The sequence below is a fragment of the Nanorana parkeri genome, unplaced genomic scaffold (genome assembly GCF_000935625.1).
Source record: "Nanorana parkeri isolate BGI_ZX_2015 unplaced genomic scaffold, ASM93562v1 scaffold169, whole genome shotgun sequence".
NCBI classification, from domain to species: Eukaryota; Metazoa; Chordata; class Amphibia; order Anura; family Dicroglossidae; genus Nanorana; species Nanorana parkeri.
In genome coordinates this window covers 524,824-584,536 of record NW_017306437.1, presented here as the reverse complement: position 1 = coordinate 584,536, position 59,713 = coordinate 524,824, and the positions used below count along the sequence as shown (strand labels likewise).

The 59,713-nt window shown below is 42.9% G+C and overlaps 2 protein-coding genes across 3 annotated transcripts in view; one reads left to right on the top strand and one right to left on the bottom strand.

Annotated features, from left to right (window-relative positions):
- Positions 1-10,551: 10,551 nt before the first annotated feature.
- On the top strand, positions 10,552-43,894 carry MPHOSPH8 (M-phase phosphoprotein 8). The gene is made up of 14 exons (XM_018554716.1): positions 10,552-10,654; positions 16,352-16,507; positions 21,132-21,923; positions 24,512-24,608; positions 25,862-26,116; positions 28,019-28,141; positions 28,222-28,310; positions 28,978-29,118; positions 32,464-32,550; positions 34,361-34,515; positions 35,242-35,396; positions 37,321-37,448; positions 40,616-40,699; positions 43,795-43,894. Exons 1-14 carry the CDS (start codon positions 10,580-10,582, stop codon positions 43,834-43,836), a joined length of 2,379 nt encoding a protein of 792 aa, XP_018410218.1. The 5' UTR covers positions 10,552-10,579; the 3' UTR covers positions 43,837-43,894.
- A 9,635-nt stretch (positions 43,895-53,529) lies between these two features.
- The window catches only part of PSPC1 (paraspeckle component 1), a 92,196-nt gene continuing 86,012 nt past the window's right edge, over positions 53,530-59,713 (bottom strand). The window contains exons 9-11 of one of the 2 annotated variants that reach the window (XM_018554718.1): positions 59,264-59,333; positions 54,808-54,872; positions 53,530-53,557 (exon numbers count right to left, since the gene is read on the bottom strand). In XM_018554718.1, coding sequence (XP_018410220.1) covers positions 59,304-59,333 — 30 coding nt within the window. In that variant the 3' untranslated portion in view covers positions 53,530-53,557; positions 54,808-54,872; positions 59,264-59,303. The remainder of the gene's footprint in view (positions 53,558-54,807; positions 54,873-59,263; positions 59,334-59,713) is intronic. The other variant, XM_018554720.1, reaches the window with a different exon arrangement.

Here is a 59,713-nt window from a genome sequence, read left to right as displayed (position 1 = left end):
CAACCACAGATGAATGCTAACAAAAAAAGAAGAAAATGGAAAATAGTCCGATAGTCAAGCAAACTCAAGAGTCCCTAAGATATGCAACAGTTTAGCCTTCATATACCATCCTGTATATTGAAAAGGTGTAATAATCTGTACAATTTCAGCTGTCGTAACAATAGTGCTTATGAAGTACTTTGGATCTCAAGTCTTTTTGAAATTCTGCATCTAGTCGTTCAGAGTGAAAGAGCACTGTCAATTCCCTTACCACATCCTGTACAGTTGGAGGGGCATTGGAATTCCATTTATGCATAATACAGCGTCTGGAAGCTAGGAGACAAAGGTGCACCCAGTCATCTTCCCTCTGTCTGGTTTGTGATGTAGCACTTGCCATGGGAGCACTAAAGACGTAGAGAAGGGTTTCAAATGGGGGGGGTCCGAGTAGTAACGTCCTTAATGATAGAGGCCAGCGTTTACAAGAATTTGTTAATGGCTGCACATGTCCACAGACAATGTGCTACTGAAGGTTGAACATAACCACATTTCAGACAGCTGGAAGTCAAGGATTTTGAAGAAGAGTCTTGTGGCAGAAAATATGGGACATATGCCCTGTGTAGAATTCTGTGCTGGGTCTCCCTCCAAGTTTCACTAATCACGATGGTTTTAATTTTGTTATAATCTTTTAAGAAGATTTTCAACCAGATTAGGATCTGGAAAATCCTTCGCCCAGTTTTTGACATTAGAGTTATGTAAAGAGTTCACATACATTGTTTGAAGGCATGGGTATAATTCCAAAACAGAGTAGGCTTTCAGGAGCACATCAAGGAAGGTTGAGGTAAAATAGCTCTTATGATCTCTGGAGATGCTTTGCCATGTTTTAGTGGCTTGGAGAAAATGTGAGCTCGGTAGTTGGAAGTCTCTAATTAGGTCCGAAAAGGTTGCAGGTGTCATTGAAGGAACAGTGAACAATTGTTCCCACATACACAAACCATGTTGATGCCAAAGCTTGAATGCAGACTATTCCGTTCCTTGTGGAAACATTGGAGTGCCATGTAGCAGGCAATATGTGGAGAGGTAAGGTGAGAGATGCAACCCTCTTCACTAACTAGTTTTAATCATTCCTTACTCATTTTAATGTATGTACTCTTTAAAAAAATTGACTTTCTACACTTACCAGATTATAAAAGATACTTAGAAATAACTTAGAAATAAAGCATTAAAGTAAAAAAGTCAGTTGGAAGTGAGTTGAGAATCCTATATATGTCGGAAATTAGACGTTTGTGAGCAGGACCCTCTAGACCAGTGGTTCTCAACTCGTGGGTCGCGACTCAAAAGTGGGTCGCGACACCCTCTGCAGTGGGTCGCGGCGTCATGTCTGCATAGACCGGCCCATCTGCATTATTAGTCTTTCAAACAGAGTCAGTGGGGAGAAAACCAGTGCCTTGGAAACATAGTATGCAAAGTGTCTGATCTGGAGGTATGTAAAGAGAGAGCAGGGTCCTATCGACTTCATGTATAATTTCTTTATATTGGAATAGAGACCTGGTAAACCAAGGGTAAGCTGTAGAATGCCCGAGAGTAGTAGAAAGGAGGGGTGTGTATAGGAATGAGCGCATAGGGGTTGTAGGTCAAGTCAACTTAAATTTAAACCCAGCAAATTTACAAACATCTCTAGTGTGTTTCATAGATGATAGCAAGGGTGAAGTCTCCAAGGGTAACAGGGTAGTCCAGAGTTAAGATGTACCGGGGAAATCCAGAGGCTTTCTATTTCCACCCAGCGGTTAGGAGGGTGGAGGGAAGACCATGAGGCCTGTTGGCGGAGACGGGCAGCTAAGTAGTATTTCAAAATGTTTGAGAAACCCAGAGCCACCTTGTGATTTGGAGGCTACCAACACTGATCTAAAGACCCTATGACTGGAGCCATCCCAAGTAAAAATAAGTAGAGAGCGCTACAAGGCCTTGAAACCTGACCTAGGGATGTTGACATGCAATGTTTCAAAATAATAAAGCAATTTTGGTAGGATTGTCATTTTAATCAAAGTCATTTTGCCTATCCAGGACAATTTATGTGACCCCCATCTCTGAACCTGGACCCTGAGCTCTCATGAACAAGGAAATAAATTTGCCTGATATAAAGTGTACAGTCGAGGGGTAAGGTAGACTCCAAGGTACTTAAGTTTATCAGACTTCCAATTATAATTAAAGGAAGACTGAAGAGTAGAAAGCGTGGTCTGAGAGACACTGAGTGGCAATGCCTCAGTTTTAGTTAAATTGAGTTTACAAATATCGTGAAAGAGAGTAAATTAGAGAAAAAAGCGTATTAGTCAGAGGCAACAAGATATTGTCTGCATAAAGGGAGAGTTTGAATTAACGACCTCCAAGTTGTACACCAGAGATGTCTGGAGAACAAATGATATGCATGGCCAAAGATTCAATACAAAGGACAAAAAGAAGGGTCATCAATGGGCAACCTGGTCGCGTGCCGTTGCGGATAGGGAATGAAAAGGACAGTGCAAAGGGAAGCTTGATGGTCCCCGTATCCCAATGTGTTCCATGGTGGAAAACAACAAAGGCCAACTAAGGTGATCAAACACCTTTTAAGCGTCAAGGCTTAAAATCAAGAAGCCCGATTTACGATATCTATAAGGTTTATAGTACGCTTGTGTTGTCCCCAGCTTGCCTACCAGACACAAAGTCCTCTTGATCTGTATTTATCAAGGAGGAAAGTAAGGCCAACATTTTAGTGAAGATTTTAAAATCGGAATTTAAAAGAGCAATGGGCCGGTAGCTAGAGCATTCTAAAGGATCCTTATTGGGTTTAGGGAGCACCGTGATGTGGGAGGCAAGAAGTGGGAATACGGGATGCTTATAAAAAATAATTACATAAGTGCAACAGACGGGGTGCAAGTATATGGCTAAAAGTTTTGTAATAAATATACAAGACACTATCCAGGCCCGGGGCTATGCGTGGGTAGGTGTTTGGTAACAGAAGTCCGTCCCTCAATCGTAACGGGATGATTAAAGAATAACAAGTCATCCTGTGAAATCTGTTGAACAGGAAATTATGAGACATATTCCTCAATACGAATTTGTAAGGTATGGTCATCGAGATGAAATGCAGGATCCTGTAGATTATAAAGATGAGTGTAATAGTCACAGAAAATAGAAGCAATTCTATCAGGATTAAACTGTTCCACCCCATGTCATCTTTAATAGAGTGTATAGATCTTTGAGCCATGTCTGATTTAAGTTTACGAGCTAGCATGGTGTGGGCTTCATTATCTCTTTCATAAAACTTCTGTTTAGCATGGGACATTGGCTTTTCTTCTGCTTCCATATCCATTTGTTGTAATTGGGACCGGAGTCTAAGTATACGATGAAGCATGGAAAAGGAGGGAGTAGATGGTAGTTGTTCCAGAGCGGTAAGTTGGGAAGTAAGCTGTTCACGTTGAAACTAAAGCTGGCCATACACCTTACAATTATCTGCAGATTTTCTGTGGTCAGATGGAAAAGGTGCAACAGATTCCTCCATCTACACTTAACTGTGTGGCTGGAGTAATCTCCACCTGGGCCAATCTGTTGCAATTTTTCCATCTGACCACAGAAAATCTGCAGATAATTGTAAGGTGTATGGGCACCTTTAGAGTCTCGTTTAAGTTTGCAGGACAGAGCAATTCAACGGCCTCGTATGACAGCCTTATGGGCTTCCCACAGGGTGCTAGATCGATCAACAGTACCTCCATTTAATGAAAAATATTCAAGCATTGAGGCTTTGTGCTGTGATCTAGTTACTTCATTTTAAGGAGCCAGTCATTCAGACGCCAGTTGCAATGCGTGGCAGGTAAAGGGTACACTCAAATAAATCTATGGGGGCATGATTGGACCAGGTCATAGGGCCAATTTCTGTGGAGACAGTGTAATGTAGAGATATTGAGAAACAATCTATTCTTATGTGGGTTTCATGTACAGAGGAATAGAAAGTAAACTGCCGATCGGAAGAGTGCAGAGTTCTTCAGACATATAATGCATACCATTTAGGAAGAGGCTGAAACTGATGGGCGAGCCACACAGTATTCCCAGAACCAGTACCCCATTACTCCCCAATCTATCAAGCATAGGTGTCACATAGGGTTAAAAACTCACACACCCCTCCTCATCAGGTATATGAAGGGTGTTCACATCCACACCTGTGCTGCATCAACTGTGTTTCCATGTTAGTTCACTCCTGCTGCCTGTGCCTGCAGACTGCTCTTTCCAGCATCAAACTCACAGTGGTAATCCTACTGATCTGCTACATCTTGGTAAGAGTTATATTACCCTGTCCTGTGGATTTCCCCCTGCTATACTGCTGTGCTGCTTTCTCCTAACAATCCGGAACATCCAAATTGCCACTGACAAAAGCCTAGTATCCCTTTACAGTTCTGCTGAGCATTTGTCTTCTTCTGATCCAGAGTGATTCGCTACCATTACAACAAGTGCACAAGGGAAGTAAGAACTATTATTTTCTTCTTATACCCGTTGTCTTGCCCTAATAAGTTTCCACATAGACTCTGTGAATACCATCCTGTGAACTGCTTTTCCCAAAGAAACCAACCAATGGCCAATTAACATTACTGTATGACTGTACTGTGAACTGTTCACTGGTTCTCACCAGCTCCATCTTGTGGGCAATTATATATTTACACCGGACTTACATGAACTTTTAAACTGAATCAGAGGTTTAAACATTTGAGTTTAAAAATACCTATCTGCATATTGTGTTCTACAATAGCTATTACCTTTGCTAACAAACGTGACAATAGGAGATGAGGGCAAGTTAAAGTCACCACCTATGATCAAATATTGATGGGGTAGAGGAGACAATTTAGAGAAAACCATTCTTCAAAAAGGGATCTGATTAGTATTAGGGGCCTAAAGGTTGCAAAAGGTCACCAGTTCAGATCCCCAAGTACCATGAAGTGCAATATACCTGCTCCCCGGGTGTGTAAGAACCGTAGAGGGCTTGAAAGTGCATGTAGGCTCACAGACGACCGCCACCCCAGGAGGAAGAAGCTAAGTATGAATGGAAGTGGGACAGGAAGGGAAGCAATACAAGGTCCCATGGGATACAATAAAAGTAAGTGACACAGGAAGACTACTTTGAGTGAACAATAACATCCAATGTATGGGAACAAAAGAGAGTGGTACTGAATATACATGGAGGTATTTGGCAGGCAGCATTAGCATACCATAGGAACTTCCAAGATGTGTCCAATTGCATAATGCAATATTAAAGGCACGCATAAGCCAATCCCTTAGTAGATGGACTAAGTATACAACATTGGAGGACAATCAAACTATAGACACATCTAGCAAGGCAGGGTTAATGGCCATAAGAGGGATCCACTAGGCTATATAAGAGGAAGCTGGAACAGGCCTAAAATAACCAATATATGAAAACCAAAAATGATCAAGGAAATTCAATACGATCCAGATTATTATTCTTGTGAGGAACTCAGTGATTTGGGACGTTTTTTCTTGGAGACTTCCTGCCAAAGAGATGGTCGTGGAGGAAGGGTAGGCAACGGTTCTCAGCCGGGAAGCTTAGGACAAGGGATGGATACGCCTCTCCAGAAGGCAGGAAGTTCTTTAGGGACTCTCAAAGTTGCCAAATTTCCATCTCTTGGAGCCATGAGGCTAAAAGGAAAGCCCCATCTATAAGGAATATAGGCATCATGAAGAAGGGTAAGCAAAAGGAGTAAAAGTCTGCGTTGTTGCAAAGCGAGCCAGGAGAAAAACAGAAACAGTTGGATCTGCGCTCCATCAAATTCCAGATTTCATAGATTATGTTCCTTCTGCATAATTTCCTCCTTCAGGGCATAGGAGTGAACCCTACAGATGATGTCTTTAGGTTGGGAAGAAGTGCCATGCGGATGGAGAGCCCTGTGAGGCATGGTCAATCTCAATGAAATGGGTAGAAGGTTCACCAAGGATGTTGTTGAATATGGCTTGTAAAATCTCTTTTAAGTTCCCAGAGACCCTTGCCCCTGGCAATCCTTTGATTATGATGTTGTTCCTGCAGCCTCTATTATCCAGGTCTTCAATATGGCATTGCAGATTCCAAATAGTGGAGCTGTGCGAGATTACCTGAGTGTGAAGAGCATGAAGGTCCTGTTTAATTAATTGCAGCTACTGCTCGTGGTATACTGAGACGTCGCAGCTGACGCGGATCCCGACAATTATGTCTGGATCTGCCCAGCTGCATGAGATTCCTTCCTCCACACAGTTTAGCGTAGATGGAGGAATCTGTTGCACTTTTTCCATCTGATCATAGAAAATCTATAGGTGTATGGCCAGGTTTACGGGGAGTCTGTGTTAGCACTTCTGCCTTGCAGCACGGGGGGGTCCTGGTTCGAATCCTGGCCAGGTCACCATCTGCATGTTCTCCCTGTGCTTGTGTGGGTTTCCTCCGGGTACGCCGGTCTCCTCCCACACTCCAAAGACATGAATCTCGCTCACTCTCCGAGCAGAAACTAATGCTACCAAGAGGGCTGTCTTCATCGTCAGATTCTGTATCGAACAATCCCCCAGGGGCTCGAAAGGCTGCTTGAGAAACCCTTGTAATACCACCGAGAGATCCCAATTTGGCACGACCTTACCCTTTGGGGGTTTCATTCTGACTACAGCTCGCATAAATCTCTTTATGAGAGGTTCTTCCGCCAGTCTAATGTCCACAAAATTAGACAGAGCCGTAACCTGCACTTTTAGAGTACTACAGGAAAGCCCTTTCTCCAGGCCCCCTGTAGAAAATCTAACACCAACGGCACTGTGTCGGCTGTTGGTCTACCTTGGCTGTTGTACCAGCTTGAAAAGACTTTCCATACTTTCAGGTAAATCGCTGACGTTACCGGTTTCCTACTGTGCAACAACGTGGAAACCACCTTTGCGGATAACCCCTTGTTCATCAGCACCTCCCTCTCAGAAGCCATGCAGCTAAATTTAAAGCCTGTACTTGCGGGTGTCTTTAGGTTGCGTTCTGCCCATGACAGAATTTCCGTCGCCAATGCCATTAGGCCATGCAAACCCGTGCCCCCCTGCTTGTTTATATAAGCTACCGCTGCGGCATTGTCCGAGGCCACCGCTACATGGTGGCCTGCTAAAATATCTCGAAACTGGCAGAGAGCCAGCCCTATCGCCTTTAGCTCTCTCCAGTTTGACGACTTGATTCTGCCCGTGTGCTCCCAGGTATCCTGCCAAATGTGCTCCAGGCAGGGGGCTCCCCATCCCCAGGCACTGGCATCTGTCGTGACTATTAACGGTGCTGGCTGGCACCATAGCCTGCCTACTGAGAGGTTCCGACAGTCCATCCACAAGAGCAGGGATTGCTTGATCTCCTCCGTGATGTGGACTACGTTGTCTAGGTCTTCTTGCCGACTTCCCCAGATCGTCAATAGCCAATTCTGTAGCAACCTTGAATGGAATTGCGCCCAGGTAACTGCTGGGATGGCCGACGTCATAAGTCCCACCACTCTCATTACTGATCTGACTGATACTTTGCACCGCAACTTCAGTTTTAGTGTCTCCTCTACCAGCAAAGACACTTTTTCCACTGGTAATGCAATGGTCATGTCCTGGATATTGATCCAATAACCTAAAAACCTTACCGTCTGTGCGGGGACCAGTTGTGACTTTTCCCTGTTCACCAACCAACCCAGACTCTCCAAGTGTTGGATCGCTAGCTCCAGCTTTTGTTGGAGCACAATCTTTGATGGGGCAAAAAACAACAGGTCGTCCAAGTAGGGAATGACCTCTACCCCCCGTGATCTTAGGGGGGCCAGAGTCTCTGCCAGTACTTTGGTACAGATTCGAGGCGAAGAGGAAAGGCCGAACGGCAAGGCCCTGTATTGAAAATGCAGGACCCCCGCACAGCAAATCTCAATAGGTATTGTGACGACTGTCTTACTGAAATGTGAAAATAAGCGTCTCTCAGATCTATAGTCGCTAAAAAGGATCCTGTACAGTACCACCCTGTTCAGAGGCTGCAGATTTAGTATCAGTCTGCATTTTCCCTAGGGCTTTATCCTGGAAAAGATGTGGGAGTAAAATCCCCTCTTCTCCTCTAAAACCGATACTCGCACAATGACCCCCTGGTCCAACAGATCTTGCAGAGCCGCTGTCATTGCCTCTGCTTTCTTCCGGTCCTTGGACAGGAAAGTAATTGGAAGCCTGGACGGGGGCCGTTCCATCAGTTCTATTTTGTAACCGATCTGAACCAGCTCCAAAATGAATTTGTTGCTGGTCAGCTCCCTCCAGAGCGGGAAGAATTCTCCCAGTCTTCCTCCCACCCTGAGCGCAATCGGTCATTGGGATTTATTGGGCTGCTGAGGGGGTTTAAAGAGGATATTGCTCTTAGACTTTCCTTTTTTAAACGCCCACCCTTTGGATTGGTCTTGTTTTTTCCCAAAAAATCCCCTCTTCTCTTTGCGGAAATTTTTGACGAAAAAACTTTTTCCCCTGCTGCTTGGGTGGCAGTGGAAAACCTTTCTACTTGTCCGCGGATCTATCTAACACTGCTTCTAATTCCTGGCCAAAAAGTAAGTCACCTTCGAAATGTAGCTTGCATAACTTTGCTTTGGAGGCTAAATCCCCTGACCAAGTTTTGAGCCACAGAGCCCTCCTGGAGGAGTTGATCAATGCTGTAGTGCGAGCTGAGTACCTAACCACCTCAGCCACTAGACATGTGCGATTTTGTTTCAGTAAAATAGTTTTTTCGGATGAAGTTTCGTTATTCGGAGATTCGTACAGACTACCGCTAACGAATTTCGTCCAAATCCGAGTCCTGGAAAAAAACGCTAAATCTGAATGGAAACAAATGTTTTGCCGGTGCACATGTCTAATAACCACTAGGTTTATTTTATTTTTTACTACATAAATGAAAAAAGAGCAAAAATCAAAAAAACTGTTTCCCTTACCTTCGGTTATAAAACATATCCAGTAAAAATGCCAGGAGAGTACAAATGTCCACAAAATGACTCCTTTTTGGATGGTATCCACCCCATGGTGATGTCATTTTTTGCCACAATTTTTGGGGAAATTAAAAAATATGCTGGTATTGAAGTGGGTAAAACAGTGAGCTTTGCTGCGCACAAATTGGTGCCTGGAAGTTACCAAAAACTCCCATCTATTGACAGCCTCTCTGTTATATGATATCACTCCCTGCCCTCAAGGAGCTTACAATCTAAGTGTCCCTATCTCACATACACACATACGAAGGCCAATTTAGACAGGAGTTAATTAACTTATCAGCATGTCTTTGGAGTGTGGGAGGAAATCGGCATACCCGGAGGAAACCCACACAAGCACAGGGAGAACATGCAGATGGTGACCTGGCCAGGATTCGAACTAGGACCCCCCGTGCTGCAAGGCAGAAGTGCTAACACAGACTCCCCGTAAACCTGGCCATACACCTATAGATTTTCTATGGTCAGATGGAAAAAGTGCAACAGATTCCTCCATCTATGCTGAGCTGTGTGGAGGAAGGAATCTCCCACTGGGCCAAGCTTCAGTATCTTGCTAGTCGGCCTCGCTGGCTCTTAAAATACCTAAACAACCTGTTTGAATGCAGGCACTGTTCAGGTATTTTGAGAGCCAGCGGGGCCGACTAGCAAGATACTGAAACTTGGCCCAGTGGGAGATTCCTCCATCCACACAGTTTAGCGTAGATGGGGGAATCTGTTGCACTTTTTCCATCTGACCATAGAAAATCTATAGGTGTATGGCCAGCTCTAGTCGCGGTGCAGACCTCCGGGATCGTGCGGCCCCGCACAATGCAGGCGATTGCCGCGCGGCCCCATTGATTTCAATGGGGTGAAATCCACGTGGCTGTTTTAGTATGGGCGGAATCATGGCTGCCATTAGAAAATAATCGATCGATAATAAAAGATCGGTTCACACCTTGGGGACTCCTGACCACGTGGCAATCCGCACAGAATCGTGCACAATTGCTACGCGGTGAGGCGTCGTCTAGGTGTGCACCGGCCCTCACACTGTTTTTTCCAGACTAGCTCCGTCCTAAACCAGCTGCAGCTGCAACTGACTCTGACTGAGAACACGAAGCTCCACTACAAACACTAACATCGACATTCAGGGACAGTGGCCAATGAGCTGCCCCATACAACTAGCAGGCAGCTGGCGCATGCGCAGATGCTGCCAGACGGTCATGCGTGGTCTAGGACTATCTGGCATTGCCTGAAGTTACCTTACAATTCGTTCCGCCCTGCTCCTTTCTCATTGGTTAATTCACTTTCGTCATGGGTGCTCAGGAGCCAATCGCCGTGTGGCCAACGTGATCTCCCACGGCCGCAATTTCACTTCTTCGATGCAATTGGGCAGAGTCGGGGGACCCCTGTTCGCCGCCACGAGCTGTGATTGGCTGGGCGCTCTGTCCCTCCGGGACGTATCGGGGAGGTGTGTGGCGCAGGAGGATTTTCCCGTTGTCGTCTATCCAACTCGAGCCATCATGGCGGAGTTTGCGGGACTGGATGGGAACGGTGCCGCAGCGGCTGCTGGCGAGTCTACGACAGTGGCGGTCGAAGAGAGAAAGGAGCCCGGAACCCGGATGGAGGCTGCAGAGAGCGAGGATGAGGAGGACGTGTTCGAGGTGGAGAGCATCCAGGACTCCAAGATAGAGGAGGTGAGCACGGTTTCCTTACGTGTCTGTAGCATGGGCATGAGTACATGTGCGAATCCTGGTGGTGGAACTAAAAGTACCAGCATGGGAAGACTTGCAGGGTGGTTCCTGTTTCAGAATGAGGGGGCGAGTTGGACTGCAGGGTGTCGTCTGAATTTATTATTAACATTTCTCCTACACACTCCATGCGGATGTCTTTCATTATTGGAGGTCAAAAGGGAGAACATGGATTTCTGGGGTGTTGTGGAGCTTCCTGCCGAAAAAGTAAATTGGGTGGCTATGGACATGATGGCAGAACGACGCTCTGCTCTATGGCAGCCATATAGAGGAGCACTCTATGAGACAAGGAGGGGGATGTATCCAAACTGGAGCAGCTGACTGTAAATGGCAACCAATCAGCTTCTCTCTCTTTCATTTTAACTGAACAAATTGAAGCGAGAAGCTGATTGGTTGCCATGGGCAACTGCTCCAGTTTGATAAACCCCCCCCAGGTTTTCCTCTTATACCTGACTTGTCGGTGTGAAAATGCTAGCTGCCTGGCTGTCACTTTCAATCCATCGCTAACCTAGAACAAGCATGCTTGTAAGTTGTCAGTGGATCACAAGGTGCTGAATTCAGAGGATCAGCATGATGGGCAGGCGACTAGCATTTTCAGAAAGATCAGCAATTTCTCTAGACATTTATTTCAAGTGACACTAAACTCAGGAGATAAACCTTACAAATACATTCCTGTACCCCAACTATTACCAAAAATGTATCACTCGGCTGTACATCCTCCAATCATCTCTGAATTCATGGTGACACTGTCCTTCCTTCTGGAGGGTGGCTACATTTGGTCCCTGTGTGTGTTGTAAAGTAGTCACCGCTCCAAGCTCACTCCTGCATTCTTCCTGGACATTCCTTGAGTGTTGTGAGCCAGGCCTGTGTGATAACATGCAGCCCCCCCTGTAAACAATAGGCTGGCCTTGTAGAAAGGGGACAGAATTTAGGGCAGCACAGAGGCATAGTGGTTAGCACTTCTACCTTACAGCACTGGGGGGTCCCAGTTTGAGTGCCGGTCAGGACAGTTTGCATGTTCTCCCTGTGCTTGTGTTGGTTTCCTCCCACACTCCAAAGACATGCTGGTAAGTTATTTGGCTCCGGTCTGAATTGTCCCTGTATGTATGTATGTATGTATACATGTGAGTTGGGGACCTTAGATTGTAAGCTCCTTGAGGGCAGGGACTGATGTGGATGTGCACTACACTACGTAAGCGCTCTGTACACTGTTGGCGCTGTATAAATACCTGTAATAAAATATTGACTACTGTCGTTCTGCCTGAAGAGGACCACCAATGCTGAACCCAGGAGGAAGTTGGGGACTGCGCTGGAGCGTACAGATGGTAGGTAGAAATTGGGATTTTTTTTTAATGTAATTTTTTTAACACAGTACAGGTGAAACATTTTTAAAAGAAAACTATAGAGTAACCTTTTTTTTTTTTTTCTATATGATGAGAGCGCCACAGCTGATGCAGATCCCGACAATACTGTCTGGATCCACCCAGCTGGCTGACAGCAGGCTCCGCCTTTCTAGAGGCAGAACCAGCCATGCTCGGCCATCCATCCCTCCAGTCAGCACTGGAGGATCGCAGAGGGGAGGGGGGGAATCCCTGTGGGGAGCGGTAACTGACGGTCACTGCTCTCTGCAGGATAGTGAGCGGATCGGCGGTATGTTTTCGCTCATTTTCCGATCAATAGAGCCAACCTGTTTCGCACATCGGCTCTAACTATGAGTGTAATTCGCTCACTCCATAGTTCTCATTTAAAGAGCCAGTGGTTACCTGTGGTAGGATAGTGACGCTCCGCTCTATGTCAGCCACACACACAGCAGAATGCTCTGAAGGTGCTTCAGGACCTCCTCATACAGACATAACAAGATGTAGTAAGCTAGAGCTCTAAGAGAAACATGGAGGTGACTTCTCTCGCTAAAGCAAATTGCCTGGATGTCATGCTAAAGGTTTCAGTACTCTGACTCACTGACCCAGAACAACCTTGAAGCAAAGGAGGTTCTGTCTTTGCTGGCGGTCTGCTTTTTCCAGGTTAGTGACTCACAAAGCACAGAGGTTAGACGATCTGTATCCCATTCAGGGAATAGGCCGTTTCAGGAGGAGGTCACTAATGGCAGCTCCTGTATTTCTCTCATGACAGGTCTCCTTATATACTAAACTGGTCAGACATGGAAATAAAACTGACTGATCTGGTCATGTGGCTGACTGTGTCCTACTATTAGCTGCAGGTAGAAGTGGCCAGGCTGTCTAGGCTGCAGCGTAGGAAGAATAGGGTGAGCTGGAAGAGTGTTCCTGATGAGCTTTGTAAGAGAATGAGCCCGCATGGTCTCTGACTGTGTGAGGGTGTTGCAGTTAGAAGTTGTGGCTTTGTGTGTTGTTAATTCTAAGGTTGGCCATACACTGACCATTTTTCCCTCCTGTGGGGCTGAATGAGAGAAAAAAAAAAAAGCTAGGTCTCCAGGATATTGTATTCTGACAGCAGCATGTGTGCCACTTTCAGAATACCTGAACAGTGACTACAGCTGATTGGCTGGAGGAGTCACCGTTGGGCTGAGAACTTTCTGCCTGGCTCCATCGCCAAAGGTGATTTGTTTATTGACTTTTGTCAAATGGGGGGGGTCTCTTATAGAATAGTTTGTAGGATCCCCTAGCTCTCTCCTCCATGCTGGGAGGAGGGCACAGCAAGCAGTGGGTGCAATAGCCAGCCTGCAATTTGAAATGGCCAATAGCAGGCTGGCTATTGCACCAGCCCACTACCTGCTGTATTTACATTCAGCTGCTGTCTGCGGAATTGTGCCTCTGGCAGCTGTCATCCCCTGGCTGAAGCTACACAAGTGCCATTTGCTTACAATACAATTATTTCATTTGTTTTTAATAAAAGGTGGGAAGTCATTTTTGGTTTTCGGCCTGACAAATTGTGCTGTAGGAGGTGCATTGCATTGCTATTCATTTCAATGGCACCTCCCACTCTTGTGTGCTCGCCCGCATTGGAACTCATGGTGCCGTGATGTTGTGTGTTCCAGTGCAATTGCAAATAATTGTGCATGCAGTTTTATTCTGAAGTAAACTTTGGAACATTGCATGTGTGTATTTTATTTCAAGTTAAGGATGCAAATTATTTATTTTTAGCCTATTAATCTAAAAAATAATCGGCCAACTAATCAATGATGAAAATCATTCGTTGCAGCCCTACGCACAATGTAAGTTCACTTTCCCAAGTAATTTGGAAAAATGGAATTACCCGCTTGCAAGAAGTGTTTCTTCATATAGTTAAATAGGGTGTTTGGTAAAACTTATTTTTTGTATCATGACAAGTAGATTATCATGAGGAACATTGGGCCCCCGCTTTAGTCCTTGGAGCAGTTACATGCTCAGGTTTCCTTTGCTCCCAGCAGTTGAACGGAGCAGCAAAGGAGTGAAGGAAAGGTCAGTGTTTACTGATGGGCAGGGGGACACTAAAGCAAATTTGTTAGTTTGCCTGTATGGGCAAAGCACGAGTCTTTAATGTTTAACGTCAAGGGTTCTCCCAAAACGTATCTGTGTCATGTGCTCATGCAGCTTTAATGTAATGAAAGTCTGATTGTATTCTTGCCACGGAGAATGGAATCCCAAGTGGTGCTTTCTTTCCCTTTGATCTTCCTGGTACTGCCTGTAAGGCGGCATTGCCTGGTGCCAGCTTATCTCTATTCATGTTTTGCTTTTCAGCAAAGTTGAGTTGTACAAAACTTGACACAGATGGTGACCTCCCAGTGTAATTTTAAAGTGCAATCTATATAGGCTAGTATATTTGTATGGTATGACTGTCTCTTCCAATATATAGTCATTATAAATTGCCTGATGGTAGTTTTCTACCGTCTGTGGGCCTCAGTAGGGTATGCAGCTCATGTGTCAGAGCCTGACTCTCTGTGAGCTGGTCAAGGATCCTGGAACACACGGCCCAGGAATGCTTGTTCCTGTCATCAGCCGCTATGAGGAGTTCAGGGCTGTCCTTGGGAGGTAAGCTTTGCCCTTGGACACCTCTGCCCAACAATGTCACACTTCTGCTCCCATTCAGCTCATAATTTGCATATCAACAACTGTGGCTGCTATGTAACTGCAGAGAAGAGGGGAACGTCAACGTCTGCACAATTCCATTGCATTTGTTGCAAATGTGTGCATGTTTTGCTATTCTAAACACTGCACAAAGAGTATTTGAAGGAAATTGCATTTCTAGCACAGGTTTATAGTTGCAGCACAGAAACTCAGCATCTACCTACACAAATTAAAGGAAAACTGTAGAGTGAGTGAATTACACTCATCCCCATAGAACCGACGTGTGACATTGAAACTGTCACAGGTTGGCTCTATTGATCGGTAAGTGAGCGAACACATAACCCCGCTCGCTCGCTTCCTGATCATCTCCCTGCAGAGAGCGGTGACTGCCAATCACCCCTCCCCGCAGGCAGGGATTCCCCTCTCCTGATCCTCCAGCGCTGACTGAAGGGACAGACGGAAGAAGGGCGGGCATAGCTGGCTCTGCTTCCTAAATAGGCAGAGCCCGCTGTCAATCAGCCAGCTGGGTGGATCTCAACAGTATTGTCGGGATCCGTCCTGGCTGTCGCGGTCTTACTGACTTTTGGGTCACCAGAGGACTTTAGTATATGTCCTCCCATGACCCCGAGAACTATTCGGGGAAAAAAAGTTGCCCCAAAGTTCTCCTTTCAAACTAGAATTAAATTGCTTAGCAAAGCATTTCGTACGTTTCTGCCCTAACTCTTAGTCACCATGTTTACAAACTGCTGTCTCCAACTCTTTCAGCTCAGCTTTCCTGAACTTCCTGTCCAGTACAAGATAAGAGACAGTTGCCGGTGTGCCCATCTACTAGTTTGGCGAAAGGAGTGGGGAAGCCGGGGAGTAGATTGCTCTGCTGTGCTTGTGTGTTTGTAGAGACACACACAGCTTACTTGGACACATAATGGTGGTTCCATAGGACCCTGCAAGGGAAAGGAGCCACTCTAAAACACAATATCCGTGCCAGTTCACAGGGGAGCAGCTGATTCTGCAGGAAACTAAAACTTTTATGTATCTATTATAAGTGATTTTATCAGCATCTGAAATGGCTTAAATGAGAACTATGCGGTGGTGTTTGTTTAATTTTTTTAATCTGGTTAATAAAAATTTGGACAACTAATCAATTATAAAAATAATCATTAGTTGCAGCCCCTAGACACAGTGTGACGCAAGTTCTCCACTAATAGGCTTTGACAGTTGTACCAGTTCCATGTCTTTTCCTGCACAGTATTAGACTAGAGCTAGAAACTTTCATCAATTTGGATTCTCCATGTTTGCCTCTGGCCTGTTGACCTGGACAGAATGATGTATATAGAATGAATGTCATCTTTGCATATAGACACCTAAGTAGATAGTATGATGTGTTATACAAAACACCTGGTGGGGGAATTATTAGTTCTGGAGCAGCTGTGCATGGCAACCAATCAGTTTCTAGCTTTCATTTTCAATAGTTGGCTATAAGAAGACGGAAAGCTATTGCATGTGTGGTACAGAAATGTTTAGTTGTTGGTATTGTCCAGGGCAATGCTGGTCCTGCTGGCCTCTACATGTCATTGGTCATCATTATTGATTGTTAATCATTCACACTGTTGTGTTTTTGCAGGGAAAGGTGTTATACCGAGTGCGCTGGAAGGGATTTGAAGCGAGTGAAGACACCTGGGAGCCGGAGGCCCATCTTGAAGACTGCAAAGAGGTTCTTCTTGAATTCAGGAGGAAACAAGCAGAAAGCAAACAGAAAGTTGATAAGAAGGAATCACCGGTAAATTTGTGAAAAGTTGTTAAATCTACCAATATATATTTGTAGCCTGGAGTGGGTTGCTGCAGGCCAGCTGTGCGTGCTTGTCCGGTCCGGTGTGATCAAAATAGTGCTTGCAGCATTTTGATTGCAACGGACCGGACCGCAGGCACAATGTGCCTGGCGATGCCGTGCGGGCGATTGCCGGAGGGCGTGGCTACGGTGCCATTCGCTTCAATGGCCCGCCATGCCCCCTCCTGCCCCACAAAAAAGTGAGCCGGCTGCAATGCGATGCAGTGCGTTCCGGCCAGAATCGGACCGGAACGCACTGCACCTGTTGTGAACGTACCCTAAGGGTTCCTTCTGGATTTAATCCTTTTTAAACTTGCTGTTTTGTTGAGAGGTTTGTGTTAACCCTTTCACTGCCACACATTTGTTAAAATGTGTTAAACGTCCCAAAATGTATATTTTTTCCCAAAGCAAATGGAGGCAGTTGCCATTTTTTATGTTACTTGATTTTAGTGTAACGGATTGTCATACCCATGTTTTTAGTAAAATATATGCTGAAGTTAATGTTGGTGCTCACAAACAGAATGTTATCCAATTTTGGTAAAATATGAAAGAAGAGGTTGCTTTGTATAAATGGGTACCATACATGTGAAATGGTGACAAGCTCTGGTACCCAAGATTGTCCATAGGTGATGCTTCAAAAACCTTTACAGATCATCAATTTAGTTACAGTGACGGATGGGCCTAGAGTTATTGCTGTTACTACATAATGTGCAGCAATACTAAAAATGAGTTACACAATAGTCCATTTTGTACGTAGGTGCACCTGATGCACATGTTTATGTTTGTGCATGTACAGGGTGGCAGGGTGGCATCTCCGCAGTTTGTAGAAGTGATCAAGTGGCTTACAGCTGCCGAACACACTCGTAGTAAAAAGCTGATAGCCTGCAGAAGGAGTGTAAATAAGCTCCTGGCTGCTATACCAACCGGGAGTCTGTCTACAGGTCACTGCTGCCACCAACATAAGCCTTACATTGGTGGCAGCAAAATGTGAAGGTAAACTTGTTACAAACTTGGACAATGTAAACTAAACCTATAGAGCAATATTGCATCAGCGGGGGTTTACCTGCCCCCACCCATTCTGCCTATACAGGTTTCCCATTGTTTTGTTTTTGTGATGGGTGCCTGCTTGACCAATAGGAAGACTCAGGTGCTATAAAGGAATGTGCCCAAGCTCCACATTTTAAAGGAAAATTTGTTTTGTATACATATTCAGCTGCCTATATCTCCATCGTTATTTTCTCTTGGGTGTTCACTGTAGCTAATCTCTGCTTATGAATGTTCTTTCTCGTTGGGCTAGTTTGTGTTGCCTACAACTGTGACAGATTTCCACTTCAATTCTGTGCTCATTCAGCAAAATGTAATGTGTATACTAGATGTCTGGTCCTTTATGGCAATGGCGCAGTGTGGACGGGATCCTCTAACACAGTTGATGTTCATGCTCAAGGTGAATCTGCTCCATTCAGAGTGACAGGAAGTTCTGCCTAAGCCACGTTTTGCAGCGTACATAGGGCTATGGATTCCTCATGTGACAGTGCCTATTGCCCTATTGTATTGAGTGACTCGCATGCTTTTCCAGACCTAGAAGTAGCGATGTACCAATACCATTTTTTTCAAGAACAAGTATTTTCCCTCGGTACTGACAGATACGATACTTTTTCTTAAAGGGAGATGGGACATTTATTTTCTAAAACAAAACAGACTAATGATTTTAGGGCAGTTTCTGTATAATTATGAAGAAGTAATGGAGAATGGCAACCAGCAATAGAGGACTAAAGATCCCATCAATCCATGCGTTTGGGTCTCGCCAGGGCTGCCCAGGCAGGTGCCGGTCTCGCCAGGGCTGCCCAGGCCCCTGGGGGTGCGGGGAAGGAGGAGGAAATGTGGGGCTGGACCGGCGCTGTCCCCATCAGGCTGCCTGTGTTCTCCAGCAAGCGCTGAGCAAGCAACCTCAGGCAGCCGCTCCTGTTAATAAAATTAAAGGGCCGGTATTGGCCTTTAGTATCGGGGAATTTTCACGAGTTCAAGTACTCGTGAAAATGCCCAATACCGATACTCGTATTGGTATCGGGCTATCTCCACCTAGAAGTATTGGGTATAGCCTTTGGCTCTTAATACTAAACGGAGCAGTGGGGGAGCTAAGGAAAGGTAGGTATATGCTGGGGTGGGGAGAAAGATTTGTCCTAAATGGGTGGAAAGCTGCATGGTCCAACTCCAGGAAAAATGATAATTTATGCACTGCACTGGGTGTGTAATTTATCATTAAAGAGCTGCATATTGTATATAAAGGGCTCCTGCAAAGCATAAAAATCTTAACTTGCAGCGTGCTGGGTCCTACACATGCCGTTCTGGGATGTGGGAACGAACTTGAGCAGTGAAGAGCTCCAGCCACATCCTGCCTCTCCTCACTACTTACCTATTCACAAAATGCAAAAAAGAATTGGAAGAGGGTATGGGGATGTGACCTCTCTCCTCCAGTGACAGAACACCTCTTATTCTTTGAAACAAATATAAGGCATGTTGTGGAGGACAGGGCATGCGACTGAAGCACTGTACTGCTCCACAATGTCGGAAAGATCGGCGTTATGTATAGGAGCCGGCGTGCTGCAAGGTAAGATTTGTATACGTTGAGGCAGCTTTCTACACATTACATGCAGCTTTTCTTATGTTACTTTACACACAACATTGGGTGTGCAAATTTAAATTTTTCCTGTACTTTAACCACTTCAGGACTGTAATATACCAAAATGACTGCTGGTGAAGCATCTATGATCTCTGATTGTCGTATGCAAAGGTTCGGGTAGTTATTGAGTAACCTGATTGCTTGTATACAGCAGGGGAGTGTATGCTCCCAGAACTCTGCTGTCCCCTGTGGGGGCCCAGGACCCACATGGGTTTCTGCGCTTCGATCGGAGGGAGATCAGCACACCTCCAGTGGCTGATCTCACCTCTGATCGCTGAAACTGAATGTGATGTGTATTTCATAACTTCTTTTCAGCCCTAATGGACCCCTGATTTCTCCATAAAAGGACTGTATCTGTGCTATTTCATAGGGAGCATGTTAGTCCTCATGTGACGGCAATAAAGTTAGGTGTTTTAAAAAAAAAAAAGTTTAACTACCTCCCGGCCAGCCGCTGTGTATACACGGCCTGCCGGGAGCTTCTTGGATGTAACTGGGCGTTTAGTCACATACAAAGTTTAAAATTTCCAGCACCCGAGTACACGAACATACAAACTCACATGCTTCAGGTGTGCCTACGTGCGAAAACAATTGCTACACATGTTGCATATCACTGTTGGGAATGTCAGAGAGAGATAAATAATTTTAGGGCCATCACTCATTGTTGAGGCTAAATTCATGAGGGGTAATGGCTTTCAAATTGTCATCTATGGGCAATTTTGGGTACTGTAGTTTTTTGCAATTTCACAGGTGCATGCAATTTTAAGGCTTGACATATTTTCTATCTGTTTATCCAACACAACCTCATCATTCATATTTTACCAAAAAATTGGTTATTATATTTAGGGCTGCAACCAACTAATCGATAATGGGAATAGTTATCAACTATTGATTAGTTGGTTGGATCCCCTAGCTCTCTCCTCCACGCTGGGAGGAGGGCACAGCAAGCAGTGGACGGGTGCAATAGCCAGCCAGCTATTGGCTATTGCAATTTGAAATGGCCAATAGCAGGCTGGTTATTGCACCCATCCACTACCTGCTGTATTTACATTCAGCTGTCATCTGCGGAATCTTGCCACTGGCAGCTGTCATTCCCTGGCTGAATCTATTCAAGCTCCATGTGCTTACAATACAGTAAAAAGAAAAATATTATAAAAGGTGTGAAAGTCATTTTTGTTTCCGGCCTGACAAATACTGCTGTGGGAGGTGTGTTGCAGTGCCATCATTTCAATGGCAGCACGAACTGGAACGCACGTTACCGCGATGTGTTCCAGTGCAGTGCGATTACTAAAAATTGTGCATGCAGTTTTATTCTGAAGTAAACTTTGTTTCTAACACTGTATTTTATTAAGGATGGTATTTTTTTATCTGATTTTAATCGATTTAATCAAAAAAATAATCTGCCAACTAATCGATCATGAAAATAATCATTAGTTGCAGCTTTAATTCTGCTTGTGTGCACTGACATTTTTGTGTATTTTATCCTAAAAATATTGGTTTGATAAACATTTTCACAAATATTTTGTGACATACAAAATTGCAAATAGGTTTCCCCCCCCCCTCTATTGTCCATTGAGGGACATAGCTGTGACGAATTCTGAGATGTAGGGTTATGCCGTTTGAGTTGATGTGAAGGGGGAACGCTAATGTAAAAGAGGCTCTTGAGGTGAAGGAGGGTTGTAATGTGAAGGGGGGTTCCCGATGTAAAGGGGTGGTCATTTTTACCTTTTTTAAATCCTGTTTTTTTAGAATGGGATGATTCAAGGTTTTGCATACTTTTTACAAGGTGAGGTCACTTAAAAAAGGATGAGAAATGCTCATCTAGGAGGAATAGTATAAATGGTTCTTCTTCTATAAATAAGACATCTTACAATGTTTTTCTTTTATCTTTTTGATTAGCCCAAATTGTTTCCTGAGGATCTTTTTGAGGCAGAGTCTGATAGCAACTCGAAAGAGGAGACGCCCCAGAAAAAGAAGAAGAAATCTAAGGAGGAGGAGGAAGAGGAGGAGGATGATGACAAGCTTCAGGAAGAATTGATAAAGAAAAAATCTAAATCTGGAAAATCAAAGGAAAAATCTAAGCCTGAGGTGGAACCAGAGAGCCAGCCTACTGAGTCCAAATCAAAGAAAAGACTGTCCGAGAGCAAGGAGGATCTGAGCAGCAAGAAGCCTAAGAAGGATGACACCAAGGACTCCAAAAAGTCCAAGAAGGAAGAAGCCAAGGACACTAAAGTGAAAGAGGACCAGAAAGAGAAGAAACCCAAAAAATCATTGAGGTCAGAGCTGTCTAAGGAAGAAACATCGCCTGTAGGACCTGAGGCAGAGACTGTTAGCATATGCAGCGATGTCCTGTCAGAAGACAGAGACAAAATAGGCCAGGATGGAGACCTTAGAAATCCAGAAACCACCCCTCCATATCAAGCAGAGGAACTTTCTTTTGGGGGTCCTCTTGAGGAGGAGGTGGATGAAGTAAAATTGAAAAAGAAGAAAAAGAAACACAAAAAGAAAAATGATGATGCCAAGGCTGAGTTGTTTGATGCCAGCCATCAGGACAAGAAAAGCCTGGTGAAAAAGCAAAAATCAGTTGAAAAGGTTAAAGAAGCCTTAGCTGTGGAAAAACTACCAGCCCCAGTGCTGAAGAGGCCCAGTACTGATGACAAAGTTAGGAAGTCTGTGGACTCCTTGGCAGAAGTAGGTGTATAAACAAAATTGTTAATCACTGTGTAAATTGGATATAGATTAAATGCCAGCCTTGTCCTCCTCTGCCCAATCTCTGGATTATGCAGAGAAAACAGAAGTTCTCCCACAGTACATATTAATTCCTTTCTGTTACTAATTTAGGTACTCATAGTCTAAGCGGATGTTGTGTGGGCTGGCTAATTTTTTAGCATATTTAGCTTTTAAAACGGGTTGAGATGCCCTAGACCAGTGGTGGCAAACCTTTTTTTGCCCGAGTGCCCAAACTGGATCACTAAACCTACTTATGTGTCTCTTTGTGCCAACCCTACACTTAGACCTGAATACTGATGATTTCTTCTAGAAAAACACTTCATACGACGGTCTGAACTAATTATGTGCCTAAATCTTAGAAGAAAAATACAATACAAGAAGTTTTAGCTACACTACAGAGTGACATGTACCTCTGTCCTGTGCTAATGAGTGAAGTGTTCCATTGCAGTGTGCTACTAAGGTACATGTCATACAGCACACTACAAGGGAACAGTCTCTCTACAGCTTGCAGTCAGCACCAAGGCCCAGTTGCAGCTGCGACCCCTGTGACCCCCGGTAGTTCTGCCACTGACTCCAACCTGTAAAGGAACTAATCTCAGCAATATATTCTATAACAATGCAGAATATCACCAACTATAGAGGGCTACATCACAGCAATACATGATATAGTAATGCAGAATACCGCCAACTATGGAGGGCTATATATCCCAGCAATACAATATACAGCAATGCAGAATACCACCAACTATAGAAGACTATGTCACAGCAATACATGATATAGTAATGCAGAATACCGCCAACTATGGAGGGCTATATATCCCAGCAATACAATATACAGCAATACAGAATACCACCAACTATAGAAGACTATATATCCCAGCAATACAATATACAGCAATGCAGAATACCAACAACTACAGAGGGCTACATATCCCAGCAATACAATATACAGCAATGCAGAATACCACCAACCATAGAGTGCTACATATCCCAGCAATACATTATACAACAATGCAGAATACCGCCAACTATAGAGGGCTACATATCCCAGCAATACAATATACAACAATGCAGAATACCGCCAACTATAGAGGGCTACATATCCCAGCAATACAATATACAGCAATGCAGAATACCGCCAACTACAGAGGGCTACATATCCCAACAATACAATATACAACAATGCAGAATACCGCCAACTACAGAGGGCTACATATCCCAGCAATAAAATATACAACAATGCAGAATATAGAGAACTGTGCGGCTCTGGGGTGGTGGGTAGTTCTGTGTGGCTCTCCTGGAGGGCAGCTGCTGCTCAATAGATCCAACCGGCCTGGATCGGTATAAAGGCATTTCACCACAATTTAGTTCATTCTGCATTGGTCCATTTAGAAAACTGATTTTGAATAAACTCTAGGAATCGCTAAAATTAATCCATGCAGTGGGGCTACCCCACAATGCAAGGGTTACTGCTTGTTTTGGCCTGGGGCTCAAATTTAAAAACATTTATACTTGGCTGATCCTTGGGCCTGGCTGCTAGACTGGTCCCTGCAGTCTCCTCTTCTCCCCGGGCTCTGGTGGTCTAAGCCCCGCTGACATCACGTCGATTGCAGGTCCATTCACTTGCATTAGATTTGAGAACACTGAGGCACATAGCACTGCTGAAGAGGAGGGGGAGACAGGTGAGCACTGACTGCCACAGGACCAAGGGTCAGGTGAGTACACGTTCTGTATTGTGGCCCCTAGACAAAAAACAAGTGGTTGACCCTGGTAGTGTGGGGGTAACCCACTGCAAGGCAAAACATTTTTTTTTAAATAATTGGAGATGTTCTTTAACACTAGATACCTATGACCTGGAGGACTGAAAACCTGCATAGACAATAGGGATAAAAACCAACATACACTGTGGGAGTTAGGTGACTGAGCTGTGAAAACTATGGTGAGACTTATTGTTTAACACTCATTGATAACATTGTTTACATTAGATGAATCTTCAAACGTATATGAAAATGTATACATAGAAAAAAAACACTCAAGAACATATTTGTTTCTAATATGTCATTCTTACCCTCCTCTGGCCTTTTCTCTGCACATTTGGATTACACCTTCAGCAAGCAACAATTATGGCCGATATCCAGCCAACAAACACGTACAGTAGCCAGAATCTTTGTCTGCAGTGTCTGCTAATAGTTCTTTCCTGCCCCACATTTTAGCAGTAGTGTGTAAGCCATCCGGTCCAGGTGCTTTGTTCACCTTAATTGTCTCGGTTTCTGGGCCATATCAATTGTGAGCCATTGTGGTTTATTAGAGGCTGTGGCACTGCCATCGTCATTATGATTTGACTTGAGTTCCACCATGTTCCTAAGTGTACACAGAGCTGAAGAAAGTATTTCGTAGTTGAAGTGCTCTGAATATTAAAACAGGATTCCGAAGTGTTCCAAAATGTTGTTTTGCGTGTGTTTTTAGAGCTTTGTTTGATCTAATGGACAATTCCATTGCTTTGTTGCTAGAATTTTTAATTCTAACTCTCTTTTTTGATTTACTACTAGAATAAGGAAACAAAGAAAGCTGAAATAGTCAAGGAAAAGCCCAAGAAAAAGCATGAGTTTGAGAAAGAAGCAAAGAAGGAGCTAAAAGTGGTAAAAGGTCTGTAACATTTTCCCTTATTTATTTTTTTTAAATTTAATTTTTATACAGAGCTACATAAACAAAGACTTGCAACAACCATGCAGAATAGCTTTACTAGCCATAGTAAATCACTGAGGGGTTTTTAGTAGGTCCGGGTCCATCGGGAACATCAGACAAAAAAAAAAAATGTAGTCTGTTCTGATGAATTCCTGTTGTTGTTGTTGTTGTTGTTGTTGTTGTAAATTATCGTTAGGTTGAACTTGTAGGCAACGTTCTGTTAAAGGGTGATGTCCACCCATCAACTATCATATGATTTAATGATGTCTGTTTCTTTGATTTAACACCAGGCAGCTGGTGAACATGATGTATGTGCACTCATTTAAGCATCCCTGTGTGCCTGCATCCTCCAGTGTATTACCATTATTTGAGTTGCATCCAGCTAGTGGGAAAGCCTTTATATTTGGTCCTTTATATTTTAGAGGCGGAGACTGTTTATTAAGCATGTGATAAAATAAATGCTTTCTTCAACTAAAACGATCATACTGAAATTAGAGCTTAAGAGGTTCTAAAGCCTCCCGTTTTTTTGCCAAAAGACAAAAAGTAAAAAAAAATTTAAAAAAAATCCCGCTTAAACAGCGGTTTAGACTGCCCTTATTATCGCTGCGCGCTCCCGCGGCGAGAGTCGAACTGTTCGTGCGCCCGCAAAGGATCTTGGGGCGGGCGCATGTGCAGTTCGGATTCTCGGCCGGGAGACGAGCAGAGACGCAAGGTAAACCTATGGACGCGTGCACCCGCATGCAGACACAGTTGGATCAGAAGTGCCTGTAAGCAGAGAGGAGTCGGCGCTGGATCGGAGAGCTGCCGCACCGCTAGAGGAACAGATGAAAACATGGGGAAAGAAGATCGGATTAAGAGACATCATTTAAGGTAAGTGCTGACATTAACATGGGGGAGGGGAAAAAAAATTCATCCTTTTAATGTCACTTTAAATAGGGTAAATGGAAAATAGTTGCAGTTTAACATGGCAATCACGTATATGTAGTAGCCACATAATTGTACCTCCTACATGTCAAGTTTGGCACATACCTACTTATCCGTGTTAGAATAGACTGGTTCTTCATCTTACATCTGACATTGAGCCTCAACAGGTTTATATTGCAGTCACACATCTAAATATTCCTTTTTTCTTATATTGATGTAATTGAGCAAATCTGTTCCATATGATGTTACAGTATCTGTGCTACAAATTGTAATACTTTAAATTGTGTTAGCTCTAAAGGAACAAAAACATGTGTATGATGCCTTCACCATATCTTCTGAAGATCGAGATGATTGTTTGGAGAGCATTAGGAAGGAACAAGAGTCTTTTGACTTTCGATCCTCCGAAGATTACAAAGCTAAGGAAGTGAAACCAGCATTTAAAGAGAGGAGATCTACGCAAGAAGAAACCGATTCATGGACATTTGGAGCTTCTGAAGGGGATCAAGAGGTTATGGACACAGTGTATCGCAAGCAGGAAAACTCTGGTATGTGCTTTCGTTAGATCTCCTGCTTTTTTATAGGATTACACTGAGAGAAAATGTGAGAAAATTATACTTGCCATCCATGCTGTTACTTTGCCAAAATAGTGCTGCTTATGACAGCTAGAGCCTCAGTTTATACTAAACTCAACAGTTCTGGAAGTTTCCAAACATACAGGCCCTGTGAGCACAACCTCTCTCTCTAAAGGTGGCCATACACTAGTAGTTTTTGGTCAGAAATGTTTGTTTCTACAAATAAACCATATTTAATTATAGCTTGAATACCTCATCAAGCATAGTCAAATGTTGATTTCCAAAATAGCTAGCCATACTAACCAATTTTTGCCGAACGACGGAAATAATTTCCTTCTGCACATGTGCTGTATTCTTGCTGAGATTTTTGATGAAAGTTGTTTTTTGTTCGGTCAGAAATTTTTTATCCAACCTGGCTGATCGAAAAATTTCGATCACAATTTAAAAAACGAAAATCGGTGATGTACCATCAACTGTTCAATTACCGCTTGAAAGACCATTCGCTACGATTTCTGAACAAAAATCACAGTGTATGTGCACCTTAACATGCATGGTATATTCCGGGCTGAATATGAAAGTACAAAATATGCAAAACAGGCAAGTATACCCTAATAAACAATAGGGAAGCGGGTGGATTTAAATCCTTTTTTTTATTATTATTTTTTAAAGGTATTTTATTAAACAGCTTTTTATTAAACAAGTAAAGAATACCGGAGGTGGGCGACAGACCCCAAAACAAGCAACACACAGGAAAAAGGAAAATAAAATACAGACATCACACATACCAAACACAAATCTAGTTGGGGGCGAGGAAGAAACTTGGACAAACAGTGCTGAGGCCCTGGGGGGGAATAGTGATCAGAGGGGGACCTAATTACATGGAGCATTATATATTAGTACAGTAAACTCCCCATTATCCGGCACTCAAGCAACCGGCAAAACAAATTGACACATGTCTTCGATTTTTTTTTTTTTTTCTTTGTTTTTGCCAGTGGCTTAATGCACACTAAAACAATGTCGGTTGCTTGATGCACACTAAAAAATTTCATTTGCAACTAAATTCTTAACATCTCGCTGCCGCATTTTGTTCGCTCCAGACTGGACCGCAGGCATTATGTGCCTTGCAATCCTGTACAGCCGATCGCATTGCGGCCAGAGGGCGTGGCTACAGTGCCATTCACTTCAATGGACCGCCAGGCCCCCTCCTGCCACACAGAAAAGTGAGCCGGCCGCAATGCGAGGCACTGCGTTGTGGCCAGAATCTTGCCAGAATGCACTGCATCTGGTGTGCACGAGGCCTCATGTTGATTTATGATAATGTCTCATGCATGGTGAACTTGAACCCCATAGATCCTAGAAAACCTTCAATATTTGGTATATTAGGTTATTCATTGGGTATGTTGGCTGTGTGTGAATGGATATCATTCACTTTTTCAAAAACCATCCCTAAATGCCATGTGGGAGATTTTCATGTTGACCACTGTGCATTAAGGCTGAACAGAGGAAAACAGCTGACTGTACAAGTGATAGCCCTGACTGGCAGGGAGCCTACTTTTCTATGTTGTTGTTCAGCAACAACTGCAGGTCTTGTCTGTACCCCAGCCTGTGCCTCTTCTCCTATCGGTATTTTCCTTGTCAGCACATAAACTGTTAGGCTCCTTGTGCTTCCCCTCCCAGACTGAGCTCTGCTGTACAGCTGCAAAAAGCTGCTGTACTTGGCTGCAAAAGGTTGCCACCAAGTCAGGTTCTGATACTTGAACCGCTTTCATTTAGCAGAATGGTGAATGATGTCGGGGTGTCTTTTTCACCTGATTATAGTTAAGCTTTAAAATTGGATAAACTGAATTCCTGTTGTATTTATTGCAACCTCTCTAGAAGGCAAGGCACAAGTAGGTGGAATGGCTGTGGATCTCCAGCTGGAGTGGATGACTTTGGAGGACTTTCAGAGGCATCTTGATGGATCTGATGAAATTATGCCGAAGGATCCCATCTCTAATAGTAAGTAAATTTGCTTTTATGCCATTTTACAGTGGACGTGAATTGTATAAAATGAAACATTCTCTTGTCTTTTTAATCAGGTGCATTGAAAGAGGCCGTCAAAAATGGGGACTACTTAACTGTGAAATATGCACTTAATTCCAAAGAAGAGTACAACCTGGACCAAGAGGTAATACTCTACTGTTTGGTGTACTAGGATGAAGTGCTGGCATTGCTACCCTGCTTATAAGGGCTTGTTCCCACTATATCCAGTGCGTTCCGGCATGGTTGGTGGCATTGACATTAATGGCACCACCGCGCCCCCTCCTGCCCCAGAATGAGGGAGGCTTGCTCTATGTGATCCAGTGCGTTCCGTCCACTAACCATGCCGGAATGCCATGGATATAGTGTGAACAAGCTTTAAATAATGATGGGTGTTGTGGGAAATGCTCCTCCACTTCTGCTGATCTGTGGAGGGGCAGATTAAGATTTAAAACACCGTAGGGTGTACTTCCATTTTGAATGACCATGCTTCCCTTTCATTCACAAAGTTTACTGACAAATGTTGAAAAAACCTTGTTTGTTGTGTTCAAGTAGATCAGAGCAATCGCATTAAGGGGGAGGGGGGAAGACATGTACCCTTAAGAGAATTTGGTGAACATGGCATTGCCAACCATAGGTAAATGTCAGGAAAGGCCTTGCTTTATATTTTGAATGTTTTATTACATAAAGCGTGGAAGAATATTCATATGGTGGTCAATGTAAGCTTGACTTACCAGACCCTTTTTACAAACGATTCTCCTTTTAAACTGTAACTCTCCTTTTTTTAAAAATCCTTGTTTTCCCATCTGTCGCAGGACTCTAGTGGGATGACTCTGGTGATGATGGCTGCAGCTGCAGGACAGGATGACATTCTCCGCCTTCTGATCAGGAAGGGAGCCAAGATCAATGCTAGACAAAAAAACGGGACTACGGCGCTGATTCATGCTGCTGAAAAGGTGGGAAGGAACAGATCTTGTATGTTGTGGTTGATGATGATGCTGCTTATTTGGGAGGGTTTCTTTTATCTGAATGTATTTTTCTTGATCATACATCACAGGACACAGGGAATTAATTTTTAGACCCCTGAGTTATGCAGCTACATTCAATTGTTTGAATCAAATGAATCCAAGCTGCAGCACAGTCCTTCATGGCCTCTCCCAATCTGCCTCATTTCTATTGCTAGTGTCATTAGGTGATGGATACTGTCCTTGCTTTGCTCTGAGATGAGCTCTTTCCTCATCCCTTTTTTTTTTTCTTTCTGCAATATTCTTCAAGCAACTTTTCCCTAAGCTGCTCTTAGCCATTACAGTGCCATCTGCCGCTATCCAGATCGGTTATCTCCTTGGCAGAGCGTTGATATACCCTACTTTAAACCCCACTGGAAGGAAGACACAGGGCTGGCCTGCAATTTGTTTCAAACTGTACCCTGTGTTCAGCCCCCTCCTTGACATATAGTGCAGTTCCGGCAGTTAGCTGCAGGGTGCTTTACTGGTGCTTAGGGAGCCCTAACCCTGAAGTCATCCTTTGGCGGCTATGCCCATATAGAGGGAGAAGACTGGATTGCATGTCCTGTTGACGACCACTGCACATCCGTGTGAGGACTAATAGACCCCTGTGGTAAACTGCTGCCTCTTGGGGGAGGATTGTGAAGAATACTTTCCCTCAGAAGAAGCATACGGCTCTCTCAAAACCTGAGGGTCAGGTCCCTGTTCTTGCTATATTGTTTTAAAGACCATTGGCTCATTCCTTTTTATTGTGTGTACCTCCCATGTGGCTCCCCCTGTTCATTCCTCTGTGACTCTGCCATCTAAACCTGGTTCTCTCTGCACTCTAAAAAAAAAAAGCACCCTTTGAACACATCCGAAACATTTCCTCCATTGCTTTCAGCGTATGTCATTCAGGCTGTGAGATTCTAATTCTCTGCCGCTGCTTCCTTCAGAAATACTGATTCTTTTTGTCATTCCGAAAGGTTCCATCAAAGGGTGCACCATCTTCTCTTTTCACCATTTGTAGGCGGTTTACACATACCATCATCCATGATTCTAGTCTCTAGTATTGGGTTGCACCCTTTCAAGAATTAAATCAGATCAAACAAATACATACATTGCCCAGCAAAGCAATGATTGCAATTTTTGGCCAAGCACTTACAATCATCATGTTTCAGAACAGCTACTTCCAAATCTCTTAGCTCAGCTTCCCTGATCTTCCTGTGCAGTACAAGATCACAAAGGACAGTGCAGACTCCAGCTACTGTTCATCTACTAGCTTGGAGGAGAGCGGTCCAGGGGGGTGGGAAGTAGCTTGATTTGCTGTCTCTTTGTGTTTGTGGAGACACACAGCTTACTAGCACACACAAGGGTGACTGCATTGCACTCTGCTTGAGAAAGGAGTCACTCCCAAGTCAGGATTAGTGCTCCGAGAACCAGCTGGTTTTGCAGGAAACTAAGGGCCTGTTCACATGAGATCAGGTCCTGATCAGCAGACGCGGAGCTGCGTTTTCAGTCTGGATGCTGACAGTTAATTTTTTTTAATTTTTTTTTTTTTAGCCAAGGGGCTGTCAGTATGCAGATTTAGCCTCTGAGGTCACTTCCGCCCTCTCGGAACATCTACTTCCCTTTGTGTATGTAAAGCTGGCGATCAGACATGTATCACATATTTGCAGGCATGTTGATGGTGCTGGCTACAGCAATCTGCAGAGAACGAGCCTGCAGGAGACGTCGTTATTGGGTACACCCAATCTTGAGGTTTCGGGACTCCAAGGGTCAGTTCTGCAGTTTGTATGAGGATTTGCGAGGTCAACCGGATACATTTTTTTCCTTTTACTCGTATGTCCATGGCAAGGTAATGGGCATGTTCCAAATGTTTACAGTTCATATTGTTACCTCTACCCCAACCTGTCTGTCTATCGTTGATAACATCATAATAAGTGGAGCAAGAATACAAATTTTTTTTTTTCTTAGCTGCGTTGCGTTTCCGTTCTCGTTGCGTTTTGTGTGCGTTTGTGCGTGACCTGACAAAATGTGACATGCAGTATTTTTTCTATCGTAAGCTGAACGGACTGCGCACGTGAGAACTGTAGCCCATAAAACACACAGGGATACATTGGGATGCATTTTGAGTGCAGCAGCGTACGGATCCGGTCAGCACACAAAACGGACGTTTGTGAACAGGCCCTAAAACTTTTAAACATCAAGGAGCAGCATTCATTTGTAAGTCATTTCATCGGCATTTAAAATGGCTTAAAATAGGGGTTGACAAATCCCAGGTCGCCATGGTGACTAAAAATTGCATCCTGGCGCCTGGGCTTTTGTCAGCCCGTTCACTGTCTCCGCCTATTCTGCTGCCACAATCAGCTCTGCTCTCCTGTTGTCCTCCCAACTGGGCTCCTGCTGCAGCAGTCTGTGTTCCCTTCGATCACTGCTGCCCTCCCCGTCTATATCGGCAGCAGGGATCAGACCACTTTGTGCCGCCTTTAAGTTCCTCCTCTGCTGATTTGACAGCAGAGAGTGGGTGGGTGCAATCGCCAGCCTGCTATTGGCTATTGCAATTTGGCTCCTAGATTCACAGAAAACTTGTCAATCCCTGCCTTAAAATCCTTTTGACTTTAATACTCGTATCACTTTAAAATTTTGTGTCCCTAAATAGACGAGACAAAAAATAGGATTTTTGTGCTCGCTGTAAGAAAATGTTCATTGAGGGGCACGGGTCCCACCCCTGTGTTTTATGATCATGCTTTTGGTACTGCTTTGCTACAAAACTGAGGCATGCTGGTATTAGGACTCGATGCTGGATAGAGCTGCAGGCTGAGGGGGGGGGGGGGGGAGGCATGGCTGGCAGAGTCAGTTGTCCATTGGCCAGCGAGGAGCAATATTGTAGGGATCCTTCTTGAGCGCTGCTCTACCCTGTTAGAAGATGTGCTTCTGTGACGCAAAAGAGAAATATAGTCAAAAAGGTTGGCTTCACTTCTCCTTTAAAGCCTTCCTGTGTCCCTCAATGGACCCCAAAAAAAGATGTTTGCACAAATCCTATTTCTCTGGTTACCGCATAGTGTGTATTATACACATTACATGAAACAGGATAGAGCAAGAACCTCGGGCGATCAGCTTTGATGGGCAAATTTATTGTGCATTTAGGACATGAATGATCCTAAGAGTCTCACAAATGCATGCAGGTGCATTTGACTTGTTTAAGCTGCTTTTGCATTCCCATAGATTGTATTGTGACAATTTTGAAGCAAATAAAAGCATGAATTGTGTGTAAGAATATTGAGTTTTATTGTAACGACGTTCTTCTCTTCGTAGAATTATCTGACAACTGTCTCCATCCTGCTGGAAGCTGGAGCTTTTGTGAATTTACAACAAGCAACTGGGGAAACAGCCCTGATGAAGGTAAATGTATGTTTTGGATACATAAAAATTCCTCATCTGTCTTGGGAAGATCCAAGATGTGAAATCCATCCCTCAATAGGTTGCATAATCGTTGTCTCCCTGGCTCTAGCTGTGTATGAAGCAACCTTTTCCTTGTGTATATTGTCTTCATGATGGTAAAAAAAAAAAGTACTCGCATCCATTATATGTTCAGTGTCTGCCTGGACTCATTTCATACTCGTATTCCCATCATGAAATTTGTTATATATGGATTACAATTCGTCTTTATTTTTGCTAGCACATCTATTCGTTACAGAATAAAGCAGCATAATGATTATATAGCAAGTTCCATAATTCATTGCTCTTAACCTTGTCTTGTGAAGTAAGCCATGTTCTGTCCATCTGTAAGATGATGCAAACTAGGAATATACCGATATTAGTAACGGTATCAGTGCCGATATCAAGTATTTGGGCGAGTACTTGTACTCGCCCAAATGCTCCGATACTGGAACTTCTGGTCAGAGGGAGAATTCCTCTGACCGGCAGTGCCGCGAGGGACCATGGAGCCGGTAAGCTGGCTCCATGCTGTTTGGATGGCTCGATGCTGATTGGCCAAGAAGTCAGCTTCCCAGTCAATCAGTATCGAGCCATCCAAACAAATCTGATAATATGGTGACACGCCCCCACCCTGCAGACAAATCATTCCCCTCACATAGATCCTTAGCAGCAGTCATTACTGTACCAGTCCCTCGGCCTTCTGGGCAGACACCACTCTCCCAGATCTGCCGACGTCTCCCATGTGCACAACGCCCACATGATCGGCCCTCAGCCTGCTACTTCGCATGCACAGGATTTCTGAATGAGAGCGCTGGGCAGTCTGCGCAGTAGCAGGCTGAGGGCTGATCAAGCGGGCGCTGTACACAGAGAAGACGTGGGCAGATCCGGGAGAGCTTGGAGAGGGGTGTCTGCCCAGCTGGCCGAGGGACAGGTAAGGTAATGACGGCTGCTAAGGATCTATGTGAGGGGAATGAGGTGTCTGCAGGGTGGGGGTCGTGTCACCATATTATCAGATCTGATTGGCTGGGAAGCCGGCTTCCCGGCCAATCATCATCGAGCCAGCAAAATAGAATGGAGTTGGCTTCCCGGGCAATCAAGAAGCCGGGCGGTGGGTCATGGCATGCCACCTGGCTTCCTGATTGCCCGGGAAGCCGGCTTTATGCTACCGGAAGTAACGGTATCGGTGAGTACCGAAATATAAATATCGGTACTCTTACTTGATACCGAAAAACCGGTATCTGTGCAAACCAATTCTCTTCTTTGCTTTACAACAAGGTGACAAGGCAGCAACGTGTTCAATATGCCAGTTATATATCCGTTATAAAGTTGAATATTTTCAATTACTGTTTTTGCCTTCTGTCCCCTTACTTTTATTTGTTTTAGAGTGTTTGTTTTGTTTGGGATACAGAGGACAGTATCCCACTCCTGCTAAAATATGACCCCCATCCCTACCTCTCACCCACCCCAGCTCCATGGCCGGCACAATTTCCAGGTGCAGGGGACCATGCAGGCAGTGACGTGGATACCTGAAGACAGAGACTGTAGGAAGAGAGAAGACTTGAGACTGCAGTGGTTTTTGTTTTTTTTTGTTTGTTTTTTTCCACTGCAGCGGTCAGTTGAGCAGGGTGGGAGGAAGGTTACCATTTGTCCTGGAGGTGGGCTTTAATCTTCCAATTTAAACGAAACTCACAATAGGAAGTGACATTTGAAAAACGTCTGAGAGCTGAGCATCCATATATAACAAAGTAATTGTTTTTTTTTCTCATCTCTCTAGGCATGTAAGAGAGGGAATTATGATATTGTGCGACTCTTGATAGAACAAGGTGCAGACTGTAATGTGCTGTCAAAGCACCAGGGCAATGCTTTACAGTTCACTAAACAGAACAATAATGTGCTGCTATATGAATTCATTAATGGCCATTTGGAAAAGTAAGTGTTTCTTTTTCTGTTTTGTGTGTGTGTGTTTATTGTGGTTTTTGTTTTGTTTTTTAAAGGAAATGTAAAACTCTTGTTTTGGCTGTATGTGGGCCTCTTCTAGCTTAGTAAAAAGAGACTACTCCTTTGTGGTAAAGGGTCATTCCATCCAAAATTATTTTGATTTTAGGCCAATAAATCACACACAGACTTCTTATATATTTTGCATCCCGAGGCAAAGATTTTTGTACCACAAGCCACACCTGTAGGTAGATACTTTCTTACCATTACACTGCGAATGATGTGTCAGTTGTATGCAATGGTAGGAATAATGTCATCTTTGGTAGCAACACCAAACTGGATCATGTGTTTTTACTCTTTTAAAGGAACAATGAGAGTGGGCTGTTGGTTTTTTTTCTTGGTCAGAACTATATCCATCTATCCAAACCCACAACAGCCCACATGTATTGTATTTTATGTCATTTTTTTGCAAGTTGCAAGCTGATACATTTGCTTTTATCAATGAAGCCCTTCGTGTGATATAATATGAAATATTCTGTTTCACATGTATGAGTGTCATAAGTGCCAGTGATCTCCACCTAGTGAGTCCCTAATGGCCGGATGATTGGCAGATTTTTACATGGGATACTGGCATTGTATCTTCTTCCTATATTAAGACCAGATTATGCGAGCCTTGATAACATTTGAGTAAACACACTAACATTCTCAATGTTCTTTCAGACTTTCCAGGGTGGTGGAAGATGCAATAAAGGATTATTTTGAGACACGCCTTGCTGTGCTTGAACCCATCTTTCCCATCGCCTGCCACAGGCTGTCTGAGGGACCAGACTTTTCTCTGGACTTCAACTACAAACCCCCCTATAATATTCCTGAAGGTACACTCCTATCACATCAGTTTATTGTTTCTGTGCTGTCCCAGATCTCATGGGGCTTGTGACTGTATAAGCTAACAACTGGGTAAGCCTACAGCCACCAATCCGTTTCAAAGCTGCACTAGAAAATGACAAAAGGAAAAACATTTGATTCAAGTTGCTTGGAGAAAATTTTTTGTATTATATTGTATAGCAGCACATTCATCTAACATACATTGCATTGTTTAGCCTCATGAACAGTTCTGAACCAGTGATGGTGGCTAAAAGCTGGCCATCCACCTAATAGATTATCTGCAGATTTTCTATGGTCAGATGGAAAGAGTGCAACAGATTCCTCCATCTATGCTAAGCTGTGTGGATGGAGGAATCTCCCACTGGGCCAAGCTTCAGTATCTTGCTAGTCGGCCCCGCTGGCTCTCAAAATACCTGAACAATGCCTGCATCCAATCAGATTGTTCAGGTGTTTTGAGAACCATCGGGGCCGACTAGTAAGATACTGAAGCTTGGCCCGGTGGGAGAGTCCTCCATCCACACAGCTTAGCGTAGATGGAGGAATCTGTTGCACTTTTCCATCTTACCATAGAACATCTGCAGATAACTGCAAGGTGTATGGCCAGCTTTAGTGTCACATTTTCTAAGAGTCTTTCCTCTGACCTTGTAAGCCCCACTGGTACACATGGATGTTAATGGTCCACTGTTCTCTGTAATGTGTTATTCAAAAGGGTTGGTGTTTGATACATTTATTTGAAATTGTTCCAGGTATCCAATCTAGTGTTTGAAGGGATACTGCAGTAGAAACATGAATATAGATATGGTTAAACAATGTACTTAGCAGGAATCCTCTCCTTGGTATAGAAGAGATCTGTTGACAAGTGTACCACAAATGAGCTTCAGCTTTTTTTTTTTTTTCTTTAACACAGTTCTTTGTCAGTTAAGTGGAGCCGTTATTTATATCAGTATGAGTAGAGTGTTGGATCTCACTCCCAGCATACATCTGTGTGAGCCAATGGTGGTAGAATGGTCTCTTGCTTTCCATTCAGTATTGATGACCCGTGAAGTGCCCATTTACAATATACTTTTTTTTTTATTGCGCTGAGGTGTGTTGCATTAACCAGCCCATTAAAAAAGGAATGGGGTATAACGCACTGCAGCACAGAAATATAGTGCGTGCTCCTTTTTTTCTTTTTTGCACACTGAAAAGCACATCATGCACTGCGGTGTGTTGCAGAGGTGCAATAGGTGCTATTACAGCAAATAGAAATGCTGTAGAACATTTCTCAGACACTAATGCAGATTGGACCAGTCCAAGAAAACCAGCTGTCATTGCAAGTTGTGCTCGCATCTTCAAATTGAGTAGGCTAGAAAAAAAACCTGGCAGGGTAGGTGTTTGCATTGCAACGTTCCCATGTAAGCGCTATTCTTTGTGTTTCTTGGCCCTCATTTCAGAGCTTCATCAGTAGATTTGAAAACCGGTGTAAGAAGCCTGAATTAAAGTATAGCGGTTGCCTTTTTGTGTGAATGGACTTTGGGCTTGTGTTGATTATGTCAGTTTGGCTTCTGATCATTCAAAATGAATTGACAGATGCAGTTGACCTTCTGATCTGCAATCTTGACCTTCATGCAGGGTTTGCATTGCCATTGTCGGGTTTTGTGAATTCAAAACCCACACGAAGCATACAAATGGCCTTAGTATTTTATAACCTGCTTTAAGGCTTTGCTAGTTCTGGTGCAGAAGACAACTAGTTATGGGAAATGTGGAGCAATAACAGAGCTGACGTCCATTGTATAGTAGTCATCATAATCGGAGGGCTGTAAATGTAGCAGCACCAGTCTGCTGGCTGGTATACAGCTGGTCTATCCAGCAGTGCTCTACTCTGAGTATGAATGAAAGGAAAACTCCTAATTCACTACTTTTTCCTCTTTCCAGAATCTGGAATACTTCTGTTTATTTTTCATGCAAATTTCTTTGGTAAAGAAGTGGTGGTTCGATTATCTGGACCATGCAGCGTCCAGGCTGTGGTGTTAAATGACAAGTTCCAGCTTCCTGTGTTTTTGGTAAGACCACTATAACGCAACTATTTTTCAACCAGTATCCTAGCCTTTGTGCACTCTTCATTGTAATATTTTAAGTTGTGTACACTAAACAGTAAATTTGTGGAGTGACCAGACAATGTCAGTGTGTTTTTTAAAATAATCCTCAATATCTCCAATACATTTCCATAAAATAAATGTTAGTCATTTAAAATATCAACAATATCAGTGCCTCCAATTATCACTAAAATGACAATGTACCTAAGAATGAAGGAATGAATTAATGAATCGCACAGGATAACGTTCCTTATAATAATAATAAAAAAAAAAAAAGCCCAAATAAAAACAGGTACCTGAATTCTTTTAGAGTAGGAGGTACTATGCACCCTGAGGTTGAACATGAAAATAACAGACTCCATAACGATTACTAATACTGAATTTAATAATACCGTCAGGCCTTGCTCACATCGAAAGAGTGTGCGTTCCAGAGCGGTAGCTGCTGGAGCGCACCCCGATTGCTGAGAAACTTGCGTTTTGGGGCGGGAGGGGGTGTGGCAGTGCATTTTATTCAATGTCACCGCTTCCATGCCGCCCGCAGTGCGATCCGACGCCTGGCAAAACTTTGCCAGCGTTCCGTTCCACTGTAGAGCGCAAAAAATAGGGGGGGGTGGGGGTTTCTCAGCGATCGCGGTGCGTTCCAGCACATGCTTTCGGTGTGAACGAGCCCTCAAGTACAGTTATTCTCTGTTTCAATAAAACATCAACAAATGTCATCAATATTTGTTACAATGACTCAGTTTGATTATAATGCCAATATTCCAGTAGCAAAAAGGCAAACCATATTATCCAGGTATTCATATATAATCATTTAACAACTCTTTCCGAGATTAAGCCTCTACTACCTGCATCTATTCATTAGTAGGCGAGATTCATATTGGTTCAGTATCATTGAGGAGACAAGCAAAAGACTAGAAATGGAATTAACAATATTCCCGGAGTAACCCTGCCCAAATCTTATCCTGCAGGAAGAAGTTAAGGACTGGCGTTATGCTAACCTTAAATTTAAATGGAAACAGTTACTCACTTGGCTCCTTTTAATTGAAATGGGCACTCCATATAAATATATATTTGTCAGTAAAATGATCCATTACCACCACGATTTACAAATGAGCAGAGATTCCAATCTCACTTTTACAATCTAAGGCACAGATTTACCTTTTTTTTATTTTATTGAAATGTCACAAAAAATTTTACACTTCAGTGCACTTCAGCGGTGACTCTAGGGAACATAAGGTGAGTTGCAGCAATTTACAAAAAGATGCTGCATGTCTTTTGCTTACTGGGTTAGCTGCATAGTGCTTTCCAGGTCAAGGGCCATGGCACACACTGCTGTGACCCAGTCTCTGAAAACTCTTAATTAGTACGCCATTCGGGCTGAGCATCAGGGGCTCCTACACTCATTTTAAAGTTTGAATGCTGTCACTCCCCTATTACATTGGTTTCTGCAGAAAGAGTTAACACGCTGAGGAATTAAATGCCACATCGAGAAAAAAAATGCAGCATGGTCTGCATTTTATATGCAACACCTCTCAACCCACAACACCGGTTTATGGTGGAAACAAGGCACCTAGAAAACAGTTTTCTCTCTGCCCTGGCATTGAACATGTATAGATCTGCACAGATCAATGCAGGCTCACCTCCAGGGCAGACAGAAAACTGATGTGGTGTGAAAGAACCATAAGACCTACAGGTGAAACTCGAATAATTAGAATATCATGCAAAAGTTTATTTCACTAATGCAACTTTAAATGTGAAACTAATATAGGAGATAGACTCATTACATGCAAAGCAACATAGTTCAAGACGTGATTTGTCATAATTGTGATGATTATGGCTTACAGCTCATGAAAACCCCAAACCCACAATCTCAGACAATTAGAATATTGTGAAAAGGTGCAATATTCTAGGCTCAAAGTGTCCCACTCTAATCCGCTCATTAAGCCACAACACCTGCAAAGGGTTCCTGAGCCTATAAATGGTCTCTCAGTCTGGTTCAGTAGGAATCACAATCATGGGAAAGACTGCTGACCTGACAGGTGTGCAGAAAACCATCATTGACACCCTCCATAAGGAGGGAAAGCCTCAAAAGGTAATTGCAAAAGAAGTTGGATGTTCCCAAAGTGCTGTATCAAAGCACATTAATAGAAAGTTATGTGGAAGGGAAAAGTGTGGAAGAAAAAGGTGCACAAGCAGCAGGGATGACCGCAGCCTGGAGAGGATTGTCAGGAAAAGGCCATTCAAAAGTGTTGGGGACTTTCACAAGGAGTGGACTGAGGCTGGAGTCAGTGCATCAAGAGCCACCACACACAGACGGATCCTGGACATGGTAGCAGTGGTAATCAGTGAAAAAAGACTGCTTGCTTGCACATGCTTCAGTATAATTAGAGATAAAACTTTTTCTGAGGTTGCCAGTGTTCTGCCGACTGCAAAATCTGAAGGCTAATTCTCCATTTTAATCTGATTGGTCTGCCTTCAGTGTATGACCAATTTCAGCTACTGCTGACTCTTAGATGTGTTATACGTTATGTGTTTGATGTCATATTAAGGGTCAGGCATTTTTGAATCCACTCTTGCCTTTCTGGACAGAAATTTTGTCTGTGTTTTGGCTTAAATTGCTTAAAATGATAAAGCAAAAACCTTTTTTGCTTTATCATTAATTCACTACGTTAATATGAGACGATTTGCTTGTGCTGCGGTTTACAGGGGGGGTTTGTTTTTGGCAAGATACAGTAAACTCTCTGTTCTCTGGTATTCAACTAACCAGAACTCTCATCTAACCGGGAAGGGGGGGAATCCCTTGTGTACAGTTCTGCTTATCTGCGGCACATATTATCCTGGAAACGATACTGTGCCTATTTGTCTGAATTTGTTTTTGATTACTGCATTTCAATATTATTATGAAGTCAATACAGAGTTTGTTATGATATGATGTAGTATGGGGGCTATGGTATTAGTTAGACCTATTTTTGTGTTGATTTTTATAAGTTTAAAGTTTTAAAAAATATAATATATTTAGAGATTTTTGTAGTACTAAATATATAGTGTAAGTTGCATTATATAAACTACTACAGGTGATAAGTCCCAATCTAGTGTCATAATTGTTGCTGATATTTTGTTTTTTTATTCTCTAGGATGCCCATTTTATTTACTCCTTCAGTCCTATTGCTGGCCCCAATAAACTTTTTATTAGACTCTCCGAGGTACCAAATGCAAAGGTGGGTTGTTGCATATTGACAGGTTTTACCAATTTGTAAATTAATGTATGTTGGATTTTATATACAAATGTAAACCTGTGAAAAAAATACACTGTCCAACTTACCAACAGTGTATTCAGAACCCCTTCACTTTTATCAATTTTGTTATGTTGCAACCTGATAGTTGTTTTGCTCGGCAACATCAGCAAATAATTTTTTTTGTGGTTCAAGGTTTGTTAGATCAGGGTGTTATCATTCCTGTCCCTTTGGCAGAACGTTTATGGGGTTTTTACTCAAACCTGTTTACACTTCCCAAACCCAACAGAGGCTTTCGTTGAATTCTCGATTTTCAATGTGTTCACGAATTCCAGATTGAATCCATGAATTCAGTTGTTGCATCTCTTCTTCAAGGAGGTTTCTTAGTTTCCATAGACAAAAAGGATGCGTATCTACACATTACTGTATTTCCAGCTCATCAGCGTTTTTCTTTGTCTTGTCTTGTAGTAAGCCTTGCTCCAGTTTTGGGAATCTTTTGTCTCAACTGTATTCTGATTTATCTGATACCTAGACAACCTTTTACTTCAAGAGCAGTCTCTTCTGACTGGCAGAGTATTGGATCATCTATCTTTGCAGGGTGGTTGGTCTCTGGAAGAATCCAAGCTTTTGATGTTCTGGAGTTGAAAGCAAATCTCTTGATGGGTCACTGGACCTGTTTGCTGATTGCCTGGTTCAGACTCAGTCGTACAATGCCACAGCGGTGGCTTATATCAATCACCAGGGGGTGGCGAAGGAGATTAATTTGGATTGGGTGGAACTTCATGTTCTAGTGATCTCATCGGTCCACATTCCAGGGGTAGGAAACTGACAGGCGGACTTTCTTAGCAGATAATGTCTAGATCTGGTATTATGGTCTCTTCATCTGGAGGTGTTTTGACAAAGCTGTGAGTACTTATGATTTGAGGGTTCAGGATCTTCCTTTTTCCTGTTTTTGCTCACTCTACGAGGGTTGTTAGTACTTCTTGGGCATTTCAGAATCCAGCTTCTGTTACTCAATTTTGCAAGGCCGCAACATGGTCTTCTGCTCACACTGTTGCAACGGTTTTTATAATTATTTATTATTATATTTATTTTTTTTGTACCTCTTCTGATGCTAGTGTTGGCAGGAAAGTTCTTCAGGCAGCTTTTTGACTTGCATATATTTACAGTTCCTGTATTGTTGTTGCACTAGTTCTTCTAGTTGTTGTGGTGCCCACCCCCCCTGTTTTAGACTGCGTTTGAACATCCCTGCAGATCAAAATTCTTCAGAGTTGTGTCCCTCAATGGACAATGGATAAAATAGGATTTTGTTATTACCGTAAAATCTTTTTTTTTTAGAGTCCATTGAGGGATACCGCTTCCTCCCCTATTTTTCTTATATACTGTTTGCTGCAACTGGTGGGTGAGAGGTAGGAGGGTTATGTCCCTAAAGTGGCAGGCTGTTAATTTTTGATTTCCTAGCTTCTATTTCTCCTAGAGGCTGCAACAAACATATCAGAGTTCTTCAGTGCTTTGTCCCTCGATGGACTTACAGTAAGAACAAAATCCTATTTTTTTTTTTTTCCCCTTCAGTCAAGACTTCACTCCATGCTTCTTGAGCTAGTGTGATTCTGCCCTTGTGTTCTAATAGCCACTGAGCATGTTTCAGGTCCATAGTTATGGCACAGCCTCTGGCGTGTACCTGTCTATGAAATATTCAATTCTTAGTACTTCACTGTGTGGGCTGACCATTGGAATCGACTTTATTAGAACTATTGGGTGCTGGTACTACCCTCTTCTTTTTTTATCATGGACTCAAGTTCTGCTTCACGAGGTGGGGTGTTGCAAGCACGTGCTTCATGCCCTGTTTTTGCTTCAGGTAGCATTTGCCCACCACGGCTTCTCTTTGTAAGAGTCACACAGTTTTACTTCTGTTTGTCCTTATTACGGCCTACAGTCACCTGGTCACTTTCAGCCATTTAAACCTTTCTTGCTCTTAGTGGAAGGTATTACCTGGTAGTCTGCTTTATGCAGTTCAACATGTAAAAAAGATTGCAGTCTCGCTGTATCCCGTGATACCACCTTGCAATCCTCTAACAATTCCTGGCCGGCTTGCACTGCTCACGCTCAAGGGCCCAACAACGACAGCTTGGATTGTTGTCCTCTGCTTGAGTCGATGCACTGCTCTTAGGTTTCCTTTTATGCAGGATTTCTTGGGCCAAATTGCAACTTTAATCACTAGCACTAGAGACGATAAGTGTACCTCCAACATATCCTCCCTTTCCTGATAGATTATATGATCTGCCCAGTTTTAGGGACATCCTAAGCCTTTTATTGTGGAGGCGCCGACAAAGTCTCAGTAATATTTACCAAATGATATGGTCTCTGAGCAGTTGAAGGCATCGGCTACAGCTTAGAGTAATCAGGAATCCCTGAGAGGCCCTAAGGTCTCGTTCACACCTAGGCGTATTGCATATGCGCGTCTGTCGCACGTTTTTTTTACCGTGACCGTCGCGCGTTTCCGAAGGCTACTTGGCTGTATCCCAATGGAAACGCGCAACAAAACGGCCCAAAGTAGTACCTGTACCTTTTCAGGCGTGGGCCGTTTTGTAGCGCGTTAGGGACGGGCGGAAATACGCCAAGGTGGGAACGAGACCATTGAATACAATGGGATTTATATTTTTGAGCGTTCGTCGAGCGTAGAACGCGCTACAAAACGTTCAGGTGTGAACGAGGGCTAAGACTTCAAAAACCTTCTAGAAGATGCGTCCATGTTTAGGGATCCCATAAATAAGCATTTAGGGATTCTATCAGAAAACCTTTCCTATCCTGGAGCCAATTTATCATCCTGCTTTAACGCCATGACTCTTGAATTAGCCCAGGACTAGCGGTCTCTCTGAATTGGTGGTTTCTACCATGTTAAAAGGTAGGATGTCCCACCATGGGGAGCCACCTCCTTGCTCAAAGAAATTGATTTTTTTTTTGTGTTGTTTTTTGTTCTACTTTAAAGCAGGATACTTTATGGTAAAACTCATCTGTGCAAGTAGGGTTGTTAGAACAGTGTGTTTACCCAAGCATTAAACAGTGTTCTTTCTTTACAGGTGAAGTTGCTGATTACTGCGTACAGAGTACAACTCCATTAGAAGATGACACATTTGATGATTTTTCCACATTGAAGTTCACGGGCCCTCCTTGTACATGATGAATGCCCCCCCCCCCCTCCCGAAAAGTCCACATCTGTGTTTTTATTAGACGTGACCTGTACAGTATAATTTCATGTTGACAAGTCATTCCTGGCACTTGGTCTGTGTTGTGGTGTTGGGATACACTTTTTAGTTGTAATAAGGTGTATGTAACCGGTATGTCATTCCCGAGATCCTGTTGCCACAGAAGTGATCCTCTATTCTACTGCTCATCTCTGATATTACTCTTTTTTTTTTTTTGCTTGGAACTCCTGTACTGTATGTCCATTTATTTTTTTCACTTTTGTCTCTATCCTGCTCAATTGAACCATGCTTATACATCTATTTTTTTTTAAATGAGACTTGATGTTGGCCTTCTCTGAAACTTTACACAGACAATGTCATTTTTGGCCTTTTGCTAGACCTTCTTGACATTGAGAAGTAGACTCCTCCTAAATCCCAGGACTTTGTGTATATATGTAATGTTGGAAATAGATGTTTAAGTAGACAAAGATGTCTTGTTTTGTCCCTTCGTCACTTTTTATGTTGTCAAAAACAAAATATTTCCACAGTGTGGAATCCTAGTAGTAATATTTTGCAGCTTGCTATCTAATATTCTATTTAGAGTAATATTTAATGTTCATGGCTCCTTCTAAAAAGTAAACCTTATTTTTCATTAAAAGTGATGAACAATCACTGTGTTACCTTTTTTTACTGTTACTAACAAAATGGAGGTTTCATCCCTCTGCACGCTAAGGTACATGGCAGTCATTTGACTGTGTGTGAGCTTTTGTACTGACTGTGGACAAATGATAAGCGAATGAACGTCCATCACATTTCACCCAATTCATGCAGAATGTGTGTACTGAAAAAGCCACAGGCCGTATGATAGTTTTATCATTTGAAGGTTCTTTTGCAAATATTTTTCTGTTTTAAATTTTTGCTCAGAAATTGCACAAAATATAATTTTTTATTTCAAGTAATATATATTAGTTTAGCTCACTCCAATGGATCAAGTCACTTGTGAAAATCCCATAGTATATATTTTTGTATACTAGCATATTGGCTACCCTTTGAGGTACAGCAAGACAAATGTTTATAGCAGTCCATTTTATAGTTGTGTGTTTGTTTTTTTTTAGTTTTTTTTTTTTAGGGCATACACCAAATGGAAACATTCATCTGTTTTCTTTGAATAACTAAAAACGTATCCCCTACCCCTTTTTCATAACTCTGCTCCATAGTGTTTGGTATAGTGCTTCCGATAATCCTGTAAAAATGCATGACTTGAATGTTCTAGTTTCTGTAAATTAAAACATGAGAATATAAAGAGTTAATTTTGTGCTTGGTTTAAGGTGTGTGCCTTTGTAGCTATTTGGATGTTTGGCACCATATCCATTGTCTGTACCTGGACAGGTTGTGTCTGTTCTGTTGCCTCAGATTCTGACACACATGCTTTTCTACATATAGCTGGAGAAATAAAATATTATCCTAAAACGTTCATGAAGGGAAGGATGGAGTTCTTACAGTATAAAGATAACCGGGTACAAGAGAAACCTACAAGTTGCATTTTCTGACTTCTACTTCTGTTAAGCTGCATTCACATGGGGCTCTTGGTTTGAATGGGTACAGCAGCCACATTTGAACAGGGTCGTCTGGCACACCTGCCGCAAGAATCCATTGGTCTTGGGGGCAGGTGTGCCAGATGTCCCTGTTCAAATGTGGCTGCTGTACCCATTCAAGTAAATGACAGGGTGACAGCAGCTGCATCTGTGAGTGACAGTCCGCATGTACAGAGGATGATATGCATGTGGTTTGGGATAGATTGTCCCTAGATGCATCTATCCTGCTCCAGCTACAATCCTATATCCCAAACTGTAATTGTGCCAGGTACAATTACATGCAGACCCTTGCCGACAGATGTGGCTGCTCCCTGTCATTAACTTAAATGAGTACAGTGGCTGCAACAAAACAGGACACCTATTGATTCTTGTGACCATGTGTCCCCTCTGTGAATGGGGCCTAAAGGATAGTTGCCTGCTGACATTCTGTCTTCAGCACTTGAGTAAGTGATCCAGAACCAGCATTGAGTAAGTGATCCAGAACCAGCATTAAGATAACTGAAATACGTAATCTGCATACTTGTTCCAGATCACTAACATAGAAAACACTGAAGCTATAAGCAGGGTGTCAAACATCGGACCGTAGGCAACCTTACCTGTGGCACTTTTAGCAGTGAGGCAATTTATTTGCTCAGCTGCTTGTTCAGAATCAAGAAGAGCCACCCAAATGTGTCCCATGACTGTTTTGTTTTAAGGTACAAACTGGCTATGTGATTAGTCTAAATGTGCCTGATGCTTTGCTTCCGCCACCTACGTTCTCCTACCATAACAGCAGCCAGATCTTGTCAAAACAGTAGTGCAGCATGGCGATTTGCCGATTTTGATAGGACAGTACCACCCGTTGACAGTATCCTTCTCTGCTGACTGAGCTACCTCAGCCACAGTCCCAGTTCTCTGTCCTCCTGCCTGCAGTTATACAGGGAGTTGAGCAGCAGTGTAGGGCAGGAGGTAAAAGATTAATAAGAGATAAAAATAATCTTTTAAAAAGTATGAGATGGGAGGGTCACAAATGGCATTCAAGCACTACAAGGAAAGTAATCAGAAATACAAAAAAGCCATCAGAGAAGCAAAAATAGGCTACGAGAGAACAAATGGCTATAGAAAGTGAAACTAACCCCAAATATTGCTATAAATAGTAAAAACAGAGCACACAAGCTCCATAAAAGATGAGCAGGGAAAGCTGGTTACATGCGACCCGAAAGAAAGCAGAGGTGTTGAACACTTTATTTTATGCTCATGAGTTAGACGGATATAGTATACAAAGTGTAAACTATTCTAATAATGGACTGGTTGAAGCCCAGTAGCTCAGAGGATGAGGTAAGAAAATGGCTAGAAAACCTATGATAATAAATTTGTGGGACCAGATGGCTTACATCCACGGGTCCTCAAAGGACCAAGTCGGGTTATTGCCAGACCATTGTTTCTTTTTTTTAATCTTTATTCAAAAACGTCTTTATTAAAACGTATAAAGTAGGCACATAAGGATGGGCAATCAAACAGAGAAGAATCACGGTCACAATTTGACCATATAACTATACATTGTTGTGCATTGCGTCCAGATCAGCATGAGATTTATATAAGTGTCATATCATGGCACAGGAACTGCTACACTGTCTTCAATTATTACATTACACCTGTATATCGGGTCGATATTCCTCTAATTGCAAGAGCATGTGCATCATCCTCGGTACTAGCAATCTGGTCACAGATCATCGTGTCCAGAGAGGAGGGTGTAAAAACCCCATTTCATGAAGGCCACGGGAGAACACATATTTGTCTCGCGTCAATAATTCTTAGCGTCCTTCACGATGTTGTTAACAAAACTTGTAAGTAGCAAACTTAACTATGGTGAACAGAGTCGGTTTCACAGAGATGGAGACCTAGAGGGAAAAGTGAAGGGTAGAATAGAGGGGAGCATTAGAGAGGAAAGGATGGGGGGGTATAGAGGCCGTACATTTAGCAGGGTCATAGATAGGTGTGAGCTAAGCAGTACCCAGGGGTAGGGAGGAAGGATATGTGGACAGAGGCTGGGCTACCCTTCCGACCCAACGGCAGGGGAAGACGAGCTCGGGAGCACCCTCGTGGATTCGCATTGATTCGTTCCGGGGGGTTGACAGCATTTCCCTTACGTAGGTATCGGAGTGCCGAAAAGCTAGCCAAGCGTTCCAAGTGGACCTGAACTTCTCCGTGTTGTGAAGGGGTGAGGAGAGGTCTTCCGTGCGGTATATTTCATCTACTTTCGTCATCCACATACGACGGGAGGGTGGATTCTAACGTTTCCAGAGGATAAGGATGCAGGCCCGAGCCGCATTCAGCAATGGTACGATAAGGGATCGTTTGAGAGAGCAATCCGAAAGGTGTAGCAGGCATGCAGCTGGGTTTTCTTTTAACTGCACCATGGTTAGCTTTTCGATAGTCTCGAGCACCTGACTCCAGAAGGGGGATATCTTCGGGCAAGTCCAAAAAATGTGGAACAGGGTCCCCGGGGCCAGGCAGCAACGCCAACACAAGGGTGAGACCTGAGGGAACATGGAATGCAGAAGTGCCGGGACCCTGTACCACCGGGAAACTATCTTATAGCTAAGTTCTTGGGTCTTACAGGCAATTGAGGATTTGTGGGCCATTGAGTATATGCGTTCTTTTTGCAGCTGGGTAAACTTCAGGTCTAGGTCCCGTTCCCATTTGGATACAAAGCCCGGTTTGGGAGTAGACACGGGACCCACCAGTGTAGCGTAGGTAGCAGAGACAACATGTCGAACTGGCACACCGTCCCGACATCTCAAAGGCTGTTAGTGGTCTTGCCAGAGAAGGGACAAGGGAATGGAGCATAAGAAGTGTCGGAGCTGGAGGGCGCTCCAATGATCTAGGGGGGTTCAACAAGCGTTCGCAACTCTTCGATCGAAAACCACCCGTCGCCCGTGCGAAAGTCACATACTCGGAAAATCGGCTGTTCATATAGACAGTGCAGCCGGCCCTTACCCATGCTCGGTGGGAAATCCGGGTCGCCGAGAACCGGCGTCATAGGCAAAGGGGATGGTGACAGGGTTGAGACTCTGAAGACAGAGCGAGATTGAATTATAGTCGGAGCGATGGTGGGATGTGCATGGGTCTGTGGGAGCACAGAGGCTGACAGCCAGGGAGCGTCTGTCAGGGGGATCGGGGAGTCCTCTGCCTCCATGGCTACCCATCTTTTGGTATCGGTGTGGCAACACCAGTCCACTACTCTGGTGAGCATAGCTGCTTTGTAATATTTGGCCAGGTCTGGAAGTCCCACCCCACCTGAGTTTTTGGGCAAAAGAGTGTTGCAGGCGAGGGGGAGTGTCTGCCCAGATAAAGTTAGCAAAAACTCTCTGTAGTTGGAGGAAATAGGAGTTCGGAATTGTTATCGGGAGCGCCTGAAAAAGGTATAAGAATTTCGGGAGGATATTCATTTTTAGCGAGTTCACCCGGCACAACCAAGAGAGCGTGAGCGATCTCCAGGTGATCAGATCTCGTTTCGTTTTGTACTGCAGAGGGAGAAAGTTCAGGTCAGAGGGCCTTGTAGTCTGCAGATAAATGTGTGCCTAGATACTTCAGGGAGTTGTCTGCCCACACGAAGGGGGACACCATGTGTATGGCCTCCAGCGCCCTAGAAGGATCTAGGCACAATGGATCACATTGAGTACCCTAGTTGTTAAAGGGTATTATTCATATAGGGATTATGTATGCATGTGATGAACATAAGTGATGATTGATTTTCTATATATACATTTGTTCAGTATTGGTGGACACACACTCGGACACAGACATGAGACTAACATTACAGTACACAAGAACTTATTAATACATCTACATATTTCTATACTTTTGTTTTATGCTATTATTTTGTAATCATTTGTAACTTTGTAATTAAACACATTTATGAGTTTCAAGCAAGAACGGAAGCTATTTTTCCTCTTTTAAACTTTTCACCCTAAGAACAAGAATATGAATATGACATAAAAATATAACATCATATATCATATTCAACACTAGTGGTATTGTCTCGGGCTTCCCTAGAGCTGACAAAGCCCACCTGGTCCGGATATACCAGTGTGGGAATATACGGCACGAGTCGATTTGCTATCATTTTGGCAAAGAGTTTCAAGTCCAAATTCAAAAGGGATATGGGCCTGTAGTTGATTGATCTTTATCTGGTTTAGGGATAACTGCAATGTGGGCTCGCAGAGAGTCAGCGGGTAGCGGGGAGCTCAGCAAGACAGCATTGAAAGCTGCAAGGAAATGTGGGGAGAGGATGTGGGAAAATTGTTTATAATAAGGAAGGGTGAAGCTGTCAGGGCCCGGAGCTTTGCCTGATTTGGATTGTTTGACTTTTTTTTTTTAATCTTTAAGAACACTGACAGGAGAGGTACCAGAGAATTGGAGGGAAGTGAATGTGGTGCCAATATGCAAAAAAAAAGGATCAAGATGTAGACCATGTAACTACAGGCCAGTTAGCCTTACATCAATAATATGCAATATGTTTTTGAGGGAATGGTCAGGGGCTATATTAAACTTGCATGTGAAAATAGTATAGTTAGTACTCACCAGCATGGATTTATGAAAGGCCATTCTTGCCAGACAAATCTGTTAACATTCTATGATGAAGTTGCAAGGTGGATAGAGGAATTCCATAGGAGGTAACCCATCAGGGCTTTGCCAAGGGGTTTGCTACAGTGCCCCACAAACTGTTAATCTATAAACTATGGTCGATTAGCATTGAAGAAACTGTGTGCAATGGGGATTATGGCAATGACTGTGGCCTTCTCCCTGCGCATTCTCTGAAGCAATGGCATGATCATTGAAAGAAAAAAAAAGGGGAGGGGGGGACACAGACGCAAGTGTGCAGTCACACGGATGTAGCATAACGTCCTGGCCTTCCGCACCCCGGTCGTACCTTCTTGGCAGGAATCTGCTGACTTCACAATTGTTGCGGGAAGCCCTTAGGTCCACCTCCAGCTTGCCCCATCTCTGAACCAGCCTGTTGAAAACTGTTTGAGATAGGGACCACTCGGTCAGGTCTACCTGGTTCCTGCTCAAGTAGTCCGCTATTTGGTTTATGGGCCCGGTAGGTACACGGCCCAAATCCCTATCAGATTCCATAGTGCCTACTTCATCAACGGAATTAGGATTTGCATCATGCTGGGGCTCCTCAAACCCTCGTGGTGGGTCAACTTGGTCAAGAATTCTACCAAAATATCTATGTACTTGCACGTCACAGTTCCAAAATCCTTCTTTGCCAAACTGAATTCTATGCAGTCTGCTTTTGACCAGGCCAAAACCTAAATTAACAAATCTACAAGAACCCAAAGAGGATGCGGGTATTGCCCTACCAGATTGATATATTATTTAGCAGGACAGCTGAAACATTTGGCTTTTCTTTGCATTTGAGAACTGTTCATAATATTGTTCTATAAATTGACAAAGAATGACAATCGCCATTCTCAGGGTCATATCAGCAAGACAGTCATCTCATTTGGCTTCTTGAATCCTTCCTCCAAATTCGAAGATGCATGTGTATTGAAAATACAACAATTATTCATTTTAGAAGCCCCGACTTTCTTTCCCTGCAATCACCTAAGTATTAAGATCCCAGGGACCAAAGAGGCTAGATCTAGATTCTGAACACTGATCGATGGCAGTCAACTATACACTGAGTGGCCAGATTATTATGACCACCCCAACAGTACTTCGTTGGGCCACAAGAGAACTCCACGAGATGACTTCGTTGGGCCGCCTCATGACTCCACGAGATGTTGAAAGGTGATGCAAGGAATCTGACACTGCACTGTTGAATTGTACCAGTCTTGCCACTCTCCGTTCTGCCCTAACATTGACTTGTCACTGACGGCCACAATTTGCACGTTCAGACCCAGATTTTCGGCTCACAGTCCAGTCTTTAAACACTAAAATGAGCCCCTCTTGAACATTTAACAAATTCTGCTGTTTTGCCGATACTCGCTCCATGGCTCGTGCCAAAAATCATCCCACGTTCAAAGGCTGTTAAATTGCGTTGTTTACCCATATCTTCAGAAAAAAAATCACTTCTACTGTTGTGGTAAACAACCTGCTTCCCTATTTATAATGGTCTGGCCCTCTAGCAACTTCAGTGTGAAACTATAGCTAATTTGCCTACAAATGTCAGGTTGTCATAATAATCTGGCCACTCAGTGTATATCAGCCATCAAACCTACCAGACACCAACTCACATTCACAAAACGAAGCATCTTATTAGGGAGAGTCCAGTCATAGCTGACTACCGAGGCAGGTGACAACTTTTCTTACTATACTATTAAATCTACTCTTCCTATGTCCCCGAAGTTCATCTGTTTGTCCTACTGAATCAAGGAGGGCTATCCACGATATGCAAGACTATTTGTGTGAAACTTTAATTATAGCTTGCAAAACCCCTCTTAAATTACTCAATTAAAAGCTGCCTGGTGTCTCTCTTGTCCAAAATGTGGCCTAGTAAAATTGCTTACATACTATGCATGGAGTCCATCCGATATTTTTCTGGCCTTTTCTGTTAAATACACTCTGTTGCTTTTTTTCTGTTATTAAAAGCTGCCTGGCATCTTTAGTAGGATGCATTTTAAGAGGAAAGACTAGACATGTATCAAGAATCAAAGCTGCTTATATAGCGTAGATTGAGTCTGTACAATATTCATGTATTTTCTCTGAAATACTCAAATTTCTTGTCCACAAATAAACCTGCTTTGTTTCCCTCTTAAATTGAAACCTAATAAAATTTGCTTATGTACTGTGCATCAGCTGCACAATATTTCCAGCTATTGTTTTTTTTTAAAAATACATCAGTTCTCATTTGATAAAATATGCCTCATCTCTTCCTTTCTGTAAGCAGCTTTATAATGCAGACGTTTTAATTTGCATCAACTGTAAAAATATTGTTGGCTATTTTCTGTGAAATTATTACTCCAATTCAAAACTTGATATAGATTTCAATTAGAAAGATCTTTAAATAGTCATTACTGCCATAACCTATAGTCAACTAGAACCAGTTGCACCACAACCTAGCAAATCTTCCAAATGACACTATCGTACATGCAACAGATGTAGTTTTTATTGCTGAAAAATAAATATCCAGGACCAATACATGGGCTTCCACATAGGTGTGGGTAGCACATAGTTGCAGCAAATCTAACTGCCCCCTCAAGGCCACTCTGTATAGTGTGGGCCCTGATTTAACAAAGCTCCTATCCAGGAACATACACGACAAAGGCAGATATGCCTGGAGGTAACCAATTTCTACTTATAGGTGCAGAGACACACCAGAAGCCCAGCACAGCACACAGGCAGCAAAAGACCTCCTGTGTGTCCCAGCAATCAATAACTATTTTTTTTTTAATTAAACCAAGGTGTATGTTTTCAGCACACTTACCAACCAGTCTAACCAATTCAAAACTGAGTGTCCCAGAGAAGGGTAGCATAAAGGGTATACAAGTGGCCAAGTAGCCCATCACTTGTATGTAAAAGTTGGGTGCCAGATGAGAAAAAAAAAGGTACCAATAGCACGACTGCTGCAGCAGCCATGATCTGGGTATTGACCACTTCAATACTGACATACATATATAAATGTCAGGTACCAAAGTGGATTAAAGACATGGAAATTCTGCAATGCAAATTCAAAATCAACATTGCCTCCAGAACACAGAGTGAGCCTGCCATCAATTTAAACTTTGCAAGCAGACACATTTTAAAATATATAAATTTGGCACTCAATATCTACTGGAGCTCATGACTCTCACTACAATGCTGCTGTCATCTGGTGAAGATGCCATTACATACACAAAGCAAAACCTAAATCTTACGAGAACATAATTATGGGTACCCACTGGGCGCTGAAAGGTCTAATCCCAGCACTGCTATTATGAGACAAAACTGTATTGTTTAAATAATCCATGCAAAATGAATAATAAAAAAAAAGATATTGAAAATTTGTGTAACTTTTATTGCTGGCATATCAATAGACAAGTTCAGATGACAAATCAAGGTAGCGTCATACTTTCATCCACAGTAGACTCAATCTAGGGGAGAAAAGAAAAGTAAGTTACTTCACAATAGACTTTTTTTCTGGTTAAAAACCATATACTTATCAGCAACCATTGTTTTACTGGCTGAAGTAAAGGGCAACACTATATAGTGCTGGAGCACATGGCACATTTGACCCATGTTAGATTTGCCATACTTTAAAAAAAATATAGCATGGTAAACAGGAGCATTATTTGTAATCTCATTTAGGGCTGCAACGACTAAGTCGATCATAATCGATGATGGAAAACGTCAACGTTTTCCCATCATCGATTAGTCGCCTTTTGATTAGTTGCTCCTGTCCGCGGCTCCACATGCCGCGTCTCCTACTAGCCTCACCCAGCTCTGAGATCTCACCGCTGCCCGCCAAGAAGACGATAACAATCGTTGCAGGGAGACTGTGGCGTGGGGGGAACGGCAGCTGCCGACAGGTGTGGAAGTAAAGTTGCTTGGGGAGTGTGTAGGCAAGACTGCACTTTCCCCCCACATGGTGCTGTATAAATGTATTGGTGGGATAGTGATTGTGCTGTATATGTACTATCAGCTATCGAGGAATACAAATTTAACTGTATGTATAATGTATTGCTGGGATTTGTTGTACTCCTTTAAAGCTGGTGGTATTCTGCATTGCGCTCTATATATAATGTACTATTGCTGGGATTTGTTGTATTCCTCTGTAGCTGGTGATATTCTGCATTGCGCTGTATTATGTACTATTGCTGGGATTTGTTCTATTCCTCTATAGCCGGTGGTATTCTGCATTGCGCTGTATTGTATACTATTGCTGGGATTTGTTGTATTCCTCTATAGTTGGTGGTATTCTGCATTGCGCTGTATAATGTATTATTGCTGGGATTTGTAGTCCTCTATAGCCGGTGCGATTCTGATTGCTGTATTTACACTTTCCATTTCTCTATATTACACTACACCACAGGGCATGTGTTTTTTTTTTTACTTCCACGGCTACATGCTTACTCCTGTGTTGGGCGACAATCTCAATACAAACTAGTAGTCCATCACTGGAGCCATTTAAAAAAAAATTATTATCCGATTAGTCGAACTTAATAATCGGCTAATCGATTTTGGAAATTAGCAATTTGTGTGTGTGTTTCCAAATAGCTTCTTGTTTTAAGAGTGCAACATAGCTGCTATGGTCCCCTTAACTAAACAAATTCAGAAGTTTTAAGTTTGTTTTGATCACTGATTTGATTCTCAGAAATGATGACAAACATGAATTTCTCCTTACCTGAAGTAGAACTTTTTAAACATCTTATGGTAACTAGTACATGGTTACGTACCACCATACCTGCCCTGAAAATATATACACAAATGGTGATTCACAGCTTCAGAAATTACAAAATTACTAAGTAGAGTTGTACAGAACAATTTATGTGCAAGGTGTTTTCAATGCAAGTTAGACCATTACATGTCTTCAGGCAATGAAAAAGCATTTTTTAAATTTAGAAATGGAAAATGTGGCTGGAAAGGTGGATTTCTCTTGCAGCCATCTAGACAGGGCTGGAGGGGGTAGGAAGGACTGGGCAGGGCTTTAACATGTTCACAAGCTGCCAGAGATTGACAGCACATTGCTCTATCCAAAGGGCTGTCTGTGGAGCCAGGAACAGTTATTTACTGGCAGGGCTATCAACTGTAACAGATATAAGCAGCTTCAGCAATAAGGGTGACATTGGTGCATCTATTTTACAGCAGAAGAACATTGTTACCCTATCAAAGCAAGTACCTATCTGATGGTCCTATTAGTGGGATCAACGGGTATTTACAAAATGTTCAAGGGGGTACTTAGAGTCTTGCTAGTATGGACAACCTACTCCACATATGTGATTTCATAGTTTGACCATAGTTCTGATTTAATGGATATCTGGACAAACTAGTACTTGAAATATTACTGCTAGATTACTAAAGATTAAGCACACTTATGTATAAAGTCCTAAAATTATATTTCCAATATTTGGGAAAAAAGGAGCCACGGATCAATGGAAGCTCATCTTGACAGGCTTTTTAATGTGCATTTGGCTCCTCCAGTTTGTCCAATCCCAAATATTATTTTAGGACTTTATACATGATGCACATTAAACTATAAATAAGGAAGACGTGCATATGCGTAAAATCTAAAAACCATTTACATGAATGCAACACTTAGGGGTTAATTCATAAAAAGGTAAGGCACTAGCGAAAAATAGATTTGAACACAGACTGTTGTAACAAAGGGTTAAGGGCTTTTCAGCCCATGCGATGTGACTAGGAGCACAAACATAGAGGGGTTTTCTGAAATCCAACAACAAAAAAAGGAAACACTTTAAAGTGTATTTTCACTTTTGCCATCAAATTTAATAAAACGTGTGTGTGCGTGTGGTAGGAATATCTTATATGTAATCTATAAAGACACAGGCTTTTCTGATTGGCCTGCTTTCGACCAACCAGGAAGCCAGGGTTGGAGAGTCATTACACTCCGCTCTGCCTTCCTGATTGGGTAATTCCTGGCCAATCATGAAGCCGGGCAACGTGTAATGACTCGCCACCCAGTTTCCTGATTATATATATATATATATATATACACACACACACACACACACACACACAATGTAATTGGTTCGACGATTCTGGTCGCAAATTTAATTGGTTGCGAACTGAATCAAATTTCCCCATAAGGTTCAATGTAAATAAAGTTAATCCGTTCTGAACCATATGTAAAAAATAATTAACCACAAAAATATGAAACAAAGTACAGTACTGTACAATATGGAGTGAACACTAACCTTTCTGGGGGCGACTTCTGGCGTGGAAGAACGGAAGGTGGGGAGGAGGTTGTTTAGCGGGATAGTCCCCCTCCATAAGGACATCGGGGAGATCTCCTTCAGGGGTTTCCTCTTTTTGTTACTCAGCTGCAGGGTCAATTTTGGAGAAAAATCTGTCACTTGTTTTTTCCTGTGCTGCAGAACCCTGTGGATGCCACTTCTCTTGCGGAATTTATCAAACCACCCTCTTCTGGCTTTTTCACAGATCATAGCTTCACTAACACTATCACCTGCCAGCTGTTTCTCATTCAACCACACTAACAAAAGTTTTTCCACCTCTTCCAGTACTTGTGTCCTCTGCTTACTTAACATCGTTACTACTTTTGCCACATTAGCGCCTTTGATGGCATCTTTATTGTTTCAAAATAGTCGAGATGGTCAACTTTGCCATCTTGTACTCCGAGGCCAGATCAGTCACACGAATACCGCGCTCATACTTTTCTACAATTTCCTTCTTCAATTCAATGCTTATTTTCTCCAAATCTTTAACATTCTTGCTCTGCACTTTCTTTTTACCACCATGCTTGCTCTACACTTTCTTTGGGGCCATGATGGATTGAATAATACTGTACAGTACTGCAGGGCTCAAAATTTAAAGTCCTGAGCTACTAGCCAGGCCTTGGTTCGGCAATACCGGCCTTAACTCGGCCCTAAACATACCCTCTTAAATAATCTTATGATAAATTCTTATCTTAGGATAGTTGTTGCTTGTAAACGGCAGATTAGGGATTCCTGCTGCAGGAAAACGCAAGTTCCTGACACATGAATCTCTAATCACACCTGAAATATACTGTAGGTGTGAATGGGGCCTAATATACACATACACTAAAGGTGTCCATACACCTGTCGATTATCATACGATAATCACCGGTGATCCTGTGATCGTACGATAATCTGCAGGTATATGGGCAGCGTGTGACCGCTTCTACTGTAAAGTCGTATGACTTTCGTCTTCCAAGCACGCTGGAAAACCTGCAGAAAAATCGTACGATTTTGGCGGGTTGGTGGCGTTGTCGGAAGACGAATGCCGCAAGCGCATACTGCCCGCTAAGCACTGCAATTATCAAAAGCCCTCCCCCCTGCGAGTCCAAGATGGGCAGATCGTACGAGATTTTAATGACCTTACAACAATCGCATACCGAAAGTTGTGCGATGGTTGCAAGGTGTACAGGCAGCGTAAAACACAATACACACTTCTCAAAGTTCCACCCCCCCCTGCACAAATACAATAATAAAATTGCCCCCGCACACATAAATAATATAACAATCCTGGTACCCCAAAAATGTACTGTTCTTCCCATTTGGGGTCTTGACTCATAGGCTCATTACCTAAGTGCTAAATGACTTGCAGATGTTTTGTTAAAGCTTATCTCTAGGCACAATGACATTCATTTAAATATGTTTTATAAGTCAATTGTGACATAACGCGTAGGGCGGAGTCTGGCAGACGTGGATTGGAGATTGCATGGTCGGCAGCACAGCTCCTGTTTGATCTGTCTTTGCACCCAGAGAACACGGTGACACGGAGAGAGAGTTGTAGAGCAGCGGTTCTCAAACTGTGGGTCGGGACCCCTTCGGGGGTCGAATGACAATTTGCCAGGGGTTGCCGGGAGTCTCCCGCTATTAGATAGCGGCTCCCGGCCGCCCAGGAGACAAACACTTTCTCCCGGAAAGGTTTAATCTCCTCGATCGAGCAGAGTAAACCTTTCGCTGCAATCGTTTAATTTTTATTTCTGACATCGGAGCCCCGGCCGCCGTAAGTCAGAAAAAAATAAATAAATCAGCATTGGAATGCATAGCTACATTCCTATTGGCTATTTCACTTTGCAATAGCAAACTGGCTGTTGCACTCGCCCACTGCTGCTGTCAATCAGCAGAGGGGGACCTGCAGTTCTCCATCAGGTCCCCATCTAGTGATTATCATCATCATTATTAATAATAAAAGCTGATACCCTTGGCTTGTGTTATATGGTTTGCAATTTTAGCTGTTACACCAGTGGTTCTCAACGTGTGGGTCGCTGTGTGATTTCTGCTGTGCTAAGTGAGAGTCCTCCTCAGCCCTCTCCTAGCGCAGCAGTGTCAGTTCTCCCGCCACGCCGCCAGATGTCACTGCAGCAGCCGCGTCAACTATAAATTTTACCGTTGGGGGTCACCACGACTTGGCAAATGTTACCAAGGGGTCCCGGCCCTAGAAAGGTTGAGAACCACTGTTGTAGAGCATACATTTTATTTGAAATTTTATGTCTTCTTTCCTCATGCGAGTAGTTTTTTAATTTGAGGTTATTTAATTTTGCGGTTTTACGCTATGGGCTGTTTTCATATTTTATTGGATATGGTCGTGATGACATGCTGACGTCATTTTCTGTGCAACGATTGTGGAGAGATGGCCTTTGCATAAGATCGGAGACCCATTATAGCGATTCTAGACCTGTTCAGGTCTATTTATAAGGTGAGCGGCCCACTGAGAGGGGGAGCACCTGGGTGATAATTGGAGTTGACGTATGAACTTTGTACAAAGAACTTTCACAGTGGAAGGATAAAGAGTGTGTTGCACTTGGGACAAATCCTGAGCACTATATACGCGTGATTCCACATTTGTGTATATTTGAACACGGAATATATGATTGAACTTTCCATAGGACTATTATTTATAAGAAGATTCATTGTGAACACTTTTGTGATTGCATGTATTATTTAAGCATATTTATAAAAGCTAATCTTTACTTTTTGAACTGTTACTGTAAGTAGGGTTTAGGATTTATCCTGCTTATAACTACATTCAAATTATGTTTCTGTTACAAAGCATGGTGAAGTGATTTACAATTAAAAGCATCTCACAAAAAGCAGGAAATGTAAAAATGTTATTATTGAGGTTAGCTTAATTACCTTGAACATCCCAAGTCAAGTCCTTGTTCATTCTATTTTCTCAACCACCATGAAGTCCTGTGTTATAGCACTGAAAACAGAAGAGATACAGACATTATAAGCAAGATGAACCCACGGCATTACAGAAAACTAATTCAGTGTATTGCTTAAAACAATCATCACAAACAGTTACACAGATGATGTCTAGATACAGTAAAGTAAGAATGTATAGATAATATTTTAGGTAGATGGCACTTTAAAAGGCACTAACAAGTGTCACTAAATATATTCCAATAAATTAAATATAACACAACCCAAGACATGTAAACTGCATATAAATTAGAGGAATACTATGGTACTTTCCTGTATAACATAACTTTCTCTCATGAAATTACACTTTTTTTTTGAGACAAACATTTACATTATTTATTAGATGACGACCCCCCCCCCCCTACAAAACAAAGCACATGC

Coding starts and splice junctions, on each gene's coding strand:
- MPHOSPH8 (XM_018554716.1), top strand. CDS start 10,580: ATGGAGGCTGCAGAGAGCGAGGATGAGGAGGACGTGTTCGAGGTGGAG. Junction 16,508..21,131: donor TTGATAAGAAGGAATCACCG/GTAAATTTGTGA, acceptor CTTTTTGATTAG/CCCAAATTGTTTCCTGAGGA. Junction 37,449..40,615: donor TCCAGCTTCCTGTGTTTTTG/GTAAGACCACTA, acceptor TTTATTCTCTAG/GATGCCCATTTTATTTACTC.